The 62,853-nt window shown below is 45.8% G+C and overlaps 1 protein-coding gene across 1 annotated transcript; it reads left to right on the forward strand.

Annotated features, from left to right (window-relative positions):
* Window positions 1-4,571: 4,571 nt before the first annotated feature.
* On the forward strand, window positions 4,572-39,384 carry LOC144094486 (uncharacterized). Its single transcript, XM_077628413.1, has 10 exons — window positions 4,572-4,696; window positions 12,354-12,428; window positions 13,193-13,249; window positions 14,081-14,196; window positions 17,386-17,457; window positions 17,518-17,657; window positions 22,514-22,560; window positions 26,503-26,629; window positions 35,769-35,912; window positions 39,222-39,384. Exons 2-10 carry the CDS (start codon window positions 12,386-12,388, stop codon window positions 39,382-39,384), a joined length of 909 nt encoding a protein of 302 aa, XP_077484539.1. The 5' UTR covers window positions 4,572-4,696; window positions 12,354-12,385.
* Window positions 39,385-62,853: the final 23,469 nt, after the last annotated feature.

Consider the following 62,853-nt stretch of genomic DNA (forward strand, 5'->3'; position numbering starts at 1 on the left):
GCGGCTTGCAGCATGACTCACCCAGGGTCGCCGGGCGCAATAATACACTCCCCTACCACCCCCTCCCCTTATCCTCGCTAGCTTCGGCTTGGGACTGTACCAACACTTCGCCGGCAGCGCTTGCCCAACTGCAAAGTTTGGACGGCTGAGCCGTCTCGTTCATTCGCCCAATTCAAACGGCGACCAGCGGCGTGTCCTGATTGGAGGGTTCGAACGGATGGCTGCTGCAACGGTTCCCATGGCTGTAGAAACCAAGCCATGCTGAGTGCAGAGCCAGACGGAGACAAGCCAAGAGATGCTCTGCTGGGTCACCGCTGCGCTCCTTTGTGCTAGCGCGTTATATGCTCTCGACCCCTGTGCGACTCTGTAACGCCCTTGTATATACTGTATAAAAATATTTAGTTAACTCACCGTCGCGTTGACCGCTTCATCGCTCAGCTCCGCGCAGCACGGGCAGCAGGGTTGGATGCCCAAGTCGCAGCAACGTACAGCACAGAAAGTTGTTGGAAGCTGAGCCCTGTGCTAACGACCGACAGCTTGCAACAGTTCTCTTGCCAGCGTTTAGCAACCGGCAAATGCACGTAAAACTTATTTAGAGAATATTGCAATCGACCTGATTGGCCCCTGGCTCAAACTTTCTGCCGGCCGCCACTAGATTTTTGTGGCCACTGCAACTACTCCACAGTGCGCGATACCGGTCCGTCAAGCTGCCTAGAGGCCACTTTTTCTTGCAGCTCCCTCGATGTAGTAAATGTCGTCGTCATCATCAACCTGACTACGCCCACCGCAGGGCAAAAGCCTTTCCCATTTCTCCATATATGTAGCGATGGCGTAGAGTTAGAGCATTCGCTTGGCGTGCAAGGGGACTGGGGTTCGAAACCCAGTGCCGCGCAATTCCTTACCGGATTTAAAAAATAAACTACGCGAGCCGATGGAATTGCATAACCAGGCCTGGGGTGCGGTCTTATCTCGGTTCTCAGAACTGGCGACACACTCCCAGACCAGAACAGGATTTTGCCACCTTGGTGTGGTACTTGACCACAACTTCATATATGACTAAACCAATTAACTATAATACACCAGGTAGAAAAAATGAAGTGATTTCATATCCCTGATTTGGTTCGATTTAGTCGTCCATGCATATTTTAACTGCCAGGATGCTCAGCGATAAAAGACACATCGTTGATAAGGCGGTGAAAGATAGTTAGAAATAAAAATATAAATCCTATCTAATATAAACTGGTCCTTGCCAGCGGGTGGGGAGCAGCAGCCGAGACTGAGCAGGGAGGGGTCGGGTGTCGTTAGGCCAACCAAAGAGCCCGATCAAATGCAAAAGCTGCGCGTGAAGGGGATCGAACCTGCCTTCAAAAGAAGTTCCTCGTCCGGCCAGTTATTTCACTTCCCGTGAGCTCCATTCTGACAAATATTGCAGCGGTAAAACATTTAACTTAGCGAAAAAAGGCAAAGCACCAAGTGCAGAAGTGTCCTTACTATGCGCCATCGTGCAAAAATTAACACCAAAATAATAATACAGCATTAACATTGAACTGTTATAATATAGAAACAAAGACACTCTATTATCTTGCCATGTTCGGTGCTGGGTGCCGCCGATATTTTTGCGTGGCTTCACCGGCGATGGTCACCATACCTGCTGCGTAGCCTTCTCTCAGCACTTCAGCTGGACTGTAGCTTGTGAATCGACGAAAGAGGCCTGCCTTGGACATATGCTGGCTGTCGTAGCGGAAAACTAAATAAAATTTTACAAGCGGGCACCGTAAATAATAGCTACGGCAGGTGTCACCTTTTTGCGCACTTGTGCGTGCACTCCCAGGCACCCTTAGAGCTTATGGGGACAGCGCTCTCGGTCTCAAAGGAGATGTCCTCGACTCAGCGTGGCAAGCTCAGCCGGAGACCAGCTACCAAGTGACAAGGGAGTTGGTCGTTTGGTGCTCAGCTTTCGCCGGTCGCAAGCCAGAGAATGGGTCGGAGCCAAAGGTACACAAACAAAACAAAGTTTATACAGCAAAGAGACAATTCAGAGGATTACGCAATCAGTCGTACGAGCACATACAGAGTGATTTACAATACTATGCAACTCGTGCAAATTAACACTTGAGAGAGGTTACAGTTCAACAAAAGCTTTGCACCTAAAGTGCACGAAGTCGGAGTGACAAGCAAACAAAACGCAATTTGTTCACCGGGCACTGCGACAGTCCGACGACCAGAGGATCACGATGGAGCCGTCCCGCAGGCTGGCACACGCCGACTCGTTGATCCCTTACTGGGCTAGTGGTGTTGTTCCGGGAGTCGAGCTGGCGCGGTTCTCTGAAGCTTGAGCGGCGGCTCGGGCTTACACACGACGGTCAACGCCCTTCATTTATAGGCGCGCTCCACGCCTGTTCGTTTTTCGCGCCAAGGCAGGCGTGCACATACACGCAGCATCAACTGTACAATTTCTCTTTTATCCGCCCGGTGCGCGTCCCCATTAGTCAGGCGCGGGGTCCGGCTTCCAGTTCTTCCTTGCGATGCGCCGCCGCTTGCGCGCGAGCTAAGTGGAGAGGGCATCACTCAGCACGCTCAAGGCTACACCCTCTCAGTCGGCAATGAGTAGAATTTACTCCAACCTTCTCGGTTCTTCAACGGCGCGCCGACATGTTTCCTTTGGCATCGCTCTGGCGAGCAAAGTGGAGAGGGCAGCAACACAGACTAGGTTAGGCGTTCTCCGGGGTTTTTTCTCCACTGTTCTAGAGTTCTCTGCGGCACACGGTGGCGAGATTGCTTCGGCGCTGCGCCGGTTTTCCGACTATGCACCGAATTTCGTGACAGCAGGTGACCACCCTACAACTAGGAACGGGCGGGGACGGATACGCAAGTGGAAAGCAAAAGAGAGGAAGTACTGAAATTGGCGGAAACAAATTCTTTAATTTCTTGGTGATGGTTTTAGGCATAGGGTAAGATTCCTTCTGGACCACATCTCTCGTGAGGCGCCTCGTTGTTCGCATCGGGTTGCTTCGTACCGAAGATGAATCTTATTAGCTTTAACTTCGAGGCTGTCAAGGCGGTGCTCCCTGGCGTATACAGCAACACTTGGCATATCCAAATGCTCAAGCATTCCGCAGGTGCACTGTATGCGCAGAGAAAAAACTTTTCCCCCCATTTGACCTCTTGTTTGCTTTTACCAAGCATCTCATCATAATTCTTGACGTATGCCTCCTTAAGTTGTAGGTGATCTGCGGAGTTCCTAGTGCATGGCGCACCAAGACTGAAATGTCTTGTTGAAAAAAAAAAAAACATGCTGCGTCTGGTCCAGCACATCTGCCAATAAAATGTCATCGCGAGATTATTCTTTACGCACAGACTTTATAGGGCACTAAAAGATAGTTGCTATGTGCGCTTTATTGATCAGCGCTGCTGATAAGTTTCAATAGATCGCAAAGGGCGGAAGTAAACGCCCGACAGGGATAACCGTCAGCAAGACAGCAGAAGAGCTCAGCATTTCTGCAAGGGTAATGCATAGGGCGGTGCATAAAGCACCGAATAACAAGTTAAAAAAAAAAAAACCTTGGCAAGTGCACAGCGGAAAGGCTATGTTTGCGCTGCTGCTGGAGTCGGTCCGAAAAGGCGAGCTTATGACCGCTCTCATTGCGATATAAATAAACCACCTCCGCTGGACGTCACTGGGGGCTCTAGACGGCTGTGTGTTCATTTGCATACGCGAACTCGTTATTGGGGTGATGCTACCACTTAGCCCAGTCAGCAGCATTGGTCTATGTAATGATCAGTGCCGGGTTAGGCCTCCTGAGGTGCACTGATCGTATTCTTGTCGTGAAGGGGGCGGGGATCAACGAGGTTAGGCGCTTTGACGGCCCTTTTGAGCACCATTCGTTGTCAGCGCATGCCATTTAGTCCCCCAATTTTTCTTACTGGACAAATGCAGCACTGTATAGACATGTCAGCCACGATGCTGGAATTGTTCGAGATCCTTTATGAGCAGCATTTGAGTGAAGCTTTCTTGTGAATTTTATGCATTTTCTATTCGCCCAAGAACTTTCGACGCCGATAGGAGGTGAAAGGCCAGCTCTGGAGAAAGAGGGTTTCCTAGTGCGTCTTATAATCTAAAAATAGATGGGTAAAAATGATAGGATTATTTATTTGAGACGCATTTGTATTTCTACGAGAAATCAACTGATAGTTCATATACGTTTAATGTTTCGTAGTGAAGTTCTGTTCTTTAAACTGCAACTGAACAGTAGATCTCGCCATGAAAAAATGGCGTGCAGTAATATTGTGCATGAAGCTCAGAATATTTTAGCATTTGGTTTTGCCTTGTTCGTGCTTTTGAAGTGTTAAATTCTTCGAAGCCCACTAAATGTCAGCATTTTGCTAATCGAAACCGCAAGCTGCGGTGACCTACTCTTGGCAAGAGCGCTTCCAAAAAGCGCAAAATATAAGCAGCATGAATGCCCTTTGCATGCCATTGCCCCCAGAACATTCGCTAGTATCTGTAAGTTGCAGTAGGCACCTTTGAATTTAAAGAAACCTTTCGAACAACGCTCTATTAGAGAACTGGATGGTCTCAGCAACATAAAGACGCACTACTTTTGGTCTTTCGGCAGATTCTCGTCTTATGTTCGCCGTACGCTTTAATTTCAAGTAGCAAATTTTGTTGACATTGAAAACTTGACGACGGATCAGCGTAAGTTCATATTCTTCCTTCTTGTAAAAATATTTTATGCTGTCTTCAGAATAATATGCAGATAGAAAACGTCATTATTTTGGCATATGTTCCCGGGGACCATCTAGTAAGTTTTGGGAATATATGTCAGCAGTTCTACGTGACCCACCGAAAAATTATTTAGCACGAAACTCGTGCTGTGGATTGAAAAGCGTCGTCTTCATCAACCTCCGTCTGCTTCGTCAGGCGGCACTGACCGCCCGTCGTCGACTTCTACTTAGCACATATCCGTACTTTCGTACTGATTCAAATGTAGTAAACATTCTCTGTAGTTTTTTTTTTTGAGAAAGGCAATGACACTTGGTAGTAGTTTATCCCGAAATGGCATTAACTACTTATTCATCTATGCTTCTCTGCAAGATATCTGATATTGGTTTTTGCCAGATACCTGTTTACGAAAGAAATATTACTTGTTTGCCTCGTGCATTTTTAATTTTTCGCCCTTGCGTTTTCTTCCTCCTGAGAGACAAAAAAGCACTCTGCTGCCTCAAATTTTACAGCGCATGTCTGCCAGTGAAGAGAAATATGTTTAAAACATTTCACTTACGAGTCCGGTTTTTTCTTCATTGGAAAGAAGGAAATTGAATTGTCTGTTGTATTGAAGACATCTGTTGTATTTTTTGTTGTGACCACGTAAATAAGACGCCTGAAGAAGCGGCTTCATTGTTTGACTAAACTTGCAATAAAGACCTCCAGCCAATTAACGTTGTACTGGCGTTAAAGATTGTGGGGTCTCTAGTGCGGTCAGGGAAAGTGCTAGCGGTAGGCGGCGGGAGAGGGCCGGAAAAAAGGTTTGCCGCCTCCAGTGGGTGTGAGGAAAAGCGAATGCCCACAAGATGCAGAATTGCTACTTTGCAATCACAGTCGAGGCAATCGCCGCTCATTGAGACTGGCAATAATCACACGAATAAATCACGTCATGTCGTCCGGCACAACTGAAAATTATGACTTGTGAGCAGGAGGGGAGGAGGAGTAAGAAATTATTTTAACAGTGAGGATACTTTTGAACTCAGCACCCCCCACGATGATAGCAATGCCTAGGAGAGCACGTGAGACAATCGACATGTTGTGCAGAAAACCTCGCATAAAAAGCGAGAAACTAAACATTGCAGAATTGTTGCAAAAATAAAAAAAAATTGGCAGAGAGGCTTAACCCGCTTACGTATGGGAATGCGAAAGCATTACCGTCTCTGGGTGCATTGACCCCCCCCCCCCCCCCCTCCACACAAACACACACGCGCGCACTCACGCACGCACACAAGCGTATGACACCCCACCGAACGCTGTGCGACAAGCAGTTGCGTCACAAGTTTGGTGGGCATGTTGTCGGGAAAACTGGGACCACATGGAGGTCGGCCAGTGGCGAGTATGTATAGACGAACGACATGTATGGGATTGCCTTATTGGCGGTGCTCCGCTTGCTATTTTTTCCCATCGTCAGAAGTTTCTGCACCGTCTGCGAGTAGACACACACACACATGCCGCCGGGTTTTCTAGTAAGGGGACTAGTTATCCTTACGCATTGAAAGTGCCGCCGTGGTGGCACAGTGGTTATGGCACTCGGCTGCTGACCCGAATGAGGCGGATCGATCGCGGGTGCGACATTCGAATTTCGATGGAGGCGAAATTCTGAAGGCCCGTGTACTGTGCGATGTCAGTGCTCGTTAAAAAACCCCAGGGGGTCGAGATTTCCGGAGCCCTTCACTACGGCGTCCCTCGTAGCCTGAGTCGCTTTGGGATGTTAAACCACCATGTATTAAACCAAACCGAAGCATCAAAAGTATTCTTATAGATTCAGAAACCTGCCCCGTTGAAACACCTCTTGTAATAAAAACCATTCTCGGATACCAGCGATTGCAACGCACCTACATAACCAGTTGAAAAATATCGACACCTACCACCTGCTCAGCAAATCACGAATATATGCGTAGCTGCTCAGATGGCAATGATTACCAAGAATTGACAATTGTACACCCAGGTTTTGGTATTTTAAATACTGAACCGAACTGGGTAGGAGCATAACTTATGCTCTGGTGAAGAAAAGCAATATCACCTTCAACGCCTACTCGTAGGAAGGCGCTTGAGATTCAAATGGGTAATGGTATGTACAGGTATAAGGCACGGTAGTCGAATTTCTGTCTACGCTCTCTAGAATTTAACCAATGTCGCAACCGGGACTCACTTTAGCGGCTAGTTTTATGCATAGTTTATAGGCTCTATGTGCGAGCTTGTTTTGCTTGGGCTTAAGAGGCGGGCACACAATTTTGCTGAAGCTTTTATAATGATGGTAACCGCTTTAAATGCAACGCAGATCATTATTCTAAACTACTCACGTAATTTTGTATAAGGCGAGCTGTAGATGTATTATACCGGATGTACCCACTAACTTTAGCCAAAGGTTAAAAATAAATTATTAGAGTCAGGCGAGTGAAGCCAGTTGCATATTGGTGACAGCCATCTTGCGCACCACAAGAAATTTTTTATTGCTCAATTAATTGAAGTTTAATGAAGTTATTTATATAAATTAATAAATATTGACTTTAGAAACAAATTACATTTGAAGAATTGTCGAGCACCTTCAGAAACCACCATTCCATCATTTACTATAAGAAAACCCTCACGTGTGTCTTTTTCCCAGCTCTGAAGAAAGCCCGCGAAATACAAAATAAACCACGTGACTAGCGCACTTGTGCGCCGCGATCGTGCTGCTCTCAAGCGTGGTTTGAGCAAACGAAATCACCTGCAGCCTTGACTCGACGGCCCCGCTGATATGCAAGCGGCGGCAGCTCGCACCGTCATGTGTGCCAATGACTGACGCAGACGAGAAACCACCGCCAACATATCGGCCTGCCGCTGGTGCGGGGCCGTCGAGTCAAGGCTGCAGGTGATTTCGTTTGCTCAAACCACGCTTGAGAGCAGCACGATCGTGGCGCGAAAGTGCGTTAGTCACGTGGTTGATTTTGTATTTCGCGGGCTTTCTTTGGAGCTGGGAAAAACGGACACACGTGAGGGTTTCCTGTTCGTAAATGATGGAATGGGGGTTTCCGAAGGTGCTCGACAACTCTTTAAATGCAATTTGTTGTCTAAAGTCAATATTTATTAATTTAGATAATTAAGCCAATTAAATATTTATTAATTGTGAAACAAAAAATGCCTGTGATGCGCAAGATGGCTGTCACCAATATGCAACTGGTTTCACTCGCCTGTCTCTAAATTATTTTTTAACCCTTGGATCAAGTTAGCTGGGACACCCGGCATACGTAAAGACAAGCGGCCTTGTAGAAAAATATTAGAAATTAAAGGCAAGCATTTTTCAAACTTCTGCGTGAATGCTTTTGTATGATGCGGCAGTTAGGGGCCAGTTGTCGCGACTCGACGTAATAAAATGAAGCATATATAAAGTTAAGGGCAGCTTAAAAATACTGGCCACAAACAAGCGCTGGTCTGTGTCCTCCCTTTATTAGCTTTCATTGCTTTAAACATATGTCGAATATATTTCTTTATTTTCAAGGTTGGAAGTGCTCACGCTCAGTTCGCTTTGATTATGAGACTAAAGTAGTGCTCAGTGCGTTGCAAGCTATTTTCTAAAGAGCTTTCAAGCCTAGGTGAAATATCTGCAGGTGCTTGCTATAATAAAGTTCTTTTATTTGAAACCACCACCGCTATATTTAATTCCTTCTTCAGTCATTTGAAAGACCCACATAGTGGGAAAGCCGCTAGTTTAATACAGATATTTCTATTGAAATGTCTTAAAATGTCTATATAGATGTCAGTGATGAATGCAAAGGGCGATTTATTTTTCTGACTCGTCATATGCCTTGACAATTTTTCTCTCTGCTCAGTGCGGGATTGCCTCCTTTAAAATGACAATTTCCGACCGTCCAGTGCGAATAATTATTGTGTAAATATATGCAGAAATTGTCCTTCTCTAAACTGCGCAAAAGCAAGAGAGAGCCTTAGTGAGGTATTAAACCTTTTTCTCTTGCTCCTACATCTGCCTCGGCAACAGACAAAAAGTGGCGACCCTCCACTTGACACGTTGGATACCCTACAGCGATAGTTGTGATAACTGTTTTGTGGGCTCGCTCTTAACCACCCAGAAGGCTTTTGTGAACCAGGTTTGTCATAAGCCGACTGTCATCTCTGGCTCATCACGAGTCCCGTTTGTGGTGTGTTTGCTGGAACTCTGTGTTTGGTTTAAAGTGATTACGCTTCCTTCAAAGCATTTTTAAAACTTTCAAAACCCCCGATCCACCGCGGCGGGTAACCCATTCTGGACCAGGATCCGAAATTAGAAATACAAAATTATCTTTGCAGAAAGCAGCATTTTGTCATCTCGGAGGCACGAAATCGTTCAATATTGCGGCCAGGCATCGCAGTCTTACTTCGGTGAAAATTCAAAGCTACGCTGGCATCGAGGATTCTTTGGAAATACGAACTGTAGGGCAGCCTTCAGAATAAGGACGCGAACGTGGAATGCGCGATGTGGAGACCAAGACAGCATTTCTCCATTGCAATTGCTACGTGATTATGCGCTCTTGCCTTGGGATATTAGCATCCGCATACAAGCCCCGATAAAAGGAATGCACGACAGAAAGCCCAGTGAACATACAGACCACCAGTAACATCATTGGTGTAGAGTCACACCAAGAGGCTCTAATTATGTGGTGAGATCAGCGCGGACACTCCCTTTGATATAATTATGATGCTGCAGCCGGAGGGAGACCACGTCATCGCCGTTTAACTGCATAACAAGCATAATTTCTTGCCGTACAATGTGGTCTTGCTCACACTGCCGTTACGACGTCAGCCGGCATATCCTCGCTGTGAGCGCGCGTCGGAGGTAGTTACACCTGCAGCTGCATTTGCCACAGGAGCCATGGGTCGTGTGTTTTTGAAGACAACTGCACATGCGTGACACTTTGTTGAATGTTTTATATGTTCAGGCATGCTTAAAAAGGTAATCAACGATAAGAAAAGATTGGTCCATTATAATAAAGATTTATATTCACACGTAATAAGTACTTGCATGTATCGTGACTTAATTGCATTTCTTTATGCGCTTGTTCCGTCGTGGAGCCAAAGCAGGCATACATTTTTCTGTTCTGACATTTCATGTACGGTGTGTCGTGTAGGACACTGAGGTCGCTTCAACATTTGTTCTCGCCACGCACAAGCTCCTTATTTCTTGTAGTTTTCGGACACGTCATAAATGTTAACATTTAAAAGACCAAACTTCTGCCACCTACTGCAGTCCAGAAGACTAAAAGAAAAGCTGCACATCAAGAAAATATTCGTAATTTATCATAAAAAATGCCCGATCAGCAAAACCGTCTCCATGTCTGGACTCTGGAGCATTAAAAATTGCTGTAGAACTAGGCGCGCCTAAAAAGCAGCCAAAAGTTAAAACGGCGTGCAGTCTCCGCCATTTAAGAGCAGTACTGCTGCCGACGTTGAAAAAAATATCTAATATGTGAAATGAGACAAGTTTTAATTGTGTTGACAAAGTGTTAATATGAGTTCATAGTTTTCTTTCCGTTTAAAGCATCATGTAACATTGTTCCGGATCATACGCACAGACATAGAGCGGGAACAACACCTGCCATCAATTCAGCGTTTAGTGTGGTTTCATGAACTTAACAGCGACTGAATTTTCTTTGTCTGTTGCCTGCGATAGCAGATACGTTTTCTTATGTGCTATCTGTTATAGCAAAGTGTTGTCTGCTGAATAGCGAAACTGAAAGTGAGGCTAAATAAATAAAAAAATCGACGTTTACCATAGCCGCCGAGATCAGACAAAGGTTTGTTTTTCAGCATTAACAATTACTGATAACACCAATTCTGATACTGCGTGGATGTAAAGAGAAGAGAGGGAGATTAGTTTGCAAAGTCAGTGGTCTCAAAACACAAAGCATGAGAAGATGACGCTCTCGATCAAAGTGCAGTTAATACAAAAACGTGCTTACAACAAACGCTGCGCCTCTTCTGCACGAATAAAAAGGCGCATTTCTACTTATGCAAGGAATGGCGTCGGATTTCCCTTAAGACATTGTTTGCAGCTTGGGAAACATTGCGCACCTAAATATAGCGCTTATAATAGCAATGTCATTTATGCGTCTCTTGAAACGTTCCTGGTGACTAAACGTACCTGGGCTACGCGCAAGACTTTTCCACAAGAGTGGAGTTCTCTAAACATTTATGCTTCGATGGCGGCTTTATTTATTGTTTTTTAAACAAAACGACATGAATGATGCGATGAAGGCCTCAGAAAGAAGTGGTCCGGGTGCATGCGGTTTCTAGGGCAGTTGGGTAATTGGTCTGAAAGAGCGCACATGTGTTCTGTCTTCATTTATTGCCTGGCCTCGTCGTTGCCTTTGTGCTGTCTTCTTTCAAGGCTATCTCAACTATTCTTGAAGGAAGTAATTCTTTCTGAACTGAAAGTCCGAAAATCGTGATATTTCTCTCATTTGCAGTTCTTAAGGACTCGCCGTTCAGAAATATTCCCAAGCGATTTATATTTCTTACACAGCCCAAATGGGCCCTAGACCAGCCAATATCAGGCAGAATATTTTCGCATTCAAGCAGCACTGTTCTTTTCCCTCCACGCCCCACTATTACTGTCGGTCACTTCAAAAAATATTTATATTTTATTGCACATTCTTATTTTGGCGGCACACTTTGGCAGAATACAGGTAGTTTCCAAGCGCAGTACGGTGCTCTCTAACTGAACAAAGAAACAAGTTCGCGTACAAAGCAATTCCGCGGACGTTACAAGGGCGAGCTAGTGACCGAAATATATCATAAGATTGTGCTGGAAATAAAAAAGATATTTTCACATATTTTAGCATTGAACAGTTTAATATCTAAGAAATGGAGATTTATAATAATAACTTGGCATTGAAAACGACAATAAAACAAGCTGAAGCGAGATTTTGCAGTGAAAGCCTACCATTATGGGTGTATCCCACTCCGGGAATTGTCACTGGAAAAATATTTCTTATATATTGTTAAAAGCACAGTGCTTTTTTCTTTCAGGAGTGTCCGTCATATTTTATTATAATTTAAGCTCTCTCAAGTGCGCCCTACTGTAAAAAGCAACGTTCCTTGCGAATCGCTGATAAAGTGATTGGAGCTTTTGTTCCTGGACGGCGCTAGAATGTTCTGTATGCGGTAAACGTGGTCCACAAAATTTGTCGTTGACGAGGCATACGCCAATGTGAAGTAACAGCTCTGGGTATGTGAACTCAAATGGACACTACGCTGCACTCAATTTGCGTAATTGCTGTCTGGCGGCCCGGCATATATTAATTTTTAATTTATCATCTTTGCCTGGATGTTATCGCTGTCGCACGCCCTGATCGTAGTTTCTAGCATCTGGATACAGATAGACGGGCGCTTGCCCTCATCGAAAAATTCACGGTAAAATTATTTCACAAGGCTTCGAACAATATTTTCAGAATCGGGTACCTTGCATGCAAAGTTTCGTGCAGCGCCGAAAGAAATTTGGTCCTTAAAATTCAGTTGCCGGTTCCTAAACGACACGCGGTGATGCATAATAATTTAGTGTTCTGATACGTGCTGTATAGCAAATGTGCGAAAATATATAGTTTTTTTGCAGGTTTGTACGCGTTCTAGTCCAATACTGCAGAAATGAGACCACAGAGCAACCAAGGTTTCCTCGTCATATGCTTGTGTGAGTTTTTTTTTTCCTTTGCGTGTTTATTAGTTATGTCTAATCTTTTGACTGCTGCACAATTACTCTTGCTTTATAATTTTCTTTTATTGCAGCTGTGGAAATGTCTACCTTCGCGCTTTCGTCGTGTGCTGTTGACTTTATTAGTCAGGAAGGCTTCAGGACATTGAAAAGAAAACACATGAAAGTAAAGAAAGTTCAGGGAAGTTTATTCAAGGAGATTATTTTATCAGGCGGAAGATCTTATTCCGCGTAGAGTACTACAGGGGCGATGGATAGAAAAGCGAACAGCGCCGAGTCTAGGCCTTCCGCTGTTTGCATATATTTTCATCACGCTTTTACCTGGGTGGTAGCAAAAAGACGCTAGAGTCGTCCGTGATGCATCCTAGGACGACTCTAACGTCTTTTGTTTTTACCACCCAGGTATAAGCGCGATGAAAAGAAATTCTAACAGAGCAGCGCCTAGGCGTTTCGTTGTTCGCGTTTCTTTTCATCGCGATAGTACATGTACATGAATACGTGTACCCCCGTACATATACTCCTGTTCATATTGCTGTTTATGCGTGCAGACCTCTGTACAGAATAAGAAATATATTTTGGAGACACTCGTGCTGCGTGGATTTTGTTTTGGCTAGGAAAGATGGTATGTGGGATGAGTTTTCTTGCAAAAAATAAAATAAATATAACCAAGGTGCACCTAATCGACAGCAGGCCTGGCTTGTTTTTGAGCTTTAGAAAACTGACGGGACTTTTTCATGCGGCAGTGGTCTTCGTAGCTTCAAGAGCGGAGCACAGTGAAGAAGATCACGTGGAAATGGAAGGTAAATGTCAAATTTAATATGTTTACTCGTGATACGTTCGCACACGAAATGCAAATAGAGAAATTGATGTGGCTCTCTTTCTCGAAGAGTCCGTGTATAGCATAGCGATGGAGCGAAGTTGACCATGAGGCCATAACAAAAACAACAAGTTTATTCGTTTCCTTAAATCTTTTGCTTGCGACTCCTTAATCAGACGTAGTACTCTTATGTACCTGGTTAAAATCAAAGAGAAATCAATGCCTTATTTAGCGATTATAAGATTACGTGACTTTCAATTCTTGACCTTTCTTCCTTATGTTTATGAGTAGAACACACCGCTGGTTGACTCCTAAGTTAGATGAATTTATGCACGTCGCATTAACTTGATGCGTACTTTTACGAAGCAGGTAAGTAAACTGACCTCTGTATGCTGCCGAACTCAAGCGGCTTTTTCAAGTAAGGTTCAGAACGAGTGCTAAGGCTACTTGACCAGTGCCACCTCATGTGAAAATTGGTATTGTTTATAATCTAAGGCTAACATAATAACCGGAGAGAAAATCAAAGAATATAAATTCCACGTCGTACGGCAGGCATCGTCAGCACGTTTCCACATTGCAAGATAGCTTTTTGCATTGCGTGCTTCCAAGCATTAAAACTTTAATCTTTTGCTTTGAACTGAGAATAGCATTAGAGGTAGCAACCTTAAATAAAATAGATAATCAGGACTGCGATTGTATTTCGTTCTGTGTTCTTTATTCAAAATGAATCTCGGTAGCCCAGGTGTCCCACAGTCATGTGGAGGTCATAAGCAAATCTAATTGCCACGGGTCTTATCTATTTTGCAAATTTCAGAGGACAAAATAATCTTAGGGATCTATATTGTGTATGATGACGCCTTCACTAAAGGTTTCTTGTTCAACAAAGGCGATAAGCCCTTCAACGATTACTTCACAGCTCTTTGCAATGCCGTAAGTAATGACGGGCTCATGCCAGCAGCTTTTCATCTTTATTTCGCGTTAGAGTTAATCGGCTAAAATTGTTGTAGTGCTTATCTAATAGCGGAAAACACATGTCTGAACTAAGCACTAAGCGTTTAAATTGCTCGTTTCTGCTTTTGTGTCAGTGCCAGTGACAGTGAGCCAGCGAAGATACGGAAGAGATATGCCATTGCTCTGCCATTTATCTGCAACTTAAAAAACTGGCACTACCATTGCTACCTACAGGCAGACAAATAGTTGTGTGCAGAGTCGGGCTTGGCAATGACCAAAACGACTTACAACGAATCGATGAGCACGCCTTTGAAACTAACAAAACGATTGATATTGTCACGGACTAGAAGAGACGAAGTGTGCAGTGGCTCGGGCAAGAGCGTTCGCGCTAGGCCAGCAGTCGTTAAATTATACCATCAACGTCCATCATGTCGTTGTCTTTTCAACGGCTTATTACCACGCTGAAATATCACAACGAATAGTAAGCCTTTTAAAGCAATAGAAAGCAGCAGTATAATCTGTGCTGTGCCTAGACTATCCCCAATGCATGAATGCATGCGTGCCGACCCGCGTTACGTAGCCATAAAGAAAGAACGGTTTTTGAGAAATTGCACTCTTATTGATGCGTGTGCTCTGCGCTGTCGGCCAGGATGGCGAGTAACGTCAAGGTGGCAGCTGAAATGCGGCACGTAATTCATGCTGGTCAGGTGCACGTGTCGTGCAAAACTATAGTCAGTGCAAGTAGCGCTTCTGGTGGTTGCCTGAAGAGGGTTGTTAACAATTGTGACGCCGAAGAGTCTGCGCATAAACTCCGGCTACCGTAGTGATTTCTTAGTGTCGACGTTAATGTCCCCGCAGATGACGAGGGAACACCATATTTCCCCGCTATGCACGTGTCGACATTAGCATGGTGCATAAAGGGGGTGGCCATGAAATCTTTTATGTCTTTCTGGGTGGTGTTAGGTGAAATATATACGCCGGTTATCTCCTCGTCTCCTCCGCTTACGTCACACTTCACAGCTAACACGTCTTCCGATGTGAAGCTTGCTCTTTCGATAGCTCTTATGTCACGTCCACAAGATATGTTTTCTGTGCGCCTTTCGTACAAGGTGACACCGGCAGCTTGAACGTCGTGACGTTTCAAGAAATCAGCACAGAAGAGTTCCTTAAGAGCAACAGGCTCGTCCATCCAGACCTCGCTGAAAGCCTGCACTTTTGCCTGGGTGAGAAAATCGTAAGCAGATCCTGGTGCTGACACGGGAGCGACTGCAAGTTCAGGGACGCCATGGTCCCAACAGCAGCTATTCGATCGTACATAAAGGTGCAGGCCTTCACAGACACCGTCTGTGTGTCCTGCAGGCGCAGATATTAGACATGATATGATTGAACTTGAAGTCCTCGCTGGCATTTGTCAAATAAGGCGCTCCAGGGACGCCGCCCCACGAAAGTGCCCGTACACATGAACCTGAGGATGCGAGCGATTGTAGTCGTATACCACTCCCCCCCCCCCCCCCCCCCCCCCCCCGAAGTTTGTGAATTGTAAGAGAACTCGCTTGTATTATTGGAAACTCTGTCCTCCTGTAGGTTAGGCCTACATTCTCCTTGATGATCTGCGCACGTTCTCTTTGCGATTAGCCCCCCCAGGACTCGTCGAGTTGTGGTGGACGCGGCAGCTACCTTATAGGTTGGGGACATCTTCGCCATTTTGAAGCACGGGATTATTTAGCCGCATCCAAATATCTGTCTGGAACTCAAGATTTTGGGCATCTTTGAGATATCACAGCATTTGATACTGATATACAACGAACGTTTATTTCAAAACAAATTTTCGCATCTTTCTCACTATTGTAGTGGTCGGCACAAGCTCTGTGATTATGAATGGCGTCTCTCGATCGGAAAATGCGTCTCCACGCTTCTTAAGCCACTATAACCCTATAAAAAGGAAGCCGTATCGAGGCACCCTATTCTAACATATCCATCGACTCTATCCTGACCCTACAGTACTTGTACACACGCGTACGCGCGCCGTCAGAGCGCTTGCGCTGGGAGTTGCTCCCTTCTGCCGCGGCCTGCTGCTATGCAACAATCTCCGCTGATATTCCGTGCTTAAGCAACGTTTTATTGCAGGCGATAATTCAGAAACTTGCGTACTTGGCCCCGCTAAAATTGCTGATATCGGGAATTAATATTTACCTTTAAGGTCATTGTGGAATCTTTCTATAACACAATTAAATTGAGGAGGCAGCCCCGTATTCCATAGCGGGATAGCTTACCTATCAAAATGCTGTGGTTGAGGGAGTCAAGGACTTTGCTAAACTCGATGAACAGACCTAAAGTTAAAGGGCAGTATCTATATTTTGAACGGTCTGTTCTTTCAGTAGAAGTAAGGCCACTTCTGCTGATCGTCCCTTCCAAAACCTATATTGGAGGTCGGTCATTACATTATTTTTCGTGATGAAGTTATTAAATACTATGAAAAGTACTCTTTTGAAGCCCTTTCGAAAATACCGAGAGGATAGATATTGACCTGTAATTATTGACGACATTTATATCACCTCCTTTGGGCCGTACAGTAATTCTGTCCTTTTTTTTAAACCGTTAAAAATGCTTGATGCGAGAGCTATGAAAAAACGGGGATAAAAAAGGTGCAATGTATTCTATTACAAATTCAGTTTCCTCATTTGTATGTTATTTGTATCTAATGGTTTACTATTTTTCATGTTAATGAATGTATTGTATACTTCCTCGGTGTCAGTGGGCCCAAGAAACAAAATGTGAGTGAGATAATTTCTTAGTGTACTTATGTTCGGTTTGCCTAAATAAGCTGATAGGGAATAGTAGCAAACTTCCGGTTGAAGTAAACTGGAATTGGTACATCTGCTTCCACGTCACTGGAAGCGTTTTATGCTCGGGCCAAGCGCACAAAATAAGCATACGTTCTTTTTTTTTAAGAAATAAAGGTAAACACGTTTGGCGCATCGTAACTTTTATGAGCATTTCAACGCCACTGTCTTATCATCATGCTTTTCTAAGCTTGGCTTAAACCAGAGTCTCAATTAGTGCCTAATGTTTAAGCGTTACTTCTCAGGTCAATACTGAAATACTAGGAAAGTTCATCGCTACGAAGGATACCTATTTTAAAGTGGAATAATATTCGCACCATTTCAGGCTGAAGCATATTTCAAGGACCTTCGTGATCCTCGTGTGATGCTGGCGCTCGCTGGCACTTCAAGGCTCGAGGTGAGAATGACAACGGGGCGTCTGCAAGAATACAATGATAACGATTTTTTTCTTTGACAGGAGAAAAACATTATCCAAACTACTTTGAAGGACAGTAAAACTTATGTAGATGGAGAAAAGACGTTAGACAAATTTTACGACATCATGACATGGAATGAGTCGTTGCCTGAAGGCGTCGACGTCGTGTTCCTCGTAACTGGGTGAGTCTGCATCGAGGAAGCATGTCTGTTCTGGTATTTAAAATCTACCCCTTTTGAGCAGGGAAGCAGCGAAACAGTTCCAGGCAAGGAAAGGTCATAAACACTTAAGGCTAGGCATTGCTTCTAAATAGATGCCTGCAGGTAACTGCAGATATCGGCGCAGTTACGATACTGTCGCCATCATGCTCAACTTTCGCTGAAGAGTGCGGCTCATGCACAGCGGATGACTGAAGTGCAGTGGGTGCCCAGAATTTCAGCTATTGTTGCAATTTATTCTCTTTACTGCTCTAAAATGGCACCAATTATTCAGCGCATCCACATTCCGGGGCGCATATTTCTTACAGACGTTGATTCGCTTGAAAATGGGTTTTGTTTAGTCAGTAGTGGGTTCATAAATTCTCGGTCAGATGTTTAGGGGAACATTCAAGGTTGTTTTAAGGCTCGGCTAAAGGCTGGACACACTAGAAATTGTTGTGTTAAGTGGCCTTTTTTATTCATAGAACCATTAGAGGGAACGTTCTGAAAACGTTAGTTCGTTTGACCGAAAAGAAAGCGCTGCGTTGCAGTCAGCGTAGCACGTCTTTTCCTTAGAAATTATGGGGCACTTTGTGGCCTGGGATTTCTAGAAAAAATATTTTCTTTTATTTCTGAAATGAAACGCTGCTTGGGCTTTCTGATTTTATGTTTCTCTTTTAGCTCATTTCTAAGAGCTCGCTAGCGTGTGACTGAAGGCATCCTAATGGCTCGCTAAAAAAGCATTCCGCAATCTATCATGAAGTTGTGGCTTGAACGGCGTCGCGAAGTTTTAATGCGAACGCCTAACAAGTTATTTATGACAAAAGCCGGCGGCATATTTTTGTGTGCTCGCAGATAGCACAGGAAATTCCAGCCACGGCAAAAGAAATATGGTGACGTCACCAAGCGGCCGTACGACGCACACAACGAATCGAGCACCGCCACTTCAGAAAATCATAAACGTCTTGTTCGTCTATATATACTCGCCTCTGGCTGACGTCCATGTGGCGTCAGTTTCCCCGCCAACGTTCGTACCAAAATTGTGGCGCAAGCGTTTGTCGTACAGCGATCCGTGGGCCGTCATACCATTCCTCGTTGCATATACCTTACATGAGCTAGTCAAGATGGAGACAAGCTTGCGACAAGGTTTCGAACCGATGACAAATGCACCCTGAACTGTATGCCTTCCCAGACTCTTTACCCCTTCCTTTAAGGTGCGATGGAGTTATCCTCTGAGATATGAGGCGGTTACTGCGCCATTTATTTTCATCAAAAACCAATTTTCGTATGAAATTGTGATTGAACCGTTCGTCGCACAGCATTCAGAGTTGTGTCGTACGCGCGCGTGTGTGACGGTGGTTGTCAAAGCCCCATAGGACAGTAATTCTTTTGATCATCGATGCATAGAATATAATGCCGTCTGCTGATTATTTTGGGAATCAAACGGTTAAAAGAATATGAATTCACTGTACCGATTGTCTACCAAGCATACTTAAGTCGAGGACCGGGTGGAGAATGCATGCAGATTTTCACGTCGGCTCTTTGCAAGGTAACTCCTAAAATGGTTAAGCGTTTACCTTATTTCGATACCTTTCTCGGAAAGGCAGACAAAACCGCGTTACTTTTTCTTCAGTAGGCACCGAAGTCGAGATTTCCTTTTTATACAGAGTGTTACAATTGGACTTCCTGTTTTTTTTTTACAAATACATGCACTTGATCAGCACGCAAAAATGTGCTTTCGTGCTTTGATTAGGCGACCAAGCGGAAGCAAAGTGGGTGCATTCACTTAATTTACTATTAACTTAATTTACTAAAATCAATGAATAAACTTTTTAGCAAATGCGGTTAGCGCGTTATTTCACGTTGGAAACATAGAAGTCACCCCATTTGTATTTGCATATGGCAAATTTCCGTACCACACGCACCTTAGGATACGTTTGGCTCCAAATTTGAAACTCAGTTTGTGTAACTGCGCAAGCAAGGCGATGGCGGTCGACGCGAAACTGTTCACAACTGTTCACAAGTGTGAAGCAGTTTTAGAACACGGCGTTTCATCCATTTCACTCGCCGATAACGAAAGCGTAACAGTTATTAGCCACTGGAAGACGAAATGCCTTACACAAAAGCTAGCTGTGTCACGCTGGGAGAAGTTTTGTGCCGACTTTGACTGCGGCGCGTGCTCAGGGATGCGCCCTGAGTGAAATATTTGCACGTGAATATCTCGGAACAAGCGATTGCTAAGAGGCTTATTAAATCGGCTGGTCTAGGAATGTGAAGAGCTCTAAGTTTTCATTTAATGAACATGCACACTTTCTGCAGTGGGTAAAATGTTTAATGTATTTTAGTAAATTAGGCAATTGGCGATAGTAATTACCCATACGCTTCGCACCCTCAGGGCCTCATAACCTTCGTGTGAAAAGGATTTTCATTTATAGATTATTCCCTGTGGCTTGTATAAAAAATCGAGAAAATGTAATTCTGAACAGTCGGTAAATAGCGGTGAAACGAACTGTTTACAGTATCAGTATTGGCTTTAGTGAGCACAGGGTATCTTACGGAATGCATGCGACTCTAAAATAGCGTCGATAAACGAAGAGACGAACGGATGCCGCTATAATTTTGTTTTACATTATGTGGACGAAAAGCGTTACTGATGTAGTTTCCCGCACATTCCTGTTCCCAACACATTCGTGCACTTAGTGCGCAACTGGATGACGTAATGAACAGGGAAACGAAAACGGCTTTTCGCTGAAAGGTTCCATAGCACACTGATAGCCCGAAACGTGATGAACACAGCAAGCGCTCAGTTTAAGCCGTATTTAAAAATTTGGTGACATTTCTTGGTTATCATAAAACCCTGCTTAGAATACGCCTATTTTCTTCAGTCCTTGCGTAATTTTCTGAAAAGTTCAGTGTTGAGAAGGGGCATCTTGATAAGCAGCTTATCTACATGCAGAGTCAAGGATAAGTTTGGCTTCTACATTTGGAACGTTTATTACTGGGGCCATAGAAATTTGTTTGAAACCGAATATAAATGCTCCGGAATTGCAGCCCTGGTAAACATCGTTGCAAAACATTAATTAGAGATTACAGCCGCAGTGTGCGGATCATCAGGGCTAGGTTGCGCACGTTATGTTTTTGCAATGGCAGAATTTGCTTTTGATGCTGCTTCCGCTCAGGAGTGTGTGATGATTGTGTTTATGTTTTAGCAGAGACACAAAGTGTGTTTTATGATGTGAGAAATGTGTTGCCACGCAATTGAGGATACGAGCATCTTATCGTGCTGTGTTTTCGCGGTGACCATTCTGAGAGCATTCGCCTTACGTTTGACCCACCGCACATTTGCGGCTCTTGCCTCCCGCATGCGTGCAGCGTCCATAATACGACGCTCCCTCTGGGGTACATCCATTGCGTTCCCACTATCGACTGGGGCACTCTGCCACCGCTGGCAGCTTTGTCATAACTGCGGCAGCTGCTACTGAGTAGGAGCGCAGTGTTCCGCACCCTGCCGTCATTTCACGATCATGCCTTCAAAACCTTTTTTAGGCGGTTAGCAGTATCTCATTGTGACCATGAACTTAACGTGATGAAGAAGAATTCAGCCTGAGGCATGAGGCACTGCCCATTAGCACTTTACCGGGATGGTAACCTTAACGCATGCGCCCTATATTGACGGCAGCAGCCGCTAGACGCAAAAGTGGAGCACAAAAAAAATTTCCCACTGCTGTGAGTTTACGAAAAGTACTTGGTAACGCGGGAACTGGGCAGGTTATATCTGAGCAGAAAAACAAACATGTTAGCTTGTCATCCAAATAAATGTGAAGACGGCTTATGGGACAAGGCTTTTGAGCGTTCGGACGAATTTAACCGATCTAACGTGACCGTCAGAATTACTGTAGTATTGTCATTAGGAGATAAGGTCCGTTGCTCAAGAAGAAAATTAATAAGCTCTCACTTATAAAAAGTGTAACATTCATGCTGATACTGGGCAGGAACAATAAGTAAGAATTATGGGCCGTACAACGAGTGTAAAATGTTCTCTGGTAAAGTAAGGTTATCGGCGAGTTTACTTAGCACTTTTTTCAAAGCGATGAGGCACTCACTTATTTTATTTATTTCAAGATGCCCTTAAAGGCCCTCCTCACGAGAGTATTACATAGGGGGGGGGGGGGGGGGGGTCTAGCCTTAAAGCCAAACACTGCTACAGGTTACTATTTTGTGTTACGAAGTGCTTGTCTAACGTGAGAGTTACTCTCTTTAAGCGTCTTAGCATCATCACCTGCACGCTGGTATGACAGCGCGTCCAGCGTGTCCTGTGTGCGTCTCACCTGTGTGCGTCCATTCTCCTGTAGTTGGTGGCGTAAATTGCTTCCTTTTAGAGCGCCCACGTTTTTGGACGAAAGTGAGGCACTGCTGCGCACCATGAGCAGAGTGAATGCCTTCTTTGACGCCGTCTCTCACATCTTGTATCCTGAGGGCTCACGAACTGAGCGGCAAGCCGTGACAATAAACCCTCAAAGTTTTTGGAGCCTTATGGGGGACAATGGTGGAGACAATTTTGATACTATGAAGTGATTCGAACGGAGCAACTACGCACAGATTGCTCTATCGCTAATGCCACCTGCACGCAAAAACTGCCACCACCACCCTGTCTAGTGCATCAGCTGAGGTCGCCGCGGTTTGAAAGAGGGAAGCACTTTCATATAAGTTTTTCCACGGAAACAACAAGAACGTTTGGGGCCTGACATGATATGTGTGCATTTATTTGCATGCCCAATTTTTTATGCAAGCTTGAACAAGGACATTATTTTCCACTAACTTCAGTGATATGTGCGGTGCAGGACTGAAACGTGGATAACGGAAGAAGCAGTCACCAATCAATGGAAAGGTGAGACGAATAGCAATGTCTTAGCACCGTGACCCGAGTTCAGTAATAATATTTGAAATATCTCAGAATCTCATGATGGCTTCCTGCGAAACCGTTTTGGCATTCCGGAGGATGATTGTGTCACCCTCAGCTCGATCTCATAACAAAAGTTGCTCTCGGGTGATATCAGAAAACATCATGCAACAGACAACTCGTCTAACTCTTCTATTTACTTGATATCTTTAAATGTCAGACCCAGATGACTGGAGAGAGGAGATTTGCCATTATATTTAGCGAGAAAAATATTCCGAACAGCTGGACTACCACGCATGCATGCACTTCTGCTTCGGTAAAATTCGGTTGCGATTTACTGAAAATATGTCGCAATAGGATGCCTGGAAATGTATGCAAAAAATTCGTGACTCAAAGTTTGGGGGGGGGGGGGGGGGGTAATTCTCACGATTAATAAATTTTGTTATTTTTCTGATTCCGCACACTTGGAGCATGAAAAGCTATTTGAAAGTTATTTGCTAACTTACGAGGTTTTTATTTGAAAGGAATGAGCTATAACGGCAAAAGCTTAAAGCTGCGTTTTACAAAAACTTACCTACTAACATAAAATTAAGTCGAGCCCACTTATAATGAACCTGGCGGTCATGCGGATGGTGGTCGTTGCATCCGATGTTCGCAGTAAGTGGACTCCCTGCATTACCCCCAAAAATGCAAATTCCGCCAAAAGTGGCGTTTACTCCTTCAAAAAATGCACCATGCGCGTCTATTTATTGACAGCAGGCGCTACCGCGGCTCTTTCCAGGCTCTGCAGGGCGCTCATATTCTTCTGCCGAGATCCTTGCTGCCAGCAATATGCTTTAAAGCAGGATACTACTAATCGTGGTATAAGCTTCCACGGTAGCTGGTGGCATGTCGGCAACATTAATCGGATTCCTAATGGTAGGGGAGTACTCATATTTTGCGTACGACGCCCTCTTTAGAGCGCGGCTCTGCGATGTTGTCGTCCGCAAGAACAGGTCAAGTATGTATCAGCGACGCGTTGCAACAGATCAACATGAGCTTGATCGCACTGTCTTGGACAGCGTCAGCTATCATTTCAAAGTCAATGTAACGACGAAAGTAGTGCGACACACGTGCGCAAAAAATCGATCAGCTGCACTGTCTGCTATCTGGCTCTGCTGCGCGTAACCGGTAGCAGTCGCCTGTGCAGGCGATGCATATCACGTGACCAGAGTGATCAGCAAGGCACTCAAACTTTTCGAATCGCTGCCGTCAGTCTATCCACGATAATACATATTAGATTCATTTTCGACGCTGTCACTGTCTCACGCCCAGTGCGCTTCTTCCATCTGGGATGCTTCTCTCACCTTGCGCACCCTCAGGCAATGATTGACCTTATAGGCCATCGACGTGCGCTTGTCTGGCGGTTACTTGCAGCTACAATGTTGCGTTTTCCTTCCTTTTCTGGGTCGACATATTCTTACTGGGTGGTGTCGCGGCGGCTGAAAGGCGCTCTTCGATCTCCGCGTTAAGCTGGAAGCACGAGTTTTTCAGTTACTGGGGCGAGATTACGGCGCCTGCTCGTTCGCTACAACCGAGTGGCGTGGCCACAGTTGTTCGTTTTATCTGAGACGAGCTGCCATTGCCTCAATGCATATTTTGACGGTAGCACCGCACTCGTTCGTAATGAAGGAACGTTCGTTATATCCGCGGTCGTTGTAAGTGGGCTCGACTGTAATTGATATATCTTTCACGGGTAAGGAAATGTTAGGGCGCAAAACTTAGAAAAACCATAGAACTGGAACAATTTTGAATGGCGATTTAAAAAAAGCACTTCTGACAGTTTTTGTATTGGGCCCGGATATTACTCGGAACATTAAAAACATGCGGCATAATACCGGCTGTGTAGCGGATACAGCACTTCTAAAAACAATGTTTTACGCACAATGCTATTTTTCCGAAATTCGGTTATGAATAACTTTAAATCTCATGCAAGGAGACGTCTTGAAATCTGTAGATGACTTTTTGATTACAATGTAGTTCGTTTGGTTTTATTTATTGATTGTAAATGATAATTCTTTAGCTCAAATTTCGCAAACTTGGCGCAAGGGAATTTTTTTTTTTGCAGAAAAAAAGGTATGAAATACTACCATAACAAGAAGCACGGAAGGACAGAGATTGAAATGACGATGATAAAAAAAATGTGTGTTATTCTTTAAACTATTTTCAGGTATTGTCCTTTAAAAAGCACGCATAGGAATTATATAGACGTTGAATATTGTCTGGCCGATATAGCACTTCTAATGAGACACTTCTGAAAAGCTCGACAAACGCTGTATATGTGAGAAAAAGCGTTCTCTAAAGCGTGCATAAAACTCAGGCCTTTTTTTTTCTCAGAAAGACAGTGAAGAATAAAATAAATGCGCAATATATTATGTTCAGTCTTCCTAATTCTCCTAATAACTTAAAGCACCACTCGAACATAGGGAAGAGGCTTCAATTACCGTAATATATATATACATGCAGACTGTTTTATTTCTGCCGCTAAAAACGCAGAAAAAGGCAAATTTGTCGACATGATAGACGCCTCTAATTATTCATTTTGAGATATGTGAAAATCGTGCCTCGTGGGGAGATGCTGTTGGAGGTGGTGGGCCTCCTGGCCGCATACTTCGCACGTGGCCGCTGCTCCTGTTAGGAACACCGGACGCGCGGTGTTCCGACATCAACAACAAAACAGAACAGTAACAACCGACACGTTTTCGATGTTTGTGCTTGCTTACATATAGAAGAATAACAGGACAGAGTATAAGAAAATAATAAAATAGTGTATTTACCATATTGAATTTTTTTGCTTTTCTGGCCTATTTTTAAATTTGAAGAATAAAATTCTCTACGCCGCAAGAGATAACTCAGTCAGTATCACAACGTTAAGCAGATAAATTTCCATAGAAAGCAGTGAAAACTAGTTTCGATTATAGCTTATGTAATTTTCGAGATTAAGACTTCCGAGTTCGGGAAGGAGGCTTCATGTGTGTCGAATTTGCAAAACGTTAGGAGGGGAACTGCACGTTAATTAAAAATCCTCTCTAAATCTTTCTGGCGTGCCTTGCATTATGATCCAAGTTATTCATAATCAAACTTTGAAGAAACTCTAATGTGCGTAACAAAAGGTCTCTTTATAGGTGCTGTATCTGCTACAAAACAGGATATGTAGCATGTTGTACAGCATGCGATTTTTCATATTAATACAATAGTTGAAGAAGGTAAAAATATCATATGTGTTTAGGTTACTCATAAAAATTTCTGTAGTTATGTGCTTTCCTGAATACCGTGCAATAATATCTTCTTACCCGTGATATATATGTCGTTTAATTTTATAACAGGTAGTAAGTAAGCTTGGGTAGAATGTTACTTTAAGCGTTCTGTTGTAGCGTATTATTTTTTTTTCAGATAAACTCCAAAGGTAGCACAAAAAAATCTTCCTGTGCGCGAAATTGGGGAATTTAGAAAAAAGAATGAATTGAAAAAATAATCGTGAATGGCGCAGTTCATGGATAAAGGAGATGTACAAATTTTCAGAAATATGCTCGTAATTTAGTGTTAGTTATTTGCAAACAAAATTGACATTAGCAGAAGCGCGCGTAAGCACGTGAGTCTATCACTTCGTGATAAGAATTTTCACCGGGTGAAAGAGTTTTTGTGGGCAATAATACTTACCCATTCCTTCTGAAAGTGAGCAGGCTATGACATATGGAAATATTAAGTAGATCTTAATTTACAGGATGTTACCATCGGCAGGACTTTTCAGATATTCATCACCAGGAAGTGCCGTACTTTGAATTTAAACTTGGGATACGCGACCCCTTTGAAAGTACAGTCGGTAGTAACTGCTCAAGAATGCATTATATTTACTCCGATGATGCTTAACTTTTGTCTCCTTTTACTTAGGACTGGCAGCTCCTAAGAGCATTTGCTTTTCGGCGAAAACCCTGCAGGCAAAAGCTGTTGGTATTGTTTATGATGATGGGAAAAACTTTAATGGAGTACCTGTACTGGCTTTGCAGGTGGCCATCCTGTGAGTAAATATTTCTTTTCACCTAGAGTTTGGAACATGCACTATAACACTTTTATACCCAAGAAGAGAAGAATAAAATGATTTGCTGAAAAAAAAGCTGCTTTAAAATTGGAGCTGTTATAAACGTTCCCAGCTGAAAGCTGTAAGTTTATGCTTGCCAGCAACACTAAATTGTCACTTTTGTTCAAATCTTACATGGGCAGGCGAATCAAGGCATATTTAACAATACATTGGCCCAATTTCTAAATATTCTGCGCTTGCGAAGAAATCCTTTTTTATTAAGTATATGCAGGTAGCGAAGCCGTTGTAGTAAGCAACATTATAAGAAAGGCTTCTGCTAATAACGTGTGTTTATAAACTTGGCGAAGGCAGCGGATATCCCAAGATGGCGTAAGAGGTGCAAGAGCTGTGATGTTTAATCAGAAAGTGTGGAGATTTCTCAGCTTTCAGACGGGAGATTAGATATAGCAATGCTATGAACAGTAGCTTAGCAATCCATAGTAATGCAGACAAGCGCCGCTGCCGGTTTCTAGTTTCTAGTGCGAAACGTCGCAAAACACGTCAGGTCCAGTGCTCGGAGGTCGTAAGGTAATGCGCATATTTTACTAAGGTTTCCATAGTATGGTACATACGACTTTTGAAATGATGCGGATTGTTAGAAAGTGCAGATCAAAGGGCACTGTTTAGCGTGTTACGCTTCGGAACGAACGCACTGTTCTTTGTTCGATGTTGGTGGGTTATTCTGAGCGCCATAGGGCGGGGGAACTGAGAGCCGACATTGGAAGCCAACAAAGGAGAGCAGATACGTCTCTTGCGCGTTGTTGTGTCTACGTTGTGGGACGAAATAGAAAAACTCACTATTTGTATCTCAAAATCGGTGCTTTCGGTAAGGAGTTTCAAGCTCTCAGTGGGAGAGCTTCCATGGAGCAATAAGTGCATAACCCCTGTAAATACGGAATTCTTGACGAGGGTGGAATCGGAGCGCTAGCTTTGCAGCAGATAATGGTAGACTGGCTATAAGCCTGCTGCGCTGCCATACAGGAAATCAACTGCGAAGTCTGAGTGCACTGCCAGTTATCAGTCAAGCGAATATAATGCCAATTTATGTTCCGTGTAAACTGAACATGAGACGAAGTTCAGGGGCGCAAACACATGCAAATGCTTCGAAACAAAATTCGCACTTTCCTTTTTAAGAGCGTTAGCTCTGACTACTTACGTTTTTCAAGGACGCGTCTGTCTGCAATGAAGGTCAAATTGACCAAAACAGTAACCGCGTGACCACACTATATCAAAAACCAACAGTGGGCGCGTAGCGCCTAAAAGTATACTTATGCTTTCGATCCCTTATACGGGGTGTCCCAGTCAACTTTAGCCAGAGTTTAAAAATTTTCCGCGGCATTCTAAGACGACGCGACCAAATGCATGTTTCTGGCTATTATATGGAGCAACTCGAACAATTTTTTGTATTGTGCTTAATTGCATAATTAGTCGAAATTAGTTAACCAACTCTGAAAGCAATGAAGCTAGGCGAAAAAGTCCAATGAGAAAAATTGTAGAACGGTCCGCGAAACGTCCAATTAAACAGTTTCTAACGTTCCATCTATTACGTATCGCCTTTTTTTCGCTTCTGCAGATGCCCGCGAAATGCAAAAAAAAGATACCACCTGACATGGCCGCTTGCGCGTATAGGAACGAACAGGTGATTTAGCCCGGTGTGCTGCTGCTTAAAAAGGTGATAGGGCTGCGATGCGGGTGCTGGCTGTACGATTTACAAGAGCGCAAGCGATAAGGACTGTGTCTGCTTGTCGCTATCAAGCGCCACAAGAGAAGCATACCGCTGGCCTACGTCGCCCAGCCAGCTGATGCGTCGCTGCCCTGTCACCCTTTAAGCGGCAGCACATCGGGCTAATTGATCTGTTCGTTCCTACACGGAACGTTTGAGAGCACTGCAATCGCGGCGCACAAGCGGGCATGTCACGTGGTATTTTTTGTATTTCTCGGGCATTTTCAGAGAGCGAAATAAAGCCGATACGTAATAGATGCAAAGCTAGAAACTTTAATTGGCCGTTTCGCGGACCGTTCTACAACTTTCTCAATGGAGTTTTTCGCCTATCTTCGTTGCTTGCGAAGTTGGTTCATTAATCTCAACTAATTATGCTAAAGTTCGCTTGAACACCCTGTATATATGTACCAGTATAGCGGCCATCGATGAGGACCCCCCCTCCCCCCCTCCCTGAGACCACCATTTGCATAAAATTTTGGGGCCACCCGTTTGAGGCAAAATGTTCAAAGTGGTGTAAAATAACTTGGCATGTTCCTGAGGATAAAATCACTAATCGAGATGAAGCCCAAAATAAGTGTGGGATTCGCAATGACGACCTTTCCACCCGAGACCATGTAATCCAAGGACCTTCAGACGGCAATTACGGCCGGACTGTTTGTCGCAGGGGGTTGCAGATGGTGGCAAACGATTGGTCGTGTTGTGATGCACACGTTAATAAAATTTATAACTGATATAACTAGCAAATTTACTGGATATAGCGAAGGCGGCTGCAAATCGCAATAGTAGGGCAAAATCCATGAGGTAGACGGCGCTGCTGGTTTCTTATACGTGATGTTTCCGGAAAGGAAACATCTGCGGATCTTTGGATTTGGTCTTCTCCACGTTTGCTGAGCCCACCGATGTAAACACTTGAAGCTCCAGTAGCTAACGCTCTTAAGCGGCACTGAGGCAGTGTTGGCGGAGAATTTTCCGCTACCATGCGGCGCTATTGCACCTTCCACACTGACTCTGGAGGCCTATATAAAAGTGGTAGAGTGGGTGATATTGTAAACAGTGGTGAAGTAGTCTGTCTTAAGCAGGGGGAACGCCGACTGCGCTCGGAGCGAGCGGACGCATCTTATATGCGGTCTGCGATTTTCCGGCGATTTCACCAGTTTCCGGCTATTTACAGCCACCAATTTTTCACAGGACGGCCCGCCACCCATCCGGCGTCACCTGTGGGACTTTTAACTACTTTCAGGCGAGTGTCTTCAACTTTACGGCCGATTTGCGGCAACGCCCGACCGCGGGAGCTAGGCCTAACGGCTCAGCACGCCTAGTGCGTGCTCTGCTCCCACCTGCGGCGGCGACGCCCGCTTCGCCTCGACGGCGCTTCCCTGCATTTAAAGATGCAGTACACAGTCACCGGCACGGATGTTACCGCCGCGGAGCTGGCCGATGGCACTTGGACGGCGCTCGAAATGCAACGCCGCTACAGACGCCCGCCACCACCGGCAACGCCGCCGGCCAACACCCAAACGCCTGCAGCCACCACTGTCCTGTCAGACCAACGACCCCGCGGCCGTCCACCACCACCGACTAAAAAACGACCACTTCCTCGCCTGCCTACAGAGGACTACAAAATCGTCTTCCGACCGCAAGGTACCGTCGACCTCAACGCAGTCGGCCCGGCCAAATTGGCGATGGCCATCTACAACGCCGCCAAGATCGACGGCCGCCTTGCAATCACCGCCGACCAAGTCCGCATCCACCCCACAAACAACACTGTTACCATCAGCACACCGGAAAAAGAACGGGCGTTCCTGTATGCTAAAATACAAACGTTAACCATTGACTCCAATGCCATCCGGGTAGCCACGTACGCCCCAGCCCCCGATGACTCCGTTCGAGGAATCATATACAGAGCCTACAGTCACGAGACCGACTCTGAGATCCTCGCTGAGCTCCAAGCTCGAAACCCTGATCTCCCCGTAGTCGCCGCACGCCGCATGGGCCGCACACGACATTTCGTGGTGACTATCGCCAATGCCAAGCTACCCCGCTACGTGAGGTATCTCGGCTTCACTTTTGAGGTGTACCCCTACAAACGCCGTCCGGAGGCATGCTTCAACTGCCGGAAGCTAGGCCACAGGGCGGATGTGTGCCCCCACCCGCGACAACCGACCTGCCGACGCTGTGGCGCAGCCCATGACCCTCCTCCAGCTGGCCAACCGCCCACGTGCCAAGCCTCATGCATCGTCTGCAAAGGTGCCCACCCTACAGGCAGCAGAAGTTGCAAATACCGGTTCACGTCCTCCCCTCGGCCCAAGTCTTCCCCGTCGGTCACTGACACCGATACCGGCTCCAACTTGGCAAACCCCGGACGCCAGTCCCGGTCCCGAGACCGCAAACGCGGCGACGACAACCTACTGCGGGACGGCTCCTTCCCCCCGCTTGGCAGCGACGGCAGCGACAGCCCTTCCAGCCGCACTCGCAGCCGTTCCACATCCGCCTCACCCAGCTCTCGGGCCAGCTCTCAAGCCCGGCCGGGGACCAAAGCAGCCAAACAAGTTGGATGGAAGACTCCTGCACAAGTCACCGCTTCTCCACCAGATTCACAGGTAAGGGAGCTGGCAGATATGGTCAAGGAACTACAGCTACAATTGGCCAAAGCAAACGCTAAAATTCATAGCCTAGAATCAGCACAGGCAAACCCCAAATTGCAACCACAGCAGGTGGCTCACGCTCCCACATCCGACCCTGTAGGTGATCCACGCATGGACACTGAGCAGCCTAAGCGCACGAAGCGTAAAGCACCTCTCCCCTCCTCACAAGCAGACATAGATGCCAAATTCGAGGCAGCTGATGCGCGACTGGCCCAATTCGAGGGCGCCCTCCTTCGACTCGCCCCCACCATTGACCGTCTAGTAGAAAGCTGCGCCACAATGGCAGCCAACATCCAAACCCTTCATGCCAGGCTCGATACCCTCACGAATCCCCCGACATCAGCAACCCCCTTGCAGTCGCCAACCCCTCCTAACTACCCAGCACCCATTATTGTCGCCACATCGGAGAGTGCAACCGCGCGCTCACGTGCAGGCGGCATTCTTAAATCACCCGTCGCGCTATCACAGCGACCCGAACCCTACGGGAAACGCGATGGCTAGCTCCCCCTTCACAGTTTGGCAATGGAACTGCAGGGGCTTCAAGGCGAAGCGGCGAGCCTTGGAGCACACCCTGCAGGCCCAGCCGCACACCCCCCACATCATCGCACTTCAGGAAACATACATGGACACGAAACTTACCAGCTACGCCGCATATAACCAACAAACGACACCAGACCAACGGCCCAACACCGCCATCCTGGTCCACCGAAATTTAGCAGCTAATCATATAGACCTTAGTTACCCCGAGGTTCCGCACACTTTCGTACAGGTCCTACCGAACAGTCGCTCACAAGCCCCGCTCCACATCCTTAACGTCTACAGCCCCCCTAGCGACAAAAGCACACGAGTGGCAACCCTCCTTCGTAAGGCCTGCGCGACTGCACAAACAGGGATGCTACTCATCTTAGGTGACTTCAACGCGCCGCATACCGAGTGGGGCTACCCCCGCAAAGCATGCGGCCGTAAGGGAGCCAAAGTGTGGGAGACAGCCCAAACACTGGGCCTGACACTACTCCTAGACCCCGACAGGCCTACTCGCATTGGAAACAGTGTCACACAGGACAGCTGCCCCGATCTCACTTTCGCCCGCAACATCCCAGACGCACGCTGGGAAAACCTCGGCATGAACATAGGTAGCGACCATTATGTTCTCAGCACAACCTTCACGGCTACACACAGCAAAGCCCCCAACCGAACAATCAGGCACACTAACTGGGACGCCTTCCGATACGTGCGCGCCAAACGCACTTCGGCCCCCATAGACGACCTGGACGCATGGGCAAACGCACTTCTCGAAGACACCGCCAATGCCACGACTACCCAGAACGAGGATGGCCCCTCTCCCGACGCCAAACTAATACACATGTGGGAGGCCCAGCGCAGTCTTAGGGCTCGCTGGCTCCGCCAAAAGCACAATCGACCCCTCAAGCTCCGTCTCGTTCGCCTCGAGCGAGAGATCGAAGCTTACTCCGTCAAACTGAGTCAGGAGCAATGGCATCAAACCTGCGACCGTCTTAACGGCCAGTTAGGATGCAAAAACTCGTGGTTCTTGCTCAGACATTTACTGGACCCAACTCACACCAAATCCACATCTCACAAGAACCTCACCCGTGTCATACACGCTTTTCAGGGAACAAATGAGGAACTCCTCGCTACCCTGAAAGACAAATACATCAATACTTCCACTGAAATTCCCATCCCTTCAGGATACACGGGTGCTCAGAACACCAACATGGACGCCGACATCACGGCAGGAGAAGTCCGCGCCGCCCTCAACCAGATTAAAACCACCGCGGCCGCTGGCGACGACCACATAACCAACAAGATGCTTCGTAACCTCGAAGATCAGTCCGTCGAAGCACTCACGGACCTCTTCAACCAACATTGGCATGAGGGTCGCCTTCCAGACACTTGGAAGCATGCCAAAGTGATTTTCATACCTAAGTCAGGCAAACGACTCGAGCTGGGCAACCTTCGGCCCATCTCGCTCACGTCCTGCCTGGGAAAGGTCATGGAACACGTCATACTCAATAGACTCCACACTCACGTAGACCAAGAGGACCTTTTCCCCCCCACTATGATCGGCTTCAGAACCGGCCTCTCCACTCAAGACATTATGTGGCAAATCCAACACGACATCCTCGATCCGAGACCCATCCGAGCTACACGAACCATCCTAAGCCTAGATGTCAGCAAGGCTTTCGACAACGTGTCACATGCTTCCATCCTGGCAAACCTCTCACAAATGAATGTAGGCACTCGCACTTACAACTACATCGCCGACTTTCTTCATAACCGTACAGCAGAACTTCATATTGCAGACCTCCACAGTGAGAAGATCACACAAGGCACCCGAGGAACACCACAAGGAGCAGTCCTATCTCCGTTCCTTTTCAACACTACAATGAGAGGCCTCCCTCTGCTCCTGGAAAAGATACCTCACATTAAACACTCAATATATGCCGACGACATTACCCTGTGGACCAACTCTGGCTCTGACGGGGAAATCCAAAACTCCCTCCAAACAGCAATCGATAAAGTACACTCCTTTGTACAGGCGAACGGGCTCACATGCTCCTCCACGAAGTCCGAATTACTAGTCATCAGGGACAGACGAGCTCGCCTGCCTGTCCCCGACCCGCAAGAACCTATTGTGCTTCAAGTCGACACACATCCCATACCTCCGGTCCGCACTATTCGCGTTCTGGGTATGTTAATACAGAACAACACGCAAAACTCGGAGGCCATTCAGCGCCTCCGCACCACAGCCAACCAGATCAACGGCCTTATCCGCCGCATCAGCACCCGCCGCAGAGGTATGAAGGAGGATGACCTCTGTCGGCTCACGCAAGCTTTCCTCATTAGCAGGATAGTCTACTCCTACCCCTACTATCACCTCCGCCGGAAGGACGAGGAAGCTGTGAACAGCATTATACGTTCAGCTTACAAAGCGGCACTGGGGCTACCTCAGTACGCCAGCACACAGCACCTCCTCCAACTCGGCATCTACAACACGCTCACAGAACTCATAGAGGCACACAAGACCGCCCAAATCCACCGCCTCTCCCGCACTAAACACGGGCGGCTCATACTTGACCGTCTCAACATCAACCCCATAGGCGACGTCCACCCCACGACGCCCATTCCGATAGGGGTCTATAGCCGCCTAGTTATAAAACCAATCTCCAAAAACATGCTACCTGGCCGCCATGATACGCGCCGTCAGCTGAAAGCCCAAGCACTAGATGCCACATACCTTGCCGACGAACACGCAATATACGTAGATGCTGCACGGCAAAGTGCAAACACATACGTGGCTTGTGCAGCCACGCCACAGTCTACTCTCGTCACCGCCGCCACAGTAGTAGCTCACTCTCCGACAGCGGCAGAAGAAACCGCCATCGCGCTGGCCATCGCTGACCCACGTACGCGCACAGTCCTCAGCGACTCCAAAAGAGCAATACAAAATTACTCGGCAGGTTCTATCTGCCACCCCGCTGCACGCATCCTTCGCGGCTGCACTCCCGACCATAAGATCAACCTGGTCTGGGTACCCGCCCACGCGGGAAACTCTGGAAACGAAGGGGTCGACCGACTAGCCCGAGGACTAACCAACCGGGCGGCCGGCCCCACGGACCCAGACGCTCTTGCCGAGGCTCCCCAGACCTTTGCCGAAATTACCAACCTCTACAGAGAGATGAGACGCCAGTTCCCGCCTCCACACCCCGACTTGAACCGAGCGCAAGCCACCTTGCTCCGCAGGTTGCAGACACACTCCATCCTTAGCCATTCTAGACTTTCACTCATCACAGACGGGGAATACGACCCCGTCTGCCAAAATTGTTACCAGGGAGAAATCGCCACCCAGGCTCACATCCTCTGGGGTTGCGCGGGAAATCCGCCCCCTCGAACCTTACTGCCAGCTCCCTCCGAAGATGGATGGAACGAACTCCTCAAAAGGCCAGACAAGAGCATCCAACTGGCACTCATTTCGTGGGCCCAGGAAGTCGCCCCCACCTGGGGGCCACACCAAGCCCACCTGCCCTAAATCCCGCCAATCTATGGCAATAAAGTTGTTTCTCTCTCTCTCTCTGTCTTAAGCATGGCCCGTGTGAGGGGTTTTTTGCTCGCGAAAACGCTACGCATGTGAAATGCACGTGGCCGTGCTGCCGTACTTGCTGTATTGTGGGCGCTGCTCGCTTCCACTTCTTGCGGCCCTGATGGATGAAGTTCAGCGGCGCATATAGCAGGAATGTGACATACACCGGATTGTGTCATACAACAGGAAGCATTTGTCGCCGCACAAAAAGACATGGCAAAGCAGGAAACGCATCGGCCTAGTTTATTGCCTAGTAACGCGAGGAAAGAAACATCTCTGCATCGCTGTCTTCGTTAACTTTTCTCCAAACTAGTTTACGTTGACATTGCATCACTTTCAGTAAAGCGAAGGAAAGGTGCTCATGTTGCACGATTACGCGTTAAGTGAGAACTGTGCTAACCACATTTACAAGTTTACTCGTAAACGCTACAGCATGTATTTACAGCATGCATGTACAGCATGTATGCATGTAAAGAAGCTCATGCACGATTAAATAGTGCAGCGCAGTCTCCGACATTATGACCACCTCCAGAATATACGTATTATGTAAGCTATGCTTCACTAAAATGCACTAAAATCTAGTTCACATGAGATGGTGTTGCTCTTTCACAGCTTAGGCGCCAGTAAAGATTCCAAACGCGGCAAATATTGTCCATCCTCTGAAGGATACCTCACGTCATCGAAAGATGGAGGAAGCCGTCCGGCTCTTTCCGCTTGTAGCAGGAGTGCACTTCGAGAGTTCTACTTCAAAAACAAGTAAGTCCTTGACTGTGTAGTCCTTGTTGAAACTAGCAGCAAAGTTTTCTGGATGCCCAAAGTATTGCATGTCTCTTGGGCAGTGATGTGTAAATGAGGACGAACGATCATTCTTAACGGAAACTACTACTGAAAAGGCTCGAACTGTCATACAGCAGTTGCTTATGGAAATTTTTCTTGCTGTGATAAAGTTTACACTTTGTCACTTATTACACGAGTCTTTTTAGAGGCCGCATGTTAAGGTGCGCGTGGCCGGAATGGCTTCGCTTCCGTGTGGTAGCGCTACTGCTGCTGCTTGATAGCCTGGAGCTCAGTGAGCGCGAGCGGTAGCTTTGCCCTTTCGTGGCGTTCGCCTTGAGAGCATTGTCGCGCATGAAAAGTGCGGTTTGCTGCGCATGTCGCTTGCTGCGCATTGACGGAGGCCCTCCGGTACAGGCAGGAGCGGTACCCACAGCTTTAGCAACCGAGCACTGTGAGGCGGCACGTGGTGAAGTTCACATTTCCTTCCCGTTTCCTCAAGCTCCTATTGTACGTGCGCGCCAGTACCCTTCGTCGCGGCCAGATGGCTGACATCCCGCACACGGTTAGCGCATCTACTGCGTGAAGAGCCGTGCTCCTCTTATGAAGGTCTGCTCCCTTCCCGTTCGATCACGTTCCACGTGCCACTCGCGGTAATACAGGACGTACTACGTCCGCCGCTATGGACGAGGGTGACGCTGGTGAACACTCTCAAGGTTAGGTTACATGCAACATAAATACCTCCGAAAGCAGAAGATTGGACAGCCGCAGTGGTTGGTAGAGCTAGCACCAGATGTAAAATTCGGAGGCCACGGGTTCGAATCCCGCAGGGGGAATCTGGTTGTTTTTTCTTCTGCTTTCTAACCAATAATATTTCAGCGGTTAAAACAGTTACGCTAATACTTTCGCATCGACCAACACCAGAATTAAATATATAGTAGAACCACCGTTTCCTTATGCTCCTTGCTTTCGATGACTATTGGATTCCTTCGCATGCTATAGGGAATGTCACTTAGACTACTATGAGCCCGTAAATGATCTCGTAGCACACTGCCATATTCTGCGAAACGCGCATGCTCACTGCCTACTTTAATTTTCTCGGAATGTGCCCGGTTTTTACACTCCGCATGAAACTCAATCTACAGTAGCGAATCAAGTAGAATCTATGCCGCGCATTTTCTGCGCTCTGTCGAAGTGATATTAGAGTTAAAGCATATCGTTACCGTGTTTACGTTACCGTTTGCGTGGCTCAGCTAGCGACATCTGAGCACGCGCGGCTATTACCGGGCTGCTAGCGCTTTACGGGATCTCTTTTAGCGTTGCGGAGAGTTAGCGCTCGCTCGTAAAGAAACATGGCGGCGCACTGCACAGACGCCCCGGTCCAAATACAGCATCGTCTGCTCAATATTTGGCGCTATTTCTCGCTCTCAAGGAAGGCATTCGCTTATAATTCGCATACTCTCACTCATACGTTAAGTTTTAAGTGACAACTGGGGCCTGTTTTTGATATAATTTGGCAATTTTTGAGCAGTTAAGTCTAACTATACGCTGTGTATGTAGTGTTCTGTCGTGTTCATAGCGAAAATAGCAACGACATCACTGCAGTTTTCAGCTTTGTGCCCGCTTTAACATTTTCCTCTATTCTCATAGTTTTCTTCCTTGAAAAAAACAGAGGAGTAATTTCCTTACCACAGTCCTCACTAAGTGAAGACAAAAAAAAGGTTTCTGCAGCCCCGAGTTACCCGCCGCGGTGGCTCAGTGGTTAGGGCGCTCGACTACTGATCCGGAGTTCCCGGGTTCGAACCCGACCGCGGCGGCTGCGTTTTTATGGAGGAAAAACGCTAAGGCGCCCGTGTGCTGTGCGATGTCAGTGCACGTTAAAGATCCCCAGGTGGTCGAAATTATCCCGGAGCCCTCCACTACGGCACCTATTTGTTCCTCTCTTCTTTCACTCCCTCCCTTGTCCCTTCCCTTACGGCGCGGTTCAGGTGTCCAACGATATATGAGACAGATACTGCGCCATTTCCTTTCCCCAAAAAAACAATTATTATTATTAGCCCCGAGTTGAAGCGCTTTGACTTATGTCACTGCATGCCACCACTGTGTTTACATCTAAACTAGGCATTCAAAGAGCCAAAGTAGCGACGCTGAGCTCGGCAAACAGGTGTCGTAGATGCGCTTTTTACACCGTTCGCAACACAATGAGCTCTGCGTACGCAACCTTGCTGTGTTCTTCCTATTTAACATTTTAACATTTGCTTTAAAACTCAACAAATTGTCGAATGAGCAGGGTATATCAAGGTGGCTAGGTTCACGGGTGCATTGGACAAGGCACTAAGCCGGCAGTTAGCTGAAAGTTTGTGCGTATGTCTTTACATGCAGAGAATAATATTATTAAATTGCATGTAGCATCTCACTGCATAGAAATGCTTTGAATGCATGGGTATTTTTGTGTGTTATAAGTGCTGCGTCATCTGCCATCATCATCACTTGTTTCCGCCTTATTGTAACTTGTTAAGAGGGACTGTAGGCTAAAGAGTCTTCCGGCGTGCGCAGCGCTTACCGGAAAGTCCGGCGTCCGGTATTACGGTAAACGCTAACGTAAACAGGGTAACGATAGGCTATAACTTTCTATAGTGCTGGCAACCTTGTTTTTTTGAATATTAGCGTTTGGGATCAGCATGCAGTTCATTCTTTTGCTCTAAAGATGATGGTTGGCTTCTAGAAAGTTCCTGTAAAACCTTGGATAAGAACAACAGACAGACAGTGTAACAGAACTTCCAGACGGGTTACATGGTTTTTTGTGTCCCGTGTCTTTCTCCACTTGCGTGCATTTGTCTTTCTCGGCTTAAAAAGCTTCTTGAAAAACATGGACGATTTCTGTTAGAGTTTGCATGTTTGTTTCGTCGTACAGTATGGAAAGAGAGAATAAATAATGAGCAATAAACCCGAGTTCTTATTTGTGGAATAGTTTTCATAGAGAGGAGGAATGCCTACTGTTCCGGTTGTTGTTGCAGGTGAAGCCGCCAGCGCTTCTGAAACTTCTTGATAATATCGTTTTCCTCATTACTTTGAAATAAAATTCAGTATTGTATTAAAATGCAATTCAACGTATGTTCTGGCTTACGAACAGACAAATATATTCACCTCTGTTCTGTTACAATGATACACTTATTACGACTCAGTGCATTTAGGCCAGGTTTTTATTTTGATTATTTGGGACTTGTTGCTAGTAGGGTACATGTTTATAGTACTGTGTTGCTCCGTTTTACATTCTAACCGTTCGTCAAGGGACAAGGACTATATATGCTGGAACGACTTCCCAAAAGCTGCTCAGCCGAAGAACAAACGTCTTCCTGTAGACTTTTACCAGGAGAAAGACCACGACATTTGCGAATCTGAGAGCAAAAGGAGAAGAACTCTTTATACGTGTGAGGCAAGTATTGCTCAATAGCATTAGTATTGTTCGATGGTGTTTATAAAAAGATGATCCTGAATAAGCAGATTGCTGCGCGCACTGGCATTTCTAGTCATAACCAATAAACGATAAAATTTTATAGAATCGCGTCTTGGGTTAGGAAAAATGCATGTGTACAATCTTCTTCCTTCTGTTTTTAGTGCGTATATTAGCGCTGTGCCCCTTCCTGCATGCTAATATTTTCATTTGACTGCAAGTTGGTTCCCCTGCATTCGTTTGTTCAAGAAATTTTTGTAGACAAGAAGGCTCATGGGCATAACTTTGCTGAGTGGTTATGGCGCTCGGCTGCTGACCCGAAAGACGCGGGTTCTATCCCGGACACGGTGGCCGATTTTCAATGGAGGTGGGTTTCTAGAGGCTAGTGTACTGTGCGCTGTAAGTGCACGTTGAAGAACAGCAGGTGGTCGAAATTTCCGGAGCCCTTCACCACGGCTTTCCTCATAGCCTGAGTCCCTTTGGAACGTTAAACCCCCTTAAACCATAAACCCTAACTATTTCCGCCAGAACGCGAGCAAAAGGTTTTGAGGAATAGGTACATAAAAAAGGAAGTTTAAATTGGCTTCAATCTGAAGAATATTATGTTTCAGGGACATTTAAGTACTTTTAATATCTTGCTTCATAGGATGACACATGCCAGCTCGCGTGTGCTGAGCTCCTGGATCAGATGCGTGTCATTTCATTGAATGCTGATAGAAAGGAGCGCGCAATTTTGGAAGCGTTCCTTATTAATTTAAAGGACAGTCACATGTGAGCAAGCCTTCTTTATTCATTTTCTCCAAGGAAATTCATTTCTTCAAGCGCAGGGTGCCGCTACGCATGCTGTACAGTATCTGATACTCTGGGTGCGTTTTCTTTGCCTATATGTACGTGTGTCAATGCGTGGACAAAATTAGTTGATGCTTATCATTTGTCTTGCCCGTTTCTTTTTCTCTATCCTTGTTCTTACGCGCTAGTTATTACATACTTTCACTCCAAACGCCACCTAGCCTAGCTTTCTGATTTTAAAGTCTTGGCTTTAGGCTCTGGGCGAAGGCTGGACACGAAGCTCCGGGTCCAGCATTCATTCGACATACTCATTCATCACTGTGATAAGCCTTTCGTTTCCTTATATCCTTTCTCAAATATACCTACCGTCCCATCTTTCATCAGATTCCTGATAACCGATCGTGGTGATCGCTCGGTGGCCCCAGGGAAGGTTACGAACAAGATGACAATGTGGCCTGTGTGGCGGGAATTATCTCTCGCATAAGGCCCACCAGCCATTAAATCATATGTCATCTTGTCGACATGCCTTGCTATTCTTTGGCTTGCCACTCTGTAATAATATCACACATTTTTCAATTTGTTAGCAAATTGCGGCAGTACTTTCCTCTTTTTTTTAAAATGCATGTGGTTCTTTTATTGCAATAGGTGAGTGAAGTTTCACTCTCAAGGCCATCTTAAAGCGCGAACATCCAGTCGTATGTTTCCACAGCGCTGCTAATTTTTTCTTTGGCGAAAGCCTGCACACACGTGTATTTCTATGACGCTTATGTCTGTCTCGGTTATGGAGGCTCATCACGTTTAATTAGTTGTGACCGTAAGTCTACCCAAAATGTCGTTCACTTGGTAGTGCGTGTTACTTCCAGCCCGACGTCATCACCACGTGGCACTGTACACCTCTTTTTCTACATCATAACTAAGAAAATATGCGTGCCTACTTTTTATAGTTAATTAACTCGCAGTCTTCACGATATATCACCGAAAGCTACATAAATTCACCCAGGTGACGAAGGTAGCATGCGTTTTTTTTTTGTTATAAATCGTACGGTGAAGAATTTGTGAAGCCCCAATGGAGAACTTCATTCCTCTCATCATGAGCCTAGAGGGAAAAGTAACAAAGACGAAGACGCGCACGGGATGAAGGGGCGCAGAATTTGACGAACATAGAACTAGCCCATACCAGAAATTTGATTAAGCTTTCCGTATGTGTAATCGCCTGTTTTGTTTTTATTTACCAATCTTACTACTGAAAATAATTTTGAGCTCGTCACCCAGCAGAGAGGGCTGCTCATTGCCATAACGGCGGTTGCGAGTGCCTGAAGCTGATACGTTAGCACTTCGTAATCAACGACAATGCACGCGACGCGGAGGCTAAATATTCCCTAAAGGGTGGGCTCTTGCGGTCCTGTGGTTAAAACGTCCCTGCTTCTGAGTCTGAGATCGTAGATGCTTCTGGATATCAGGATTTTAGATATAAAATTTCAGTCGAGCCTTCAACCTTCCACTGTTTTCGTCTGATTTGATGAAACTGGTGATTTTTTAAACGCGCACTGACGTAATAAAAATTAATATATGGGGGTATCAACTATCTCCGATCACTGAACAAGATATTTGGTTAAAATAATTTGCTACAGTTGCGGGTCCTTAATAGGCGAATTAATTGATGAAAATATGAGTGATATAATATAAGAACGGAATAAAATAGGAAATAAATGTAAAAGTGGATGAAATGATTATCTTATTTTCAACAAGACATAACTTTAATAAAAAAAATTGTTCTAGTACAGTAATTAACGAGTCATAATCCAGGATTATCACTTGACGCAAAAAACTATTGAATGGCGATCGTTCACTGGCAATGTCATGATGAACCAGTGTCTCATAAGAAACAGTCGACATCATTGCTCTTGCCCGAGAAACGTTTAAAGATGTAAGAAATGGTATGACACTTTCTAAACAAGTAGTGACAACATACCCGGCTTCTCCATCTTAGTTCCTCCGGTTGCTCTTCCTTCTTTTTAGGATACTGCAAACGCACAAGCTCTTCATGACTGCCAAGTGGCATGCTGTGATTACTGGCGAAACAGGGAAGGATTCCAGAAGACAGTTAGTGCTCCGGATGGCGCGCCGTGCAGCGGAAGTAGGGTAAGAATGAAGTGAATTTGTGGCGAATTTGTGACTTTACTACTTAAAGAGGTAGTATGAACGGTCCGAGTTTTAAATCAAACCTTAAAATGCTATACACAATTCCATGGTCTTAAATCGGCCTCAACCTCCGCCTTATCGATTAAAAAAAAACATCTTGGAGGCTGCATTGCCGCATTATGAGCAATAATGTCCAGAAATGTTTCTCAAGCGCGCAAGAAGAGCTGAGAAACTAAATGTGCAGCCAGAGCAAGCATGAAAGAGAACATTCGGACGCGTGCCATTTCGGCCAGCGGAGCGCCTGCAGCTGCCCATCGCATTATAGGCATGTCCCCTCCCGCGGCATTACAATACGAGTGGCTGTTCTGGTGGAAGGCTGAAGTAGACGCTGAGCTCTCCTCAACCCCCTCCCCCTTCCTCTTTCAACTTCAGCACTGCATTATGAGAACTGTACAGAGGCGGTTTAAGAAAGGAAATACACTTAGTTGTGCGCTACGTCTGTGAGTGCTGTGAGCTGCAAAATAACTCAGCTGCTATGTGCACGACAGTTCGTTCTTCTTGCTGAGCGCGATAACTTGCCAAGCTCGAAGGAGGCTAGTGATTTCTTCAATAGTATGGTCAGCTTAGCAGTGAATTTTTTTTTAACTCTTGGCGGGGCCATTAAAATGGGGAATGAGTTACTCAAGCCACTAGGTGCATTAAAATACATGCAGGCTTCCTTAAAATTGAGATATTGCAGCACTTTGCGCAACGATGTAAGAAAAAAGAGAGAATTCATGATAATAAACTGCCAGGATGCAAGAATTAAGACACCGGAAGCGTACCTGTTCGTAGTATTCCGTAACACTTTCAGAAACCAAACCCGTTTTATAAAGTGGTGCAGGCAGAACCACACTTTATTTTATGAAACACTCTTCTCTGAGAGTTCAACCAGTAGACGAAAGCAAACATTTCTCTTCGTTTGACAATTTATGAGTTGTTTTCCGCAGCACAAGGGACAAAGGACGAGACAAGTGCACAGACACGGTTCTGTGCCTGCGCACAGACACAGCGCCGTGTCTGTGCACTTGTCCTTTGTCCCTTGCGCTGCGGAAAACAATGTCACACCAACTTGCCCAAGTTTCTACAGTGTCTAATTTATGAGTTAATTATGGTAGCCTATGATGGAGGCCTAGAGGCCTACGTGCACACATCCATCCATTGTGACCAGATTGTCGAAAGCTTATATGAAGGCTTAGAATCTACAATGACAAAAGTAAAAACAAAGCGCACTGTATGGATGGCCGATTTCAAAGCCCGGGCAGGCAAAAAGCAGGCTGGAGACCAAGCAGTGGCCGACTATGGCACAAGCTTTAGGACTAGTAGGGGGCGAGTTGTTAGTAGAGTTCACAGAGAGAAGAACTTTATCGATCATGAACACTGACATTGTGCAGGATCTGGAGGTTTTCGGAAAGGTGCGATCTAGTTACCACAGGGTGATAAGATTTCGAAATAGCCTAAAATTGAAGAGGGAACGGAAGAAACTAGTGAGGCAGAAGCCTATAGACGAGGTAGTGGCAAAAGGGAAAGTAGAGAAATTTAGAATCTCGCAGCAGAGCACATGTGTCATCTCAGGAGACGAAATATCTAATTAAGAAATGCCAGAATTTGAAAGCTTCTTTCTCCCGAAACAAAATCAAACCGGAAGAGCTATCAAAGCAAATCAATAAGCGCAAGGTAACCGACATGAGGATGTATAATATATGGAGAGAATCGAGCACGCTTTAAAGAACAGAGGTTGCCTAAAACCGGGCAAGAGGGAACTAGCTACAAGCAGACAGGGACAACAATGCCGTTATAAATATGAATAACACAGCTGAAGTAGGCGAGCAGTTCTACGCAAATCTATACAGTAGCCGATATATTCAGGACATTAATGAAAGAAGCAGCAGTGCACAGCAATTGGACATCCGGCGACCTAGCGACCACAGGATGATAAATTTTCGAAACAGCTTTAACGTGAAGGATGAATGGAATTAACTAGTGAGGCAGAAGCCCATCAACGAGTTAACGGTAAGAGGGAAAGTAGAGGAATTCAGAATTTCGCTGATAGAACAAGGACAATTTTAGACTTCAACCAACCAAGCAGGCTTCCGTAAAGATTACCTGAAAATAGACCATATTCACACTATTAGTCAGGTGGTAGTGAAATGTGCCGAATGTAACCAACCCCTATATACAGCCTTGATAGATCACGAGAGAGCATTTGATTCTTTCCAAACCCCAGCAATCAGGCAGGCAGTATGAAACAGGGTGTAGAAGAGTCTCACGAAAAATACTGCAAGATATCTAGAACGGCTGCACGCTCACCAAAGTCATCCATAAAGGCAGCAATAAAACTCCAACAAATAAGAGTGTCAAGCAGCAATACACGATCTTGGGGGCTTAATTGAGTGAAAAAACAAGGACGAAGGAAGAAAAGGCACGACGCCTTTGTTCGTTCGCGCTGTTAAACCACCCAAGCATGTGTCAACCAACCAACTAGCCCAACTTGCCATTCTTACTCGGGACACTTTCGCTCCAATGCTCCTCACCGCCTGCCTGCAGGAGGTGTTCAGAGGCCTGCACAGGGAATAGTTGAGTATAAGAGTTAATATGCTATTTGCTGATACCATTGTCTTCTTCAGTCACTCAGCGGATGAATTCTAAAGCGTGATCATTGACTTGGACAAAGCAGAAGACAGAGTCTAAAAATTAACATGCAGAAAACCTAAGTAATGTTCAAAAGTCTAGGAAGGGAACAGCAGTTCACAATTGATAGCGAGGTGCTGTAGTCGTAAAGGAATAAGTATAGTTAGGACAGGCAAAGACAGCAGATCAGCATCATAAGAATGAAGTAGCTAGAAGAATAAGAATGGGGCGGAGCGCATTTTGTAACATCTCTCAGATGAATGACAGTCTGCCACTATCCCCCAAGGAAAAACTATATAACAACGGCATCTTACCGGCACTTACCTATGGGGCAGGAACGTGGAGGCCGACAAGAAGGGTTCAACCTAAACCGAGGACAACGCAGCGAGCTATGGAAAGGAAAATTATATGTGTAACGTTAAGAGACCGGAAGCGCGCAGAGTGGGTCAGGCAATAAGCGCGGGTTAATGACATCTTTGTTAAAATCAAGAAGAAATTTGTTTAGGCAGGGCAGGTAATGCGAAAGCAAAATAACCGGTGGTCGTTAAGAGGGACGAACTGGATTGCAAGGGAAGGTAAACGTTGTAGAGGGCAGGTGAACGTTACATAGGTGCATGAAATTACAATGTTTGCTGGATAGGGCTCGTAGGTGGCGCACGACAGAGTTAATTTGAGAGATATGAAAGAGTCCTTTGCCCTGCAGTGGGTGTAGTCAGGCTTTAATGATGCTGGTGAAAAATATAACTGATTGCAAACGTCATGATATCTACACTGCTGAGACAGTGAACCATAACCTTTCTTTCCTCCTTACAGATATGCTTGCGTGGACAGTGCGTTTGAGACCAGGTTTTTTCCTAACGTATCACGCGCCAATAAAGATAACAAATTATTTTACGACTTTTTGTTTGATTTGTCTCTGACAATACACCGAGTGTGCGGGCTCTGTTTCCGTGTTTCGTTCATTTTGTTTGCTAATGATGTATGTTGTGTCTAAAAGTGGTCGCGACTGCTAGAAACAGAACGCCAAACAGTAAAGTTCTAGGTGAAATCGTATCGAGCACTCTCACATACACGGACAACTGCTATAGCGCTTCCACCACATTCAATGTTTTGAAGCGTAAGTATTTGAGGAAGGTGCCACAGGCGTAATTTCCATGTGACATCTATTTGTCATATGCGAAAACTTCTGGTGTATCAATCATTCAAAGCGATTCGCCGCAACACAAGTACCTACCTTTATCTGAATGTGCAACTAGTAAAGTTGTGACTAACTTGTTATTTGGCAAACAGAAATACAGGGGTATGCGGAAAATCTTTCGGATTTTCTGGTTTTAGCTTACTACTTGCCATCGGATGGTCATATCCGGTAATTGGCGCTGCTTTCCGCTTTACTCTGGGGAGAGGCACAGGTCGCAGTCTGCGCCTAGTAGTTGGCGATGCTTTGGGCTTCTCTCTAGCTCTTCTGGAGGAGTCAGAGGCAGCCTTTTCGTAGAGCTTCCCCTGTTGACAATGCCGAATTTCTCCAGCGCTTAACATAGTGGAGCATTTTTGTTGTTTTGATGTAAACTAGGCATTAAAAAGCGCTAAACAGTTATCGAGGGACTGCAGCCCAGTTCCTGACCGGACAGCGGTCTACCTTACAGCGAATCACAAAAGACAAGTTCAGCATAAAATAGGCCTCCTGCGCATGATGTGAGGGACACGCACAAGTGAAGCATGCTTTCGTTGAGTTAGAAGTTAATTTCAAAACACTTGGGACTAGATTTAGTATGGTTTCTCTCTCTACAGTCTGGTGGAGCTGGCCTTGTTCGTTTGTTTGTCCACCGACTTCCTTCATGGTTGTTCTGTTTAAGAGCGGCAGACCACCCTCTCGTGGTACCTGTACTCACTAGGCGACGAAGTGTTCATCTTCCTTTTCTATTTGTTAAGACTCGGCAGAATCGTCAGGGGAGTAGGTGGGCTGTGTTAAAGAAGTCGCTAATGTACTGAATTTCTTCACATTCTCTTTTCCACAGATTACTTGTATGGCGTCTACAGAAGGCAGATTACAAATGTTTCGAACGTGTTTTTCTTCTTGTGCTCATGTTCTGGCAGCGTCCTCCTGGTTTCTTGGCGCCAGTCTTTAAGCGAGTTCAGCCGATGCGTTTTGAAACGGCCGCAAAAACTTCTCTGAACTCCATACGCCGAATTTGCCAGTCAAGACGTCGCTTCGCGTCAAGGGGACGTTTGTGCCGTGGCTAATGAATTGCTGCCTGCGTGCGCAACCCAAGGGATGTCAACAACGTGGGGTTACCTACTGGGTCTGTATCTGCCACTTTTGCGGGCACTTCCTGCCCCTCTGAAATCAAGGCATGGGTAGTCACCCTTCGTGCAGACCCATTATTGCCTAGGCCTCTACAGTGCAATAACTGCTGGCGCTATGGCTAAAGTGCCGGCGGTTGCAAGTTCAACTTGCGGTGTAGCACCTGTCGGGACGCTCATACAACGAACACCTGCACTGAGCAGAAGAAGAATTGTTGCCTTTGCAGTGGGGCATACGCTGATAACTCCTAAAATTGCTCCTCTCGGGCGCAGGAATCTCGGATCCTTGACATCAATGACCGGAAATGCTGTTCGCGCTGAGGCACTATATCAGAGCTTAATGTACGAGCCTACAGTTATGCAGATGTGACCGCTCACCAAAGAGTCATGTTAGACTCGACGCTTGTTCAGGCAGGTCGCCGCGGTATCTCAGTGGTTATTCTGCTCGGGTGCAGACCCCAAAGACATGGGTTGGAACCCGGCCGTGGCGGTCGGATTTCGAGGGAGGCAGAATGCTAGAGACCCGAGTACTGTGCGATGCCAGTGCACCTTACAGAACCTCAGGTGGTCGAAATTATCCGAAGCTGTCCACTCCGGCCTCCCTCATGGCCTGGGTCGCCTTCGGGATGTTAAACACTATAAAACCATTAACCATTTGTACTTGAACAAACAAAAAAAGAGCTCTTTGGAAACCAAACACTAAGCGAAGAACAGATCCCATGGCGCTTTTGGTGCGCATTTTTTGCTTCGTGTTTCGTCTATTTGCGCTGTTGTTTTTTGCTGTGCATTACTAAGCAGCTCAGTTGTGCGTATTACTTCAGTTTATTACAGCTTTTGTGTGCTCTGCCTTTTTAAAGTGTTGAAATGCTTTGGACTATGCAGCTGGTATCGGGCAGTCAGGAGACTTATCAGCAAAGGTGTTCGTTCGCGAGAGGGGTGTATAGGCAGTGGCCTTGTGCGCGTAAAATATCATTAACAAAAATGAAATAATTATACGCCCGAAAGTCGCATATACCGCCGCCATCACAACTGCAGGAAGTGGCAATATGTTGTTGCTAAAAATCCGTGTTCACCAGTTGCTATGGTGGGGCTGGGGCGCATAAATCTCCAGGTCGAGGAGTGAACCGTGCCATTTTGGGCCATATTGTGCCCTATTCTGCCACACTGTGCCATATGTGGTTTATTTGAATTAGCTGGGCAAAAAAATGAAACCACATTTAGAGGCCGGGCTACACTGCAGCTACCTGTTGTTCTTTACCACCGAAGAGAAACAAAATTGAGGGAGACTTTGAACTAAGGCCAGCGCTGAGCTCTCGCCCCAGACTCAGTGATGCCGTTCTAGCTTTCGTCTGTGGGGCACGGTTTTAAGGCGCAAGCCTTTCTTGGCTTATGAGTGGCGATGACGGAAGTTGTCCGCACGAACTGTCAATCATAAGTTGTATGGTAAATAAAGTAAAATGTTTATTAAGCAACAGTTCGTAACCATCACATACGTAATGAATTAAAAAACAAAAATGTGAAAATAAAGAAGCTAAAATTAAAGAAAACGAAACAAAAATAAAAGCTTTAAAAATATAAGAAAAGAAAAATCAATAAAAATGTAGTGAGAAACGGAGGACAGGGAAAGGCTTTCGCATTTCCGCTGTTAAGCAGACAAGCGCAATACTACAATTTTTTTTTTCATAAATAGAAGTGCAGAGGATTGCTTGGTGACGTAGCCTACCATCTGCAGTGGGTGATTGTCTGAAGCTTAGGTGCTTGAGGTGGTCACATTAAAACGATCACTCGGTCAATTCGAATGACGACATTCTGAGGCAAAAAATCTAGTGCATTACAGGGATGCTTGTTTCAAGTAATTTTTTGTTTAGATCCTTCCAGCAGTCGCAGATATTGTAATGTTTTCTAAATTGAGCTACATAGGTTATTTCTCCTGCCGTTCAGGAAACGGGACGTTTCCCCTTGGCGGCATTCATTTTCTTTCTTCTTACAAAAGGATTTTACTTCGGCGAAGAGAGTTTTTCTCAACTACAACTTCGAGGCTTTTGTTGCTTCTTACACTCGTCCGAGATGTCAGTATTTCTCATTAGTTTCTAAGTGTGCCCCACATATTGAAGAAAAAAATCCACTTGGGAGATAGGAAGAGCGAGATAGATAATTTAAGGCAAATAGCAGCAACAAGAGAAGAATCAGAAAAGAGGGGGGGGGGTGACAAGCAAGCAGTGAAAGAAGAAGAAGAAGAAGAGCAAGGAGGATATTACTTGAGGAGAAGAAGAAGAAGAAGAAGGAGGAAAGACGGAGTTGGGTCTCGATGGGAAAGCAGCAGTGCAAAGCAGAAGCACACCAAGGGCGAAGACGACGCTCCAGAAAGCCGGACCGGTCGACGGACAGCGTATACTTCACGCCGCCATCGAAGCTCTGGGAATCACCCGATGTCCCCGCTGCAGACCCGCGCCTGCGCCCGCCAAAGGGGCGACACCGTTGGCCAATAATCGGCTACCAAAGGGCGCCTGAATGCGATCCTGCTTTAGGTGAGCACAAATCGAAAATTATTTTCACTAACCTAGAAGTGCATCCTATTCGTGTTGCACGTCTTAATAGTGTGGGCTGTTAACGCAGTCTCCGGGCTTGGCTCGACGCCATAAGCCACGAACAGATCACGTGGAAAGCCTCATTTTATGCTTACTCGCTGTTTGCAAATTGCAGGAAGCGCCGCGATCAAGTATCCACGAGTTCTGTTCTGAGTCTGGGGGCAGGGGATTGAAACTCTGTCTTCTCGGTGGGCAACTCAAGCGCCGTGAGGAAAGGGGTGAAAAGACAGTGAAATAAGGAAGAAAAGCTCCGTAGTGGGAATGGGGGGGGGGGGGGTCATCAATTTCAACCCATTGGGCATCTTTTACGTGCTCTGGCATAACACAGTACACAGTCGCCTTTGGCGTTCGCTTAAACGCACGTCTGTTTAGACAGAGAATTCCTGCAAGCACTTCTCCCTCGTAGCCCGGCCACAAATCTATCGCGGTTGTAATGGACGGAGAAACATGCTTCCGCTCCGCGTCGAGAGCGAAATTTCCTATGAGAAACTACACTGGCCCCATTAAAAATGTTGAACGAATGCGTTGCCTGAATAGGGCGTTGGCATGCCGTTGGCGGCGGTTGATTTCGGCGTCTTTTCTGACTATAAATAATTATTTACTTACATATAGGGTCAACCCTCATTTCAGCGTCGTTACAGGGAGAGAAAATGGAAAAGTTGACAAAACAATAAATAGCTAAGTACGAAGAAATATATACCCACATTTCAATATCTTGTTCATTCATATGCAATGTATACAATATATACGATATATAATGCAATGTGCAAATTATAAGACGGGCACAAATTTCAAACCCTCTTCCATAAAGAGAAATTAGCAGTGGCTTAGCTCTGCTATGCCTAGTATAGGTAACGAAAGCGGCTAGGAGCCGCTTCTTCCTTTCCGCATCCTGTCGGCGCCGCTTGGCGAGTCGAGCTGCGCGCTCCTCTGGAGCCTGCGCCACTCTCTTGGCTCGTTGGACCTCCTCCTCACGGCCCCGGCTAGCCTTATACCAAGCAACGACTTCGGGGCACGTCGAGTTCATTTCCTGAAGCCTGCGTTGCTGCCCCAACGAGCAAGGCTTCTCTTATTCCATGGCTTGCAGCTGACGGCCGAACGCATCACCTCCCGTATTCATTCGACCCCACGCGGGACGTGCATTGTTTAATCGGTTCAAGACGATTCAGCCGGACGGTCAATCTACCTGGAGGTTTTAAATACCAATCCTTACATTAACACTGGCAGCACGCGTGGCGCAAGGTTATCTTTTGATTCTGCTGAGTGAGAGCTCTTGTCACACTACATAGTTCTTTCTTACATTTTGGAAAGCGCTAGCTGCATGTGTCTGTCTTTTCTTTCTATGCAGCTAGCGTTTTCTAAAATGTAGGATGATACACCATCTAGACCCAGTAGTAGCTGTTCTGAGGATACAGTTCATCAATTCCTGGCTTAGCGAATTCAAGTATGTAGCTTACATGAAAGTCTCTGAAGCAAACACAACGTTAAGATGAAAGATTTTGGAAACCACAAATTTTTCACAAGCGAAATTTTTAATTTGGCTTTCACTACAGATGTGGTTCTCTTTGTGTTTTCTCTCTTGCGCTGTCTCTCTTCCAAGCCCACAGGGACAAAATTTTAAGGCGCAGACTCTTTTGTCAAGCCATGTAACCCTAGCAAGCCGAGCACCAGGCCGGGTAATAGCTTGTACCGATTTTGAGGAAACCGGTGGTTAACCAGCCGGCATCAGGAGTCGAACCCATCACCAGGAAGATAACTTATGCGTCCTTGATGGTAGCCGACCGATTATGGCGGTTAACGTTAGGGTAGCACATATAGCTCAAGCGCTAACCATAATGTTAGTTTAATGAGTTCACGACCACAGTGGACCGGAAGTCCTACACTAAAGTTACTTTCAAGATAAAGTGTCGTTTAGAATTCTGCAAAACTATACGTTCCACACTTTCTACAGCTTTGAAGTCATCAAAGCCAACGCCTCCTGGAATACGCAGTTCAGACGCAGCTCACGAGAGGCGAGGAACAGATGCTTCAGCTGACCAGAGCGATTCTGTGGAGACCGGAAGTAGTCGCAGGAGGTTGGCGCTGGGAATGATGTACGTGAGCGTCGCTGTGCTCATCATCTTCGTTGCGGAATTGTACCTGTTCGCCTCGCTGTCCAAGCGAAACTGGGCCAAACATCACGAGCTGCAGCGTAATGGCACCGTCGACGTGACTGCGCCCACCACGCTTAGAAACGAAGGACGTAGCGGTCGGCGTCACGCCCGGAACGCCAGCGCCAAGAGCGCCTCTTCGAGCAGCTCCGGAGATTCGATTGTGACCCCGAGATTCGAGGCATTTGGACCACTTCAGCGGAAGACATTCCACAAGTGTCCAGCAAGAACTATTTTGTTCACGATAGCGAAAGTTTGAACAATAGCGACAAGCGCGGGAGTATTCAGTAAATAAAATATCGTGACTTGAAAGCGTCGTTGGAGATTTCTGAAGGCAGGAACAAGTTAAAGGCCTGTAAAATGCTGTGCTAGTTTTTCTTGCAAAGATTTCGTGCTAGGTTATCTTGCAAAGGATTTGCTGCGAATGCACAAAAATAAGAGAGCATTAAATTACGGTTCAGAACATTAAAACTTTTTTTGCAAGCTAGAGAAGGCAGCCAGGTATTCCACGTTAGCGAAGAGCTATGCAGACTTAATCCCAGGGCGTTTAAAATGTTCTTTGCTCCCTTTGTGCTATAACGATATAGAGAACTGCAGGTTGATTAGATTTACGCTGAAAAAAAAATGCAATATCCTGAAAATGAAGCATTTCCTTTTGCATTTAAACGAGCGTTAGAAGGGCAAAAGAAAAACGTATCAACGATAACTTTTTTGCTCAAATTGGCGAACCAGCGTAGTGTAACTTGTGTTGGAAACATTCCCCATGGCAGCAGTAGCTTTGGAACGCGTGCATCAAAAAAGAAAAACCGATAAAAGAAAATAGCGGCGTTTAAAGGGCGCATAGCTTCAATAGTTCCTATTGTGGTGACTCGCTTGTTCTCTGAGAGTTAATTCGAAAAAAAAAGAAAACTAGATATTCAATATTGCAAATGAATTGTCGTGATTCAGATGCTAGTGTAGGTTAGTCGGTGGCTTATCAAAATTTAATGCAGCGCGACAAATGAAGACAAGAAACACAGAAACGAAATGTGCTGGCCTGTCGTTCCCGCTGTTTTTAATTTTCACGGAATGTCTCGATTTTAGAGTGAAATCCAATAAAATACCCGCTTCAGAATTTTTATACCTTGAAAAAAAAATAATTTTGTGCCCTGTTCATATTGCTTTATACACCATGTACTACGTGATCATGACCTGTAATGAGCACGCTTTTAATTATTACGTGCTTCAAGAAAAGGAGCAGGATTAGGATTTTAATCATTTCGTTTTATTAACCTTATAAAACACGGGTAGGTTCAGGCAGAAAGCGAACTATTTTCGATTGAAGTGACTCCGATTTTTCGTGGGTTTTCATCTCAAACAGTCTTCAGAAATTGGCCAAAAATTTAGGAGCGTGTTCCTTCAAAATGAATTACTCTGCTTTTGAAAGCTTCAACGCGTACCTGTTAAGTATTTATTACGGAAGGCGGAGCAGATGCTCAATGATATCATCTAGCGCAGGGGCCTAGAAGTCATATTGGTATACGGCCCGCGATGAAAAAAATGTTGCCCCGCCGCGGTGGCTCAGTGGTTAGGGCGCTCGACTACTGATCCGGAGTTCCCGGGTTCGAACCCGACCGCGGCGGCTGCGTTTTTATGGAGGAAAAACGCTAAGGCGCCCGTGTGCTGTGCGATGTCAGTGCACGTTAAAGATCCCCAGGTGGTCGAAATTATTCCGGAGCCCTCCACTACGGCACCTCTTCCTTCCTTTCTTCTTTCACTCCCTCCTTTATCCCTTCCCTTACGGCGCGGTTCAGGTGTCCAACGATATATGAGACAGATACTGCGCCATTTCCTTTCCCCCAAAAAACCAATTATTATTATTATTATTGTCTCCCGCGGGTGAAGTTGACCAAGAAGTTACTTTCTTTCGAAAAGTAACTTCTTGCCTTCCCTTGGAATGCAGTCCGTGACGTACCCTTAAGCACCAGAGGTTATCTTGCTTGCGCATTACATGCCCTGCCCAAGCCCATTTCTTTCTCTTGATTTCTGCTAGGATATTATTAACCCCGCTTTTGTTCCCTCACTCACTCTTTCCGCTTCCAGTCTCTTAACGTTACACCTATCATTTTTCTCTCGATAGCTCGCTGCGTTGTCCTCTCTTAGGCGTTGTCCTCTCTTAGTTGAACCCTCTTCTTAGGCCTCCACGTTTCTGCCCCATATGTGAGCACCTGTAAGATAGAGCTGTTGTATAATTTTCTCTTGAGGGATATTGGTAAACTTCCATTCAAACTCCCTAAGTAGCCGTATGCCCTTACCACTTCAAGGACCTCGCTGTCAGTTGTCAACTGCTGTTTCTTGCGAGACGGTTGAACATTACTTTGGTTTTCTGCATGTTAATTTTTAGAGCCATGTTTCCATTCTGCACGTCTAACTCATTAATCATGCCTTGTAAGGCATGATCAATGAGTGACGTAGCAAGGCACTGTCATCAGCGAATAATAAATTACTTAGTTATTCTCTATTAACTTTTGTCCCCAACTGTCCCCAATCCAAACCTCGGAACACCTCCTATAAACGGGCCGTGAATAGCATTAGCGAGATCTGGTCTCCTTCCCTGACACCCTTACTTATTCGAATTTTATTGCTGAGTTTATGGAGGACTATGGCAGCTGTGAATTCATTGTAAATATCCTCCAGTATTCTCACAAGACTCGTCTACACCTTAATTCTGCAATGCCTGCATGACTTATGAGGTTTCCACTGAGTGAAATACTTTCTCGTAATCAATGAAGGCTATATATAGGCGTTGGTTATATTCAGCGCATTTATTTATCACCTTATTGATAGTGTAAATATGGTGTATTGTCGAGTAACTTTATGAAAGCCGCCTGATCATTTGGTTTATTGAAGTTTAAGGTTGTCCGGACTCTATTAGGTATCACCTTTGCATTGCTCTTAACGCTTTCTTTATTTCCTCTTTCGTTACTTGCGGGATGTCCCATTGCATTGCGCTGTGATAATGAATATACGAAAATATCGGATGAACATTTCGCGCGCGATATGGCTATAAATTGCATACCATACGAAACCATACCATACCATACCATATACCATACCATACCATACCATACCATACCATACCATACCATACCATACCATACCATACCATACCATACCATACCATACCATACCATACCATACCATCTTGTGTTGAGACTACGCTAATGAATGCCACAAATAAACGGCACCGTCGAAATGGTTTGTGACTTTAGAAAACTTGTGGCGAACAATGCTGCGGACATATCTTGTTAAAAAATCTTAGACAAGTATGATCTTGTCATTAACCTAAGAAAACATGTCCGACTTGTGTTTGCCATGTCAATCACAAACTTCGCTTAAAGCACCGTGCACAATTTCGTTGAAATATTTGTTCTGACTCCAATGCTAATACTATTCCATGCTGGCGATCTCATCAACTATTCAAGAACAATGCGCTGCTTCGGAAAGCTTAAACCTATGATTGATCATTGAGCCAGTTTTCTTAACATCCCAATGTGCTGCCAAAATTATGGCATGAGAGAAAATGGTATAAATTTTCAATCACGAACAGTTGAAGGCTGATATTTTGATCTGTTGTTTCGGAGTAATTTTCTTTATACATTTCAAAGCCTATTATTTTGAAGACTATAAGGGGCGAGCGGGAAATTATTTTTTAGGCAATTAAGTAAAGGTAAAGAATGTATCGTGTACCAAAAGTCAAGCGTAATAATGGCTGAGCCAGTTGGCATAATATTAATTTCTGCTGCGCCACAAGCTTGTTTTCTGAACTTTTGGTGCTTCCGTCTAATGAACATTGCGCATGCCGTAGTTATTTTAGGCGCAGTGCGCTCGGTAAGTAGGATTCTGTGCTGACGACAAGGATAAAAAGGGTACCCTTAGCAGAGAAAAATCAAAGGTGTAGACTTCGGAGGGGTAAATCGGTGTACCGGCTTCGTGTGACTCTTGTGCCACCTTTACTTAAACAATACATGCAACAAAAGTTGACGGCGAAGCTTGATTCGTCCCCCATCATGCTATCGCGCTTTTATTTCATTGATTCATAGTAACTAGGTGAAAGGATTCGTGCAATACCCCTGCTCTCTTTTTTTTTTTTCGGAGTATCCTTCCGGTTTGCAATACCTCGGCACACAAAATCGAGTTAGGAGTCGATGCAGTGCTAATTAAATAGTAAGGAGGTTATAAGGAAACGAAAGTCTCGGTAACTGTCTCACCCGAAGTAAGCCCTTGAACCGCACCGAAAGGAAAAAGATGACAAAAAAGACGAAGGAGGAAAACGGATGATATGTAGCGCAAAGTACAGGTACAGATGGCCCACGCTTTGCAGGGCACGTGGGTTGTTGCAACTCACTTGGGATCCACCCACTGGTGTCAAAACTCACTTTACGCCTTCTCATGTCAGACGTCCTTGCCGCATGAAAACCTCGAAGCCGTAACAAGGAAAGCTTCAAATTCAGTAAGCTATGCATTGAATTGTGCTTTCATGGCTTCAGAGATCTTGTCTTCGAGCGAATTGTTTCCTCCTGCCATTTTTTTTTTTTGCGCGGCGCTTTCAGAATAAAGCGATAACCCCACGCACCTTTCAGAACAGGAAGCACGGGTTTCGGTTCTTGAAAGCGATCTTGGGCGCACGAACACGTGGCTGAAGTCGAACAGCGTATGTGGGCGGTGCGTAACGACCTAATTTCCGGTATCTTCCATGGCTTAATAAAAGAACTTAGACTTTGTCGTTAGTTTAGCAGATAAAACTTTCTACTCACAAAGAGAAAAGCCATTCAAAGAGGAATGTTGGAAAACGAAAAGAATTAACACCGAAGTAATCATCAAAGACAAGATACAAACGGTCTTCGTTATCATTTCTGAGGAATGGTCATTGCCTTTCTGAAGATATTTAGCCATGCAAGCATTAAACATGCGTGCACTGAAATTTTTTCATTCTGTTTTCTACATTTGTAGTGTCCTTTTATCCCTCCATTTGTCCCGTATGGTGCAATTTGTCGTGGCACGTGTAAATTGGTTTTCAACGAAATTATTTTTAAAAACAATTTGCGCTTCTTCGTTCACCCACTGCGGGAAAGGAGAGAAAAAAAAAACTTTGTTACATTCTATTTTTGCTTTCCATGGTGGTCCTCATAATCACAAGCCCCGCGCTTGGTGTGATCTCCCGCGCACGCCTGGGCGACAGATGTCGGGGCAAGAGAAGGTGGAACAAACTGTGGCTGAAATCGCTCTTGTGGTACCCTGCGAGGACCCCCATTCGTCCAAGAGCACTCTGACCTCCTCTCCTCCCTTGGCCAGTTCGATCAGACTCAACTGGTCGGTTGGGTTAGCGGCTAGCTGAGTGTCCTCACAGGAAGAGCTGGGTGGGGTTCAATGCGCGCGGTTGTGGCCAGGCCCACAGGTTGTGGTATACACCAGCTGTGGAGGCTTAGGAAGTAGTGCAGTAGGATGGGTGGAAAACTCGACAGATTCGGTGCTCTACTACGGGTGACGTGCACGATTTCGTCTGAAGCTGTCTCCAGATGACGCTTTCTTTTGTGCGTAGGGAGCGGCGGGGCGATGGGTAGCGGCGTCTATTTTCTCTGTAAAATGTGGCGACGGCGTGCTACGCGTGAACCCACCTTCGCTCGTCGGATTTGGAGCCGGAAAAGGTATAGACCATGACAGTCAGCGTTCCCACGAGGCTCGTGTGGGGTGGCGGGTGAACGGCTTGGGGGGGGGGGGGGGGGTGCTCGCGTAACCCTAGATCATGCGGCAGTGAGTCAGTGGGCGAGGGAGAAAGCTGCAGTTTGGAGGTATGTTGGTAGGATGACTTGCATGTCAGCTTCGGGCCAAGTGGAATGTGTCTGTAGGTGCCGATACAGGATAACTTAAGTCCTAAGCCTTACTTACCCCATTAATGCAACTTGGCAGCTGGCGGTTAAATTAATGATTGACCCCGCGAGGTTGCTCGGGAAGAGCAACCTGAATCGCACAAATTTCAACTGTGGCAGGACCTGCCATCCCAGGGCAGTGTCGCATCGCTTAACCGCTGTACCACTGTGCCAGGAGTGGTATAGGGATTTCCATGCAGGTATCTATTAATGTTAAGTAGAGAAAGAACAATTCTGTATATATGGGCATTAACCCATTAGCTATCGCATTGGGCGGAGCCTGCCTTCACGATGTTAGCGTACAGATCAGAAGGAGTGCGGCGGCGTAGTGGCGGCGGATACGCAGAACCATGCAAACATAGAATCGCCAGCTGCGTGGCATCAGGTTACATCATGCCGCAGCGCGCGGCGACTGTGCTCACAAAGTGAGAGGTGGGAGAGAGAGAGAGAAAAAGAATAAACTTTATTTTGCTCTAGTTTTGTTCGTCTGTGGTGTCAGATGACTTGGGTCATCTTCTCTTGCACAGGGTCGTCTGCCCCTATTCCAGGGCTCCGCTGGATGCCGCCGCCAGCTTGGCCCGCCGATTTAGACCAATTTGGTCGCACCGGCGGTCGCTGGAGAGCAATCCCTCCCACTGCTTCGCACTCGGGTTTGGTATGGCTGGGACCACATATATTCTCGAGCATTCCCACGAAATATGATATAGCGTGGGCGTTTCGTCACACCATGGACATGTATCTTTATATTGCGTGGGGTGAATTTTGCTTAGTGTATGCAGGTTACTGTAGGTACTCGTTTGCAGATTTCTCCAAGCTACCGCCTCTTCCCTGCTAAGTGATTTGCGTGGTGGGGGGTAGAGCCTTCTGACCCCCCTTAAAATAATGCAAAATCGCCGTATATTCCTTTGGGATAGGTACGAAAACCTCGGGGCGGCCTACGCGGGAAGCTCGGCTTTTCGTATGCTCTCGAGCTACCCTGTCGGCCTCTTGGTTGCCTACCACTCATTCGTGACCTGGCGTCCATACTATGGTATGCAAAAGTGGTCTTCCTTGCTTATCGTTTTGGGGTGCGCCGCAAGAGCGGAGTATGCGGAGTGCGCTGCGGCTGATTCTGCCGTTCATATAGTTTCGGCAGGCTGCTTGCGAGTCTGACATGATCGTTAAAGACTGCTTGGACCCGTAGCCATCCGCTGCCGCTAGAGCTACGGCCGCCTCTTCGGCCTCGACTACCGTGCAGTCGTTTAGAGATGCGCTAGTGATCTCGCGTAGGTCCGAGCCTATCACCGTCGCCACCATGTTGTAATTGCCTTGTCCTGGAATTTTGGCGTATCTGGCTGCGTTCACATACACCGTTGTGTCCCTCAGGGCTAGTGTTCTTTGTATATAGGTGGCTCTGGCCACTCTGCGTGAAGTGAGTAGATTAGTGTGCATATTTTTGGGCAGTGGAGCCGCCTTTAATGTTTGTCTGTGTTCGTCGGGTATTGTGCCTGTCCTTTGAATTTATACTAGCGCTCCTTCGCAACCCAGTTTTCTTAATACTTCCCTGCCCGTCGGTGTAAGCATTAAACGTTGTAAACGTTGAGAGGTGGGCTCACGCCTTCTCACACGTAAGCAGTGTTAAGTGTCTCTGCGGACTTCTATTCTCGAGAGTGTGGCACGAACCGGAGCACGAATGGGGCGCGAGCTCGCGAATCGATAGAGTGCCTGCTTAATAGATACGATACCCTGTAACTGCTGTAATATTTTTTGAGGGATGGCAGTAAGACACTACGCCCAACAGAAATAAAAACTATTTCAGACCCCCAAAGACCTCCAACATTTTAAGAACGGTCTGTTTTTGATCTCCTTGTCGCTCTTGCAAGATGTGAAGCGATCCTTGTTTTGAGGTAATTTCAGAATGACACTGGCACGGCAGCGCCACAGGCAAAATAATGACGGCAGGGAGGCGCGCTAATGTTGCGGAAGAAAAACACAAAGTAACTGATTAAAAATGATATGTACTTGCAGCGTTTATAAAGGAGTAGACGGGGAACTGCTTGGAATGGCATGTGTGGTTTACTGTCCCAGAGCTGAACGTGAAGCATGAGATGCGCGGCAGTGGAGGCATCCGGATTTAACGCGGCAGCTTCGCATATGTTTACCAAGCCCAGGAAATCTGGACAGATGCTTATGGCTTAGACTGCTGCCATCCCGTGCCACGTGTCCCTCAATGTTCGGTACATCCCCCGGATATCCTATGGTCGTCAGATCTAATCGGCTTGAGCGCATGAAGCAGTTTATAGGTCAGATTCTGCAGCGAGGAGTGAGAATCGGCCGGGACACATAGAATATTTGCGCTGAATCCCACCGCAATCACTATATTTCTGAAAATTATAAGTTAAATATATCCCATTGATTTACGCAGTGCTTGTTACTGGCTGCTAATAGATTGCTCTAGCTGCTGATGTCCAGGAAAGATGTGAATGTCTAAAAACACTCTCTTTACAGAGTTGTACTTCTCGTGTCGAAAAGCCTAAAAAGCAGATAAGTGTATTCACGTTGTTTTAAACGGTTTAACGTTTAGATGAAATCTACAGGCACCATTGGAAACGTAAGACTTCGGCATGAACTGCAGGAAGCTAACTGGACAGATAGCGCAGAAAGCTGTCGAGTTTAATTCAGGTTCTGTTGCTCACTGACCGACAACTGCAACTTTTCTTTGAAACAGATAGTGTTTGTAAGTAGCCCACGGCAACTTGACCATCGATATGCTTGATTTTATGGTGTTCATCGTCTCAAAGCGACTCAGTATATGAGGGATGCCGTAGTGGAAGGCTCCGGTAATTTCGACCACCTGGGGTTAAAAAAAATCTTTAACGTGTACTGATATCGAACACGGTCCTCTAGCATTTCACCTGCATTCAAATACGACCGCCGCGGACCGTGTTTCTGGTCCGCAGCCGAGCACCATAACCTCCGAGCCACCGCGGCAGCTTGATATCGATAGCTTGTTATGGCTCAGCATACGATAGAATACTACGCCATCAAGGCAGTTCAACTTTGAACATAATGTCTACGAGGTTCAGTTCAGTTGAAAATAACTTTATTGTTTCAGCCGGTTACTCAACCTGCCCTCTCCGGCACGGGACGCAGGCCTCCGGGAGAGGTGTAGCGGTTTTATTTACTGCTAGACTAACGCTTAAATTTAAGCGATGGTGCTGCTGCCAATTTGATCAGTTCCTTTTGCACCCCTGGATTCTGAGCTTCTTAAGGTTTCATTCCGTATTCTATCATCTTCATACTTGCTTTTTCCTGGAGCTTCTTCACATTATCTGATGATGTGATCAATGTCGGCCACTCCTCCACAAAGGTACATTTTTCTTCTTGTCTTCGTTCCTTTTCTTCTTTCTTTTTTGGTTTGGTCCATGCTCTCTATCTCTGGGAGGGGTAGTTTTCCGCGTGCAGTCGTTTTAGTGTCTTGCACTCTCTGTAGCTCAGCTCCTTCCTTTCTAAAATGCGCAGCCTTCTTCTGTCCTCCCTTTGAATGGCCATCTTCTTCCTTGGAGTAGAGTATTCCTCTTCCACTATCTTGCTTGCTCCATCGCAACAGAGCGCTCGTCTTAGTAATACTAGACGAGCAGTTCTGTCCGCGGTTTCATTGTCTGGATCCCCAGTATGTGCTGAGGTCCATGTTAGTCTAACATGTCTGTCTAACACTGCACATTCTTTTACTTCGGCCGCTTTGTTGCCGATTTTTACTCTCGAGTAGTTCATCACCGCGGTTCTTCTGTCGCTAATGATGACTTTGGCTTTGTCAGTGGTGAGGGCTAGCGCGATCGCAAGCTGCTCTGCTTCTGTGATTTTATTTATTTTATTTATTTGCGAATACTGCAGGCTCTTCTCGGGCCCATGCAGGAGTGGATACAAGGCACAAAAAAAAATTACAATTGCGGATCGAACAAGGGAGACAGGTATATGCACAGCTAAATAAACAATACAATTTCATCATTACAGAAGCATCACGGTGAGAATGTTGGATCAAGGTGATTAACATGTTGTAAGAAAGATTCGACTGTGCTGCAGTTCACAACAGTGGATGGTAGTTTATTCCAGTAATGGATAGCTGAAGGGAACAAGGAATATTTGTGAACATTAATGTGGCTTATGGGTTGACGAAGTGCTTTCGTATTGTTAGTCCTTGAGGAGTGGTAGAATGGTTCCTGAAGGTATGTTTCTTTTTTTTTTATGTTGAAGTGTCCGTGATAAAGTAGGTACAAGAACTTCAGTCTTTATAATACTCTACGCTGAGCTAGGTTGTGTAGATCTGCTTTCTTTAGTAGGTTAGAGATGCTGGAGTGCCTGGAATAGTTCGAGTATACAAAGCGTACTTGAAGGTTCTGAATTCGGTCTAATCTGCCTATTAAATATTTCTGGTGGGGACTCCAAATTGCTAGAGCCTCGGCTATCATGTCTCTTTTGCACTTCCCAGCCGCATCTACAGCCACCGACGCTGCGAAGGAGGTAGATTCCGACCGCGGCATAAGTGTATACCGTGTATTAGTACGGCCTGGACTGGACTTTTCTTTCTATGGCTCTGGCTATGTTTCTTCTTTCAGCGTCCCTCTCCGGGTGCATGTTTCTCGGAATGTTGGACACGATGACTTTCTCCATTATCTTCATAGAGATTGGAGCCATTTTTTCTGAGGTTTGTTCCTTTTCTTCTATTCCTGCCATTTTTAGTATAGTTCTGCCGTCTATGAGGTTTTAAGCACAACGCGCTGTTTGATTAAGCTGGAAGGCTTACTATATGCCGATTATAGCACCTCTCCGTACAGCACAGCTCTTGCTTGTCGTTTTGCGGGACGTCGGCCTCCGCTAAAGGTCAGACTCATGCTAATACCGTCATAAGCTGAACGCGCAAAAGCTTATCGCCGGAGCAAT

This window comes from Amblyomma americanum, chromosome 6 (genome assembly GCF_052857255.1).
Source record: "Amblyomma americanum isolate KBUSLIRL-KWMA chromosome 6, ASM5285725v1, whole genome shotgun sequence".
NCBI classification, from domain to species: Eukaryota; Metazoa; Arthropoda; class Arachnida; order Ixodida; family Ixodidae; genus Amblyomma; species Amblyomma americanum.

Excerpts from the sequence above, each read along its gene's own strand:
- LOC144094486 (XM_077628413.1), top strand. The coding sequence starts at position 12,386 with ATGAGACCACAGAGCAACCAAGGTTTCCTCGTCATATGCTTGT. Across the intron at positions 13,250-14,080 it reads AGATCACGTGGAAATGGAAG|AGGACAAAATAATCTTAGGG; the intron begins GTAAATGTCAAA and ends TGCAAATTTCAG. Across the intron at positions 17,658-22,513 it reads GTCGTGTTCCTCGTAACTGG|GACTGAAACGTGGATAACGG; the intron begins GTGAGTCTGCAT and ends TGTGCGGTGCAG.